The sequence below is a fragment of the Talpa europaea genome (assembly GCF_964194135.1).
Source record: "Talpa europaea genome assembly, chromosome: 7".
NCBI lineage: Eukaryota > Metazoa > Chordata > Mammalia > Eulipotyphla > Talpidae > Talpa > Talpa europaea.
In genome coordinates, this window is record NC_140074.1 from 98,301,734 (window position 1) to 98,353,425 (window position 51,692).

At 50.8% G+C, this 51,692-nt stretch overlaps 1 protein-coding gene across 1 annotated transcript; it reads left to right on the forward strand.

The window, feature by feature from the left end:
- Nucleotides 1–6,772: 6,772 nt before the first annotated feature.
- Nucleotides 6,773–47,263, forward strand: LRRC75A (leucine rich repeat containing 75A; the record flags this gene model as incomplete). Its single annotated transcript, XM_084237026.1, has 4 exons — nucleotides 6,773–7,024; nucleotides 36,380–36,508; nucleotides 44,581–44,696; nucleotides 46,723–47,263. The coding sequence occupies 4 exons, from the start codon at nucleotides 6,773–6,775 to the stop codon at nucleotides 47,261–47,263; spliced, it is 1,038 nt and encodes a 345-aa protein (XP_084093152.1).
- Between the last annotated feature and the right edge of the window lie 4,429 nt (nucleotides 47,264–51,692).

The window sequence follows — 51,692 nt, forward strand, 5'->3', positions numbered from 1 at the left end:
CCTGGCATTTTATTTTATTTATTTTTTAAAGATTTATTTATGTATGCATACAAGAACTGGGATACAGGCCAGAGGTGTGGGGGGTGAGAGGACTCACCAGAGACAGAGTGGGGAACAGAACAGGCCAATTGCTCTACATACACTGCTGAGGGGAGCAGTGGGCGAGACAGGAGAGGTCTGCTGCACCTTGTGGACAGCTCCCTGGCCAGGGAAAGAACTCATGCTGCAGTGGCTGTGGACAGCTTCATAGGCTGCGTCTTAACCCCTTGCGCCACCAGGGAGGCCCTCCCCTAGCATTTGAGCAAGTAGCTTTCTATGTCAAGAGAAAAATTAGACCAGGAGGAACGACACAGCCCCCAATCTCTTCCCATCTGCAAACCTATTTGCGTGTTTCATCCTCCTTCTCCAAATCAGAGTTTGCCTGAGGTTTGTCTGAGGCTCATCACTCCAGCTACTGCTCGACTTGAACCCACCTCGCCAGGGGCCGGGGGCCAGCAGGCCATCCTCCCCTGCACTCTTCCTGCCCAAGTCCTCTCCCTATACTCAGAGACAAGAGACAACTACATAACAACATTTTCAAACGGAATTGTTAAGCATATACATTAAGCATCTCTACTTTCTACAGCAGTGCAGGCTTGGTTTTTATTTTCAGCTCTCCATTTACTATCAAGAAGGCACTGGCCACATTCTTTACATTTTCCTAAACTTTAGCTTCTTCCTCTGTAAAAACGGGTATCATGACACTTTTTACATGATTATGAAGTAAAAGGTTACATATTATGAATGTAAAACATATTACAGCAATAAAATCTTGAGGTGTTGGGTAAATATATATACCATCTGATATTAGATCTTTTTTAGAATATTTCTTTTTTTTTAATTTATCTTATTTATTTATGCATACAAGAGCTGGGGTACAGGCCAGAGGCGTGTGGCTAGGGGTGGGGGACGGTGAGAGGATTCACCAGAGACAGAGTGGAGAGTAGACCAGGAAGTTGACTGAAATACACTGCTGAGGGGTATAGCGGGGTAGACAGGAGAGGTCTGCTGTGCCATGTGGGTCAGCTTCCTGGCCAGGGATAGAACTCATGCTGCAGTGGCTGCTGATAGCTTCACAGTGCTGAGAATTAACCCCTTGTGCCACCAGGGGTTAATGCCTCTTGATATTAGATATTCTTATTTAAACATTCATATAGGGGTCTCCCTGGTGGCCTAGGGGTTGAGACTCAGCACTACCACTGGAATGGGCTAAATTTGATCCCTGGCCAGGGAGCTGACCCACTTATGGTGCAGCAGACCTCTCCTGTCTTGCCCGCTGCTCCCCTCAGCAGTATATTTCAGTCAATTTGCCTGTTTTGCTCTACACTCTGTCTCTGGTGAATCCTGTCACCACCCCCCCAACGATTCTGGCCTGTACCCCAGTTCTACGCAAAAAAAAGTAAAATATTTTTTAAAATTCATATAATTTGAATGATCTTTAAATTTCATTAGGCACCTTATACTTAACATTCTTACGACATGAGTAGAATCTTAAGAGAACGTTCAAAGAAGAAAGCATGACAAGAATTCCCGAATCCCGGGTTTGATGGCATTGTAACACACTTCCCATGCTACAAAATTACTTGCTTGAAAGAGAATGATTGAAAAGACAAATACGCTGGTTCCCTCTTAATAAGATGATCTATCTTCTTTGTGAGAAGCAAGCAAACAACAACAGCAAACACCAGCTCCTCTGGTTACTGTCCTATTCACAGTTTCTTGAAAGAACGAGCTCCTTAGCTTCTTTCCTAGTCTTACCTGCCTCCCCTTCACTCCTTAATCCCATGCAAATTGATTTCCTGAAGATCATCAGTAGCTTCCTTGTTGACCAATTCAACTGGTATATTAGTGCTTCTGTCAGTTTATCGAGCGCACCAGACACTCAGTTCCCGACACTAAGCTACAACATTGGAAGTGGCCATGCATTTTTTCACTCAATAAATGCTTACAGAACTCCTCCAAGGTGCCAGGTACTGGGCTCATAGACACTGGTGGACAACCAGTCCTTGAGCACAGGCAGTAAGACTGGGAGCACTTTCAAGGGTAAAGGAGTCCCAGAAATCATCCCTGATGAGTTTAACCTAAAGGCATGGAAGGACTAACCCAACAGAGGATGGAAGAGGGTGCTCCATCAGAACAGTGTGTGCAAAGGAACAACAGAAACATGGTACAAGATATGATAACATATTGACAGTAGACTCACATGGAGGAGGTTCTAGGAGGCATTCAGGGAGGGCTTCCTGAAGGAGATGACACCTAAACCAAGTCTTCAGGGATGACTAGGCATCTGTTAAGGAGGAGGACAACTCAGAAAGATAATGCAGTATGTACAAAGGCATAAAGTACGGCAACCTGGAAGAGGTGTCATATGGGATGACTGAACTGTAGGACATGAGGACAGTATAGCACCTGGGGACCTCGAATCCATGTTAAGTCCGGAGAAAGAATCACTGAAAAAGGGAGAGTTGGGGTGTGTGTGTGTGTGTGTGTGTGTGTGTCTCCTTTTAAAATGATCTCTTCAACTGCTACATGGAAGACATATTAGAAATGGCAAAGACTGGAGGTGGGGTGATAGTTAGAAAGAAGGTTATTATAATGTAATGATGGGGTAAAAAATGACAGATCCTCCACAAGGCAGTAGTTGTGGGATGTAATATTTAAACAGCAGGATCAATGATGTAAAGTAATATTAACAACATAGGCTTCTGATTTGAACAGACTTAAATGACTCCTGACTCTTCTCTCACTGTGTGACCTTGGGCAAGACACTTAATCTCTCTGAGAATCCATCTCCTTACCTGTGAAATCATGACAATAACTAAACCAACCTCACCATTGTTGAAAGGACAGAATGTGCACAAACAAGAGCTACGGTCCTGGGCATCATTACCTGGATGACATGGTTGACCAGATCCTGATACTGAGAAACTAGAGCACACAATGAATGACTCTAAGTTTTCTTACCTGCATTACAAACAGAAAGCAGAGACAGGAGCATGCAGGTTGGGAAGGAGATGCTCACTTGTTGAATATGAAGTACCCACTGTCAGAAGAGATTACCCTCCATGCGTCTCTTGCTGTGTGTGCCAAAAAGGCAAAACCTGGACAACTTTTTTTTTTAAGATTTATTTATTTATTTATTTATTTATTTATACATTTATTTATACAAGCACTGGGTACAGTCAGAAGCGCGGGAGGGTGAGAGAATTCACCAGAGCCAAAGCGGGGAACAGAACAGACAGACTGACGAAATACACTGCTGAGGGGAGCAGTGGGCGTGGCAGGAGAGGTCTGTCGTGCCATGTGAGACCCTCGCTGGCGCCCGAGGATCAAACCAGCGCTGCAGAGGCTGCGGGCAGCTTCGCAGCCCAGCGCTCAACCGCTGTGCCACCAGGGGAGGACCTGGACCACATTTTTAAAAAAAAGATTTCTTTCTTATGCATATAAGACCTGGGGGTACAGGCCAGAGGTGTGGAGCATGAGAGGATTCACCAGAGACAGAGTGGGGAACAGAACAGGCAGATTGACTGAAATACACTGCTGAGGGAAGCAGCAGGAGAGGTCTGCTGCACAATGTGGGTCAGCTTCTTGGCCAGGGGATTGAACTCATGCTGCAGCAGCTGCAGACAGCTTCATAGGTTGCATCTTAACCCCTTGTGCCACCATGGAGGTCCATAAAACTTGGACCACTTTTTCCTGAGCCACCTCTCAGTGTTGTGTTCGTAGTAAGCAACCTTGAGTTCTGTCTACAAGTGTGCTTACCTGCTTCCTATTTAAGCAGCAGATCCCCAAGTTCGGTGTCCCTCGGCTGTAACAGAAACCTGCTGCACATGGGCACATCCATCTGGGCCCATCTCACTGCCCTGTACAGCTCCAAGGCCAAGAGAACTGATGCAAATATGCTAATGTTGCTGCTCCATGCTGGGTGTGCCTGAGTAACAAAGTATTACGTCTCTGGCCCATGAGTCTTGTGTCTTCTGCCAACACCCATGAATCAGTGACAGGTTAACTTGCTATCTCACAAGTTGGGAAGAGACTTGGAGTCATGAGCATGTGTGCAGTGGGTAGAACCCTGAGTATAGGCAACATTGCCTAGGAAGAAGTTTTTTGGCAGGACCCTAGGCAACACCAACAACTATAGGATGGGAATAAGAGAGGCCCTCCCAGAGCACCCACAAACTAAGGGAATTGGGTTTCCATCAAAACAAAGTAGACAACAGAATCAGATGCTGCTATAAAGTTAAGTAAGATGAAGACTGAAAGTGACCACTAAATTTAGCAACTAGGTCACTGGCAAGAGACATTTCCGTGATGTGCTATGGCCAGAAGCCCAACTGAAGTGGGTAAGGAATGAATGAAAGCAAAGAAGGTGTGACAATAATTAGTTAGTTCAAAAAGTTTAGCTGGAAAGGAGAGAGGTGGGAGTATTGGTAACCAAAGCGGAGGGGCAGAAATGGATGTTTTCTTTCTAAATAGATGGAAGAGAGTTGAAGAGATTATTTGCCTAGAAGAACAAGCCAGAAAATAGGGAGATGTTGGTGGTGAGGGAAGCAGCAAGGAGAGGGTATATGGAATCAAGTCTCTCAAGAAGAAAGCGATGGCATTCAAATCCCAGGGGAGGGATTGGCCTAGCCCCCTTCATCTAAGTTGGCATTTGCCTTAGCCACAAACCCTGAGGCAGGCCAACCTGCCAGCTCAGGCTGTGGTCAGCCTCTGGGTGATACAGCCCACTGACTGGAGCGAGAGACCTGGTCAGCAGGTTTCCGTGGTGGCCACCTTGCCCACAGATCAGAGATGAGAGACACCTAAGTATTTCCCAGCCTGGGCTCTCTGAAGATGCCAACAGGCATGTTCTACATGCAAAGGGTTGGAGCGAGTTTGCAGAGTATCGTTCTAAATCCTGTGAAGCTGCTTATGGGAATACTGGGTATTCTCTGCCAGGTATTGGGGGGTGACCAGTAGGGCTATCCTTTGTGGAACACCTGGAGTTTCTGTATCTCCTTCATCTTACCTTCCCAATTCTTGAACTGGAGTTTAGCTCCATAAGACAGAGAAGCTTGATGCTCCTTCAGTACATGGTGGGCTCCAGCCGCTGTGGTGTAAGATCTGACACTCCTGTCCCTGCATTCCACTGTCCTTTTCCCCTAAAGCACAACCCAGGGCCTGGGTCAGAGGCCAGCACACACAACTGCTACCCCTCCTGCAGCAAGTGACCAAGATCAAGGCCTCCCACAGTGGCCTGTGGTCTAGAACAGGGAAGGTCCCCCAAGTGCCTTAGTCTTCTTTCTGGCAGGACTACAGTTGGCTTTTCAAGTAACTTTAGAGCCCAGGGAGTCTGATCCCTTAAGGGCCAGGTCTGGCAGGGGTGCCCTGGAAGGGATAGAGGAGGAGTGGGGGGCGCGTAGGATTGTGTAGTTAGTCCTACTTACAAGCATGGCTCTGCCTTTTGGTACCAGGAATGACCCCAGGACCCTTCTCCAGAGGTATGAGCCTGAAAACAGGAGAAGACACCTTGATGGTCCAGACCCTTTGAGAGACTGACAGGAGCAACAGATCTTCTCCATAAACACTGCGCACCCCACACACAATCTTGTTTCTGGGTTCACCCACCAGTCACTATCATCACTGCCCTCCCCTCCCCCGACCTCCACAGGCCAAATCTCAAAGAAGTGTACATCAGAAACAGCCGAGACTGACTGGGAGATTCTCCCAGACCCCTCTAGAGGGTCTGGGGCAAGGCCCGGCAGTCTGAGTTTTGTTGTGTTTTTTTTTTTAAGATTTATTTATGCATACAAGATTGGGGTACAGGCCAGAGGTGCGGAAGGTGAGAGGATTCACCAGAGACAGAGCAGGGAACAGAACAGGCAGATCTACTGAAATGCACTGCTGAGGGGAGCAGCGGGTGAGGCAGGAGAGGTCTGCTGCGTCATGTGGGCAGCTCCCTGACCTGGGATCGAACTGGTGCTACAGTGGCTGCGGACAGCTTCACAGGTTGCGTCTTAACCCCTTGCGCCACCAGGGAGGCCCTGGAGTCTGCGTTTTTAACCAGCGCCCCAAGAAGACTTGGGCGCTGATGCTCAGCAGAGCTTACTGTGAAAAAGCTGGCTCTGGCGCTGAAGACCCTCCCTCCCACTCCCCATGCGCCCAACTTCCCCCATCTTGTTAGGCACATGGCAGCCTCCCTTCACCTCCCGCGAGTCTCACCCTCGCGCACGGTGAGGAAGCATCTGGGGAGCCCGGTGGGGACCGACCGCGAAGGCCCCTGGGCCTGTGCGCCCCCACTGCCACCGCGCCAGGACCCCGGCAGGCGCACGCGGCGGCCAGCAGGGGGCGCGGCGCCAGAGACAGCACCGGGAGGCGGCGCCCGGAGGCCCCCAGCCCAGAACCGAGGGGCGGGAAGGAGAGCGGGGGGCGGGGGGAGGGGGGAAGGCAGGAAGGCGGGAGCGTGCGGCGGCGCGGGCGCAGAAACCGGAGCGGGAGCCCGAGCCGGGGGCGGGGCGGGCCGGGGCGGGGCCGGCGGGCTGGCGGCGAGCGCCGGGGGAGCGCGCCCGGGGAGCGGGGAGGGAGGAGCGAGGGGAGCGCGGGCAACCTCCCGCCCCCGCGCCGCCCGCGCGCAACAGTTCCCCCAAAGTTGCTACCCGGGAGGCGGGCGCGCCCCGGCGGCCGAGGCGCAGGCAGCCAGCCCGGGACGCGGCGTCGCGGCCCAGCGCGGAGCGTGCGGACGGGCGGCGGCATGGGCACCCGGCAGACCAAGGGCAGCCTGGCGGAGAGAACCAGCCCCGGCGCGGCGTCCGGCGCCCGCCGCGAGCGGCCCGACTTCTGGGCGTCGCTGCTGCTCCGCGCCGGGGACAAGGCGGGGCGCGCGGGCGCCGGCGCGGGGCAGCCCCCCTACCACCGGCGCGTCGGCATGGTCCAGGAGCTGCTGCGGATGGTGCGCCAGGGCCGGCGGGAGGAGGCGGGGACGCTGCTGCAGCACCTGCGCCAGGTGAGCGCGGGGAAGGGACGCGGGGGGGGCGCGCCGGTCCCCGGGAGTGCCCCGCCCCTTCCCGAGGAAGCTGGGGAGCACCCGGAGGCGCCGCCCAGGGACCCCTCTCGCGGGCTTGGAGCCCAGTCTGGGAGCAGGTGCCTCGGGGCTGTCTCTGAATTTGAGGCCTCAGGTCAGGGCAGAGGAAAAGCTGGCCGGGTGAGGCCCGGGTGAGGGGGGACCTGTTGGAGTAATGACCCCGCTTCTCTTCTCCGCAGGCAGGGGAGGAGGCTGGTCCCCAGACATGATTGGTGGGAGGACTCGCAGGGAGGGATGATCGATCTGAGCCAGAGCGTTTTTCTCCTCTCTACCCACTGGCGGCCACCCCCTGCCAAGGGTCCTCAAGGAATGCGCAGAGGTCCTGGTTTCCTTAGGGGAAATCCAAGGGTACAACTCTGGAGGTGAGAGCCCCTGGGTGGTTTGCGCACCTGGGAAGCCTGCTGGGTTGCGGTTCAAGGGGAAAACTGTTTCATCACCACTGACTAACTTTGACAGGTGCTCGCCGTGAGCCCCTGCCGAAAGCAGTGGAGAGACAGAGGGAAGCTGGACTTGGTTTCCTGGGTGGACTCCCTGACTGGCAGGAACTTCAGGAGGTGCCAGCACTCTGCCCTCTGCCTGTTCCTGTCTCTATCCCACCGGTTTGGGACTGACTGCAGATCTGGCCAGTCCTGTCTGCTCTGGGGCTGCCCTCGGGCTGATGCTGTTACCCACTGCTCTCTTTGTCTTGTTTTCCTTCCTGACTTTCTTTTGAGGGAGTGGAGAAGGCTGTGTCTTGCAGCGTGCAAAACTGCCCTCCTGCATCACCAATCACGTTGTCTTGGCTGTGCTTTTGGGGAGTCACCAAATGCAGGCCCCATATTCTTGCTGAATTGACCCCATGAGTAGTGGAGTTTACTGCAGATGGGGGAGGGAAAATCTCAGGTGGCCTGAGATTTTTCATCCTTGATGACAGAGACTCCTTCCTGGGAGGAGCCTCCAAAATCCACTGGGGTGCACACCCTCCTGGAGTCTGTAGCACTCCCCCCTCATATCTGGTGTGCTGTTACCCTGGAGTGTGTGTCCCTGTGGTGTGCACTGAACGGGGAGAGGGAAGCAGAGACTTGAGGACTTCAGGAGATGCATCAATGCTGCTCTTGCCTTTGTTTTTCCAAACAGCATCTAGAAGATGCTGCTGGATCTCCAGGTGCCTTTCTTTAAATTGAATCATCAAAGAAAGGTGCATTATGTACCACATAACTTTAGCAGTGTGTGTTTCTTTGTCTTTCAAAAACTAGAAACCGGTGCATGGCCTCTATGGAAAAAACTCTTGCTTTCAAGCAGAATAATGGATTTTCCAGACCATCATATCCCATTTGCACACCAGACAATAAGAAGGTTTTACTGATCACGTGTTGTTCACCCAGCACAGGGAGGAGGGTGCTTTGGGGGATACAGAAGGGGGGGGGGGACTGGCTGAGGTGGGAGGGTTCAGACATGCCCTTCTTGGCAGGTAAGGGAAAAGAGTAAAGCAGCATTTCCCAGGGCCAGTCGGGTGGGGCCACAGGAGGAGGCAGACGCCCTGGGCTCCTCAGTCCTCGCTAGCTGAATGTGATTTCACATCCTAGGAAGCTGAGCTTCTCCCAGGTTTTTGTAGAGTAGGTGTATCCCTGTGACTCCCACAGGGTCCTAGAGACAGGGATCATTTCCTGAGAAATGTTGGCCTTGTTTGTGTCTTGACACCTGTCTTAGTGGCAGGACGGGCAGGGCTGATGGGGAGGGAGGGGAGTGACCAGACTTCCCCTGTTCTGTGAAAGAGGCAGAATAACTTGCCCTCCAGCTCAGGGCCTGTGGCCACTATCTGTGTGAGGCCCCCTTGACCTCTGGCTAATGGTGAGGTCCAGCACCAGCGAGGAACTTGCCCAGGGGGCTGTTGCTTGATCAGGAACCCTCCAGGAAGTGGCCGCCCCCCCCTCCCCCCCCCCCCCCCCCCGCAGTGTAAGAGCCAAAATGGGTTTCCAGCAACAGAGAGGTGATTTTCTAGGACCCTGAGGGGTTTTCTAGGACCCTGAGGCTGTTGGGAAGATTGTGGAGCTGGATCTGTGTGGTACACTGAAGTGACTTTCTCCCAAATCGTATTTTCCTTTCCAGTTTCTTCCTCTAGTCTGGAGGTGGTGATGTTCAGAAAGGGAATGAGCAGTCACTGGGAGACATGAAAACACCCAGGGCCTCCCTGGGGGTCAGATAGAATGTGTCTTTGGTAACACAATGGGCCTGGACACAGGGGCTGCCAGCCCCAAGGTAGGATTCTGTCCAGGACTCACAGGCTGTGCAACAAGGAGCAGTATAGGCCGGGAGTGATAGCCACCCAGATAATAACAGCCACCCCCATTTGCACAGCACTTTCTTCCAGGTTTGATAACATGTGTTTAGCTGCCAGATGTGTGTGGGCCCGGGGCCCTAGGATTGGAGGGGACTCTGGATCCTCATTTTTTGTGGTTTATAACCTCCTCAACTACGTACCCTTTTTGAGACCCTCGGAAAACTGTGGCCACTCTTCCTGACAAAGCACTAACATACACAATCTTGAAGAATTTCAGAGGGCTCACAGCTGGTGCCATCACTTCCCCCTGCTGTGTGACTTGCTAGAGACCCAGAATATGGAAACAGAGACCCCGGGACCATGTGTGGTTGTTGATACCCTTCTGAGTGCTCCTCTTTTGCATCTGAAATTTAGGAGGCGATTTCACTGATTGGCAGCTCTCTGGCTTGTCTGTGCTTGTCATTTACTGGAGAGATATCAGGAAGCCTCATTTAATGGTAACAATCCTGAACTGTAGCCAAGGGTGCAGGCAGATGCCAGGAAACTGCCTTGAAGGAGCAGAAAGCATCCCTTTCCCTTTAGGAGCAGTGCAATCATGAGAGGAGCCTGGCCCCAGCCTCTAGTGGGGTGGCTGGCTTCAGTCTGCTTTGACCATGCACCCGGCAGATAACCTTTCTGAGTTGTGCCCCCTCATTTCCCAAAGGCTGTCTGAGGTACTGAGCAGAGCAGATGCTACAAAGTGTGTGAAATTGTGTTGGCTCAGCAAATCAAGACACATTCTCACAGTGCTGATAATAACAAACAGGAGAATCTGCCCTACTTTGGGCCTGGCGAGGCTACTGCAGGGTCTTGGTATTTTTTCTTAGGACAATCCCAAGGAGTTTTTGGATTCCGTCTACCTGGCCATGACTCAGTTCAGATCAAAAATCTCACTGCAAGTTCAGAAGTTGTCTGGGCTGAGGGCTCATGGGAATAGAAGCCAGCTGTGGACAGAGGAGGTCACCCTTCTCCCCTTCCCTGGACCCCAGTCCTGCCAGACTCATCCCTCCCCACACGTCTCTCCCCAAATCTTGGGTTCAGACTTGCCATCTATTTAGAGTCCCAGGAAAGATGTAACCTTTAGTCATAGAAGACAAGTCCAAGGCTGCTTGGAACTTGGGAATCATCACTTCAGCTCAACAATTTCTCTGAGTCCCTAAAATTTCAGGCAGGTGGTCAGCCAGCATTGTGGAGCCACCAGAATAAAGGGTGAGTCTCCCTGTGACATGTCATGGTGAAGTAGCCAACCTGCTTGTTTTCTCCCTGCTTTCCCCTAAAAGAGGGGCTGATTGGGTTGGTTTACTGCCCCTCAATATGGTGCAGCCCTGTTGACCAGAGCTGTTCCTTTGTCCCAGCCCCACCCAATGGTGTGACAGCAGCGTGGACTCCTGGTCCCATCTGCTGTGACCAAGATGGTAGGGCCGACTTCACTCTACACCTGGGAGCATGACCCTCAAAGGCAAAAACAAACCTTTTAGGACCCAGGGTGATTCGCTCCCCAAGGGGGGCTGGATAATGGACAAACATTTGGATGCTGCCTGAGGACCTGGAGATGGGGCAAGGTTTTTCCTATGTAGAGATAGAAAGATAAGCAGAATAGCCTCTGAAGGTGACCTTTTCCCTCTGCTCCCCCACCTAAGAAAATCTCCGTAGGTGAGCAGGTTGGAAGACCACCAGGGAGGTTCGCATTCTCAGCCGTGATCCAAGTGTCTCCAACTAGAATGCCTTTCTTTGCAAGGTCACCTTCTTGAGCTGTGTCCACCCATGCCGCTGAGTACGAGTTGCTGTTTAGACCCCATCACACTGGTTAGCATTTAATATCTGCACTGTTTTTCCTTTGATGCCATTTAGTCTGTCAGAATAAGCCCTGCTTCCTGTGCATGGAGACCCTGCTGCCACTGCTGTCCCTGGCGTGGTGTTGAACAACCACAGGCTTGTGACATTCTTCAGTGAGCTTGTGTGCTGTGAAGATGTGCATTTGCCACCACTGTCACAGTGTGTCCTCAGAAAGCATTCGGATCACCAGCTCCAGCTGTGTATCTGAGGGCTTATTTGCCAAGCTCATTATAACAGTCATGAAATCTGGTGCATTTGCTTTCCCTGTGGTTGAATTCCTGGGAGTGATGTCCGTGGGGCTTGGCTGTTCCTGGCAGCCCGCCAGGTGGTGGTGTTCTTGAAGAGAGGAGTGGCACGGTGCCCAGCCTCCGTGGGCACACTGAGGATCCCATTCAGCAGGTGCAGGCTGGGGCTCTGCCGAGGTAGCTGCAGGAGAGCAGAGGCTGATGGGAGGGCCTGGCCTCCAAGTTCCTGATCTGCTGCTTGTGCTGAATCATCCACAAAGAGATGCCTCCTTTTTTAAAATCCACATTCTCCAGCCAGGCTGGGCTGAGGGCAGACTTTTCCAGTGATAAAGATGCAGAAGGAATCCGATGCCAGGTCTGCCCACTGGTTTCCAGTGCCAGGAACACAGCGCCTCGGTATGACCAGGCATGACCTCAAGGCCTGGGACCAGGCCAGCTACTCGACAGGTGGGGTGGGTGGGGGTGGAGGTCTTCTTTCTGGAACAAATGTCCGCCTCCTCAGAGATGACCGGAAGTGCTTTGCTGTCTTTATTCAAATCTCCTAAAATACTCTGGACTCTCCCGTGGACCATCCAGGAGAGGTGTTGCCCCCTCTTCCCTTGCCCTAATGTCATTTTATTTCCCTGTGCATTTTTTCAGGGCAGAAACCATCCAGTTGAGTACTGGGCATACAGTGGGGTTTCAGGAAGTCCTTATTGAAGGGATTTTAAACTCATCAGACACATCTCCCCTCTCTCACCCCAGCTGCCCTGGTATTCTAAGGAGCCCTGGGGTGGGGGGCCAAGGTGGCTCAGACTTCTAAAATGTTTTCATGGAGCAGGTAATCCTTCTAGTAGTGACCTTCGGAGGGGGTAAGTTTGCTCCTCCCTATTCTCAGGGTTCCAGTGACTTCCACCAGCATACCCACCCACTTCCTGCAGGAGAAAGCCGCCTTAAAGAAGCATTCCCCAAGTGATTACAGTATTCCTCTGACATCCCCATTCCTGATGCCCAAGAGGCAGTTCAACAAGCAGATCCCTCCTTAGAGGGATCTCTAAGGCGATCCCTCCCCAAAGTGGGGGTCTTGGTCAGCCATCCACCCCCCCAACTACCCCACCAGGAACAGTGCTGCAGGCGACATATGAGAAAAACAACACCATCCCCTCTGCACTCCCTCCCCAGGCCCCTGCTGGCTGTATCCTATCCTCTCCAGGCAGGAGAAACTGGGGGGATGGGACAGGGACCCAGCTGTGTGAAATGGCTGACTCAGTCACTGTATCTTGGGCTCACAGTCACTGAAAGAGATGGGTGTCCTACAGAGAGCAGTGACCTTGGCACATGGAGCGGGGCAGGCCGGTTACAGTGCAGCCCTGCTCCCCACCCCGCCCACCCCAGCTCTGAGCTTGTGCCCATGTGGACCTCTGGGGGCATTTCCCTGCCGTTTCTGTTTTGTTTTGTTTTGTTTTAAACTTTTATTAGCTCACACTCCTGGCTGCCACAGCCATATGGAGTTCTGCCGAGGGCTGCTGCTCAAAGGGATGTGGCATTTTGATGTTTCTAACTTTATCTTAATCGGGATAGACACAGGAGTCTGGCTGAGAGCTGGGAGTGGCCACGTGTGTTTGCCTGCAGAGGTGGCCTCGCTTTGGGTCTGAAGTCCACATCCATCTCCAGAGTTGCCTCCCACCCCTGCTTGGTCCCCCGTGTTCCTGGTATCTTCCGGCCTCTCTCCCTCCTGATTCCTGCAGCGTCTCTTTGTCTGTGTGTTACTCTCTAGTCTCTCCCTTTCTCCGATGCAAAACAGACTTGTCATCTGTTTCCACCTGATCATGATCTGCTTCCCTCTGCACTACCCACCTCACCTCCCTCCAGCCTCCATGGCAGAGCCTGTGTGAGCTGAAGGGAATTGGTGGTGGTCACCGGCTGTCGCCCTGGCACCGTGAGTGGGAAGCAGCATTGGAGATGCTCCACCCGTCTGCCCCTTGATTTCTACTCCATAAAGCATTTACTCATGTTTGTTTTGCTCCGTAAATAGTTTCATGAGGTCAGTAGGATATTGCTTCAAGTAAAAAATGGTGGGTTTTTTGAAATATAAAAGCAATATACATTGTGGGAAAACAAATACAGGGCCTCCCTGGTGGCTCAAGGAGTTAAGCTGTGAAGCTGTGAAACTGTCCGCAGCCTCTGCAGCCAGGGAGTAACCCACATGGCGAGCAGACCTCTCCTGTCGCGCCTGCTGCTCCCCTCAGCAGTGTATTTCAGTCTGTCTGCCTGTTTTGTTCCCCACTCTGTCTCTGGTGAATCCTCTTACCCACCACCACCCCTACCCCTACACCTCTGGCCTGTACCCCAGTTCTTGTATGCATAAATAAGTAAATCTTTAAAAAAAAATACAGGTGAGCAAAAACTAAACTGGACATTAATTAAGTTATTCCATAGTCAAGTGCTGAACTAGGCAGTGGAAAAGCAGCAGGCAACCGAACAGAAAAGGCTGTGGTAGGCATTGTTCCCCTACAGCATGGAGGTGTGGAGGGATTGTGAGGCTGGAGAGTGCAGCAATAGTGCGAGATTTAGCATGGTGTGGAGAAGGGGTTCTGAGGCCATGGCTGCGTTGGCTGGGAATTCAGGGTCCTTGGTTCTGGTCCCAGTTCAGACCCTGACTTGCAGAGCAAGTGTCCCCATTTGCAATCTGAAAGGATAAGTAGTTGAGATGACCGCTGAGATTCCCTACTACCTCTCAGGTTCCACCAGGCTTCTAGGTTTTCTGTTTTCTGGCCCTCCGGAAGGGCTCACATTCCTGCCCTGAAGTCACTCCTTGTCCCCAGCTGGTTAAGAGCTGGGCAGAGGGGGAGGGGCTTCTGGCTTCTGGAGAAAAGGACACTCCTGAAACCCTAGGGCTGAAGGGAATCACACAGCCTGGGGGCAGAGGCCAGAGCAGGGGACCTGCACTCCAGGTGCTCCAGCAGAGCTGCCCAGGAGGCTGCAAGGCACCACTCTCCCACTGAGAGCCAACAGGCAAGGGGCAGGACCCCAGGGGGAACTGGAAGCCCCCTCGAGAACACCTTCCATGGGGACTCAATCCATGGGGGTGGGGGGAAGCAAATATTGTCTAAAAAAATGTAAAAAATGATAAATGTTAAAATAAAAAAAATAATTAAAACCAAACAAACAAAAAAGAACACCTCCCACTGCAGGGAGCCAGGACTGTGGCCTTCAAAGGTGGCAGCCTATGACTCCCTCCTCGCACCAATCCCTACTGCCCTTACTTCTGTCCATGCAGTTGCAGCCTCACAAAGGGGGCAGGATTCCCTCCCAGGTGAAGGGAATACAGGGACCAGGGAGTCTTGACGGAACCCTCAGGACTCTCACCCTGGACATGGGCTCCCCAGCCTAGCACATGCCAAACCACAGCCCACTGGTCCCAGAACACTGGCAGCCCCATCCCCAACTCACCCCCTCTCCCATGGCCTGGTCCCTCAGCACCCACCGCTGCCTCATCCAAGACCCAGCCCAGAAAGCCATGGGTATGGAGTATGGGAAGTGGCTATAGCGTAGACCATGGTTGGGGAGCGGTGGGTGCCCCGGGGAGGGAGGCCACTGTGGTCATTGGGGTGACTATTCAGGCTTCTGTGACCCCAGAGGGATGCCAGCTGGGAATAAAACCTGTCTTTCTGCTTTTCACTCCTGGTAAATGGTCAAACTGGAAGTGCCCACTCTGCTGCACCCAGGAGGGGGGCTAGCGCCCTCTGCCAAACACCAGACTTCCCTGCCTGCCCGTCGTGTGGCCTACATGACAGCGACACTATCCGCTCACGGTGCCTGGCTGTGGCCCAGCCCAGCCACAGAACCCTGCTCAGTAGCACCCCAAGGATGTCCTGTCAGGGCCCAGGGGTTGAGGATCCAAGCTCCAGCATCCTGAGGAAGCTCAGTGTGACTGAAGGTTTCTGAGACTAACTTACAATGTCTCACTTAGGGCTCCTGATGCCCTTCCCCGGGGTATCACTTCTTCACTAGGTACATGCTGGAGTAAGCGGAGGCAGGGCTATGGAGAGGAAGCATGGGGAGGGCTCTCAGTCCCCCCGGGACAGGTGTTGGGCCAGCCCTCTGGCCTTTTCATGGCCTACTTGATCATACTGTACTTTGTGGTCACATAACGTAAATGGTTCTGCGTCACTGGTCACCAGAGGACAGGCAGGATTGGGGTTCCAATGTCCTCAGGAGTCCAGGGGGGCCTGGATCCTACCCTCTTCCTCCCTGGAGTTAATGGAGGGAAGGAAAGAACTCCTGTGGTTCCTTTGGTGAGATGGTCTGATGCAATCAGAGCTGAGGTGTTCTGCAGAGGCACAAACCAGCCCAGAGAGGAGTCACAGGCCGCACAGGGTCTAACAGGACTGGCTCAGGTCCCCTCCTCTAGAGGCCCTGTCCCCTCAGTAATCCCAGGAGAAGCCCTGGATGGGAGGCTAGGTCTGTCCTGGTGAATAACTCTGTGTTTCCTGAGCTCTCTTGGGCTGGGGCAGGTCCTGTCCTCAGGAGCAGGCGGGAGGAGAGGCTCTGGACTCTGCACAGGGCAGCGAGCCCTGGCTATAGGGACTTGTGCATGAACTGGCAGAAGAGGGAATTGGGGAGTGGGGAACAGTGTCCCCCTGAGCATCTTCTCTAAGTGATATTTTTTTGTAACAGTTTATTTTTTTAAGTAAGAAGTTACAACAGCAGTGGCTAAAACTGTGGTAAAATGATGTTGAAAGTGGTGGGTGAGACCACCACCTGAAGAGAAAGTCGTCCCGTCAGAGGCATGCTGGGAGCTCACTGCCCTGCTTGGCCACACCTCTGCCCCTTGTAGCCTAGGAAAACCAAGGACTTTTTTTTTTTTTTTTAGATTTATTTATTTATGCATAGAAGAGATGGGGTGTAAGCCTGAAGTGCGGGGCAGGGCGGGGCTATGTGTGTGAGAGAATTCACCAGAGACAGAGTGAGGAGCAGAGCAGGCAAATCTGCAGAAATACACTGCTGAGGGGAGCAGCGGGCGAGACAGGAGAGGTCAGCTGTGCCATGTGGGTCATCTCCCTGGACAGGGATCGAACTCATGCCATAAAGGTGATAGTGCTGAGCCTTAACCCCTAGGCCACCAGAGAGGCTCAAAACCAAGGACTTTCGTAGAATAAGGCCATTCATTGAATGAGTCCAGGTGATTCAGGCACGTCTTTTGGCTTTGGTCAGTTTCCTTCAGAGCAACTCCTAATCTGAACAGTACCTTTATGAAAAGTAGAAGATTCCTCTCTGATTGGCAGAGCCAAAGTCAGGGCTTGGTGAGTTCAGCTCCACCCACTTGTACAGTGCACGCCCTGCATAGCTGTACTTGACAAACTTGATAAAATTGCGTAGAGATTTAGAGTATCAGCTGAGGCCAGTCGGGATCCTCAGCCCTTCTCCCACTCCTTTCAGCCTTCCCAGATCACTGAAGGCAGGGAACAGCAAAATGTCAGTCAAACTGTGAGCAGGATACTTGCCCTCTTCCTCCTGAATCAGGTAGCTGAAGCAGTTGGGTATCTTCTTCTAGGAGGTTCTGCCTCCACACTCATGCCCCTCAAAGGCATCATACAGCATGGGAGATGTCCTGAGTGGGTCTGAAGTTAGGCCCAGGGGACAAGCAGGAGACTACGGTGGCCTTCCTTGCTGGTCTCCCACGAGTTCTCCCACAGGAATCCAGGAATTCCCCTCCAGCTTCCCAGACTGTTTACATTCCCACTTCTACCAGTTTTGAGGGAAATAAGGTCTGGATGTTTCCCACCCCCCTGTAAATAACCTTCATGTCTCCAGACTAATTCCCTTGGATTGAGTTTTTTCCTAGGATGTGCCAATCTTCTGAACTTTTTATTATTCTCAACTGCAAGATGTTTTCCACTTCCTTCTGGGGTTATAGACTTTCAAAGGAAAATACTTTTACGCAGAGCCTCATCCTGGGGTTTCCAGACATCTGTCAACCCAGAGGCCATCAGCAATGTGGAGGGACAGTTCTGGAATACAGACACTCAGACACAAAAGGCTCTGGGCTGCCTATTCCAACAGTTCCCATCTCTCCCATAGAAATCATCTGCCCATAGAAGTGTTTTGGGCCACAAGTGAGAACCCAGAACAGAGCACTCTGACGGGTTGGGGATCAAAGAGCAGATGGAGAGGGCAGCCCTGCAAAGGAGAGTAGCTCTGGGATGGAATTAGAGAAACTGTTTTAGGAAAACAGGCAAAGAGGCTGGTGGGGAAGCCCCAGGATCAGGACTGCTGGTTGGACATGACAGCCAGTGAGGAGCAGAGCACCCCAGCGTGCTCCCTCTGAGCCACACTCAGGATGGAGAGGTCTGTTGAGGGAAGTCCTGCAGGCTGGATCCAGGGATGCTGGGATGGAAAGAGGCCAGTCATCCCTGAACCTTTTCTGAACTATGGCTTTGCCCTTTCACCACATCCCCCTTGCCCCTCCCTGGAAGCTGTGCACAAACTCAGTGACCTCCCAGAAACCAGGCATGGCCACTGCTTTTCCACAAGGATGCTGCCCTCTCCCCTTCCTCTGCAGCCTTTGAGGCTCAGCCATCCCTTCTTGCAGTTGCTGGTTATGGCTCCTGCTCCTTCCACATATGGGGAGTTTTGGGTCTTGAGGAGCAGCCTTAATAGGGGGAAGATTCCACAGAGCAGGGGTCCTGCTGGGGAACTTAGAGCGTCCATGGCTCTCCTGTCCTCCCCACTGCCCAGGGATCACATACAGCTACTCAATGATTGGCCTTTGAGCTTGGCGATTCCAATTTGAAAGGTCTTGGGGAAATCAGTGGAGCATGGAGGCCACACAGGGCCACAGCCATGGCCACGGATCCTGGGAGATCTCCCCCCCCTTCTCTTCCTCCCGTGCACCACTTCCTGCCTGAAGTTGAGAGCAAGCTGGACTCATGCTGGATTCCTTGTCCAGAGTGACTCATCTCTGCTCACCCAGATTCTTGGAGGTTTTGCCTTGGCCTTCCCTCTGACTTAGAGATTTAAAGTGGCAAAGACCCTTAGTTTGTTGTGATGGCCAAAATTTTATATGTCAACTTGTGTAGACTAAGGTCACCAGTTTTTAGTCAAACAAAAGTCTAGATGTCATTGCAAAAGTGCTTTTTAGAAGTGATTAACATTATTTTTTTTTAAGATTTATTCATTTATGCATACAAGAGCCAGGGTACAGGCCAGAGATGGGGGCAGTGAGAGGATTCACCAAAGACAGAGTGGGGAACAGAACAGGCAGACTAAGTGAGGGGAGCAGCGGGCGAGGCAGGAGAGGTCTGCTGCGCCATGTGGGTTGCTCCCTGGCCGGCCAAGGATCAAACTCACGCTGCAAAGGCTGCTTTTGCTTCATAGTGGGTGCTTAACCCCTTGCCGCCACCAGGGAGGCCCCGTGATTAACATTTATTTATTTTTTTTTTTTAATTTTATAGAGGCATGTTTATTTTTTATATTTATTTATTTGTTTGTTTTGTTTATACATGCACTGGGTACAGTCAGAAGCGCGGGAGGGTGAGAGAATTCACCAGAGCCAGAGCAGGGAGCAGAGCAGGCAGAAGGACCGAAGTACACTGCTGAGGGGAGCAGCGGGCGGCAGGAGAGGTCTGCGCGCCATGTGGGTCCCTCCTCCGGTGGCAGGGGAGCAGCCGGGGGTCGAACCGGCGCCACAGAGGCCGCAGACAGCTTCGCAACCCAGCGCTCAAGGCTGCGCCACTGGGGAGGCCCTCCGTGATTAACATTTAAATCAGTGAACTCTGAGTAAAGCAAATGACCCTCTGTAATGTGGTTGGGCCTCATCCAATCAGTTGAAGGCGTTAGGCCTTAAGATAAGGAAAACTCCACTGAGCTGGTCCCTGAAGAGGGACTTATGCCTCCAGAATACCTTCAGCCTGGAGTTGACAACATGATTCTTCCCTGACTCTCCAGCCTGCCGGCCTGCCTTACAAATTTCGCATTTGCCAGATCCTGCAATAGTGTGAGCCAATTCCTTAAATCAATCACTCTCTCTTTTTGTCTGTCTGTCCCCGGCTCGCTCTCACACACACACATCTCCCCCCTGTAGGTTCTGTTTCTCTGCAGAATCCTAATATACCTGTCCTCTGAGCACTGGTGGTTGGGGAGATAGAGTTAGAGACTTCTAGGGCTCACTATGTGAAACCACCCTCCAGTCCTCACCTCCTCTTTTGGGAAAGGTACTTTCCAAGTCTGTCCTACTCGGGAAGCAGGTTATTAGGCAATAAGAGGGTGCCTCTGAGTCATCCTCCACTTCTTTGTCACTACCTACCTACAAGTCCTTGGACAGTGGACCGAACCCTTCATTTACATTGGTGAGAATTTACCAACAGAGAGGGACAGATGTCCTTAGATGCATTTACCGCAAGGCATTAACAACTGATTCAGATTATTTCCCAAGCAGAGTGCTCAGGAGGGCCCTGGGCTAGATGACCAAGCGCTAAGGATTTGTGGAGTGTAGGAGCCGGTAGAAGTCAGGGGCTTTCTGATCCCAGACTTTCTGAAGAATCCCAGCACCATGAGATGCTCTGGAAAGGGGGGAGGGCCTTGAAAATAAGTTTGGGGGATATTGCAAATGCCACCAGCCTTTCAGGGAGTCAGAAAGCACAGTAACAAACATCCTCCAGGAGAAGGCCAATGATTATTTGTTGAATTTCTTGTGTTCCAAACTGGTGTTGGCTAGGACCCTCTTTTTTTTTTTTTTTTAAAGATTTGTTTATTTATGCATACAAGAAATGCGGTACAGGCCAGAGGTGTGGGGGGTGAGAGGATTCACCAGAGACAGAGTGGGATAACCGAACAGGCAGACTGACTGAAATACGCTGCTGAGGGGAGCAGAGGGCGAGACAGGAGAAGTCTGCTGCAACAAGTGGGTCAGCTTCCTGGCCAGGGATCAAACTCATGCTGCAGTGGCTGTGGATAGCTTCATAGGTTGTGTCTTAACCCCTTGCACCACCTCAGGACTCTCTTTTGGTGTCTCCTCTAGAATTTCCCCTTGCTCTTTGGGAAGAATTAGCTGGTGAAATCCTTGTTTGTAGGTGGGGTTTGGGGTTGCTACTGCATGTAAGGGTTTGGGATTCCTACTGCATGTAAGGGTTGTCCAGGGCCACACAGTGACCTGGAATCTAACCCATGAATGGGACTTAAGGGGTCTTCTGCCTTCCACCACACAGGTTCTGGGGGAAGCAGGCCAAACCCTCTTCAAGCCTGCTGTGCCTCCCAGCCGACTTTATATTTTTCTAAAGAGAAAGCATCCTCTTGGTATTTATTTGTTGCTACTGCAGTTTCTTGGATTTTAATTAAATTACACTTGGCAACAATGGGCATCTGTTTCCAGAGGCCTGTTTTGTGCAGAGGGTGTCATTTTTTAAGACTTCAGAGTTAGAACACAAGCAACCCACAGCCATGAAGCCCCTCGTGGAACTGTGGTGCCTCCCTGCCTGTTGCATCCTGGTGCAGAGGGGAGACCCAGAAGCCCCCATCATGATTCAGGAGGGCTGGCCTGCCTGCAGGCCTGGCGTCATGAACCTGCAGGAGCCAGGGGGCAGCAGTGGGGGGCATCATGGGACAATGACCCAGAGATGAGACTAGAGCCCCCCTAGTCCAGGCTGGCCAAGTAGGGAAGGGTGGTCAGTGACTCCATCAGCAGTTTCTTTTTTAAAAAAGATTTATTCTTATTTATTTATGCATACAAGAACTGGGGTGTAGGTCAGAGGTGCAGGGGAGTGAGAGGATTCACCAGAGACAGAGTGGGGAGCAGAACAGGCTGATCTACTGATATACACTGCTGAGGGGAGCAGTGGGTGAGACAGGAGAGGTCTGCTGTGCCATATGGGTCATCTCCCTGGCCAAGGATTGAACTTGCGCTGCAGTTGCTGGTGGTAGCTTGAAACCCTGAGACTTTAATCCCTGCACCACAACAGGGGCCCCAACAGTTTCTTGACTAGGACCACCATGAACTACTCTCTAGTAGTGTGGGCTAAGGTTAGTCAGCCGGGTTCTCGGGCACCCCCTTGAGTACCAGCTCAATGGGGTTGTGGGGCAGCGGGTGCCAAGCCAGCCTGCCCTGGAGCGGCAACATCCAAAGTTGCAACCAGGAGCCAGGCAGTGCCCACCCCAGCTACCACCTCAAGCGCTCCAGTGCTGTAGGGTGTTTGTTTTGGGGATGGCAGTGTGGTGATGGCTTTTATGATTTTTTTTAAAGATTTATTTATTTATACATACAAGAACTGGGGTACAGGCCAGGGTTGTGGGGGGTGAGAGGATTCACCAGAGACAGAGTGGGGAGCAGAACAGGTGGATCTACTGAAATACACTGCTGAGGGGAGCAGTGGGCAAGTCAGGAGAGGTCTGCTGTGCCATGTGGGTAGCTCCCTGGCCAGGGATCGAACTCGCACTGCAGGAACTCATGCTGCAGTGGCTGCGGCGAGCTTCATAGGTTGTGTCTTAATCCCTTGCACCACCAGGGAGGCCCACTTTTATGATTTTTGCACGTTTGATTTGCTGTTTGGTATTTTCCAGGTTTGGGCTGTGTGCTTCTGGCTCTTCATTTCAGTCGCCCTCCCTACCTGGTGCACCATCCCCCACCCACAGAATCGGACTTTGTCAGGCTCCTACTTCATTCACATGATCCTGTCCTTGGGAGAGTTTTGGTGTTCTTGGTGGCATGTTTGTGCATGCACACTCATGTAAACAATGCAAGTGTGCTATGCATGTGTACACATCTGCATACACACCACACACAAACACTACTCATACATGTGTGCACCACATGTATACATAGACATGGCACAACACACATTCAAACACCACACACACACACACACACACACACACACACACATACACACAGGCTACTTGTAGCCACTTGGGTTTTCTCAATTACTTACTATTCAATATATTGAGGTGGAAATTTTCAAGCCTAATGTTTCTTTAAGACTTTAGCCAGTTATCATTACTCTGTTTATGAATCTAGCAGATTTAAATGATTGTGTTTGGGGAGGAAGGTGGCTTATAACTTGGTTAATTAAATTTCTTTATCTTAGTGATTTTACAAATTTAACATATTTTAGGAATTTATAGTCTTAAGTTTATAAATACCGATTTTTAAATACCTATCCTAAAAAGCAAGACTTCCCCAAATTCTTAAATTTATCAACTCAAGCTTGTAAATAGGGTAAATATTAAGTTCTCTTAAACATTAAAGAAACTTACAAATTTAACCAATTTCTCTTTTAATGTTCTGCTTAAAATCATAAGCCTAAAGTCAATACTCAATTACCCATTTTGAATTGGAATTGCAAGAATAATCTGTTAGGTAGTCTGATACACCTAATTCTTTTAAGCATTACAAATGTGTGAGACACCAGATTCATACATTCCTCTGTTTAAGTTTGATTCACTTCCTTGGCTCTCTGTTTAATGCCACCCATTCTGGGTGAAGGAGACTTTATGCAAAGAAGCAGTTCCACTCTTAAGAGCTGTGAGACCAGGGCCCTCCCTGGTGGCGCAAGAGGTTAAACATCAGCACTATGAAGCAATCCGCAACTACTGCAGCGCGAGTTCGATCCCCATCCAGGGAGGTAACCCACATGACCTGGCAGATCTCTCCTGTCTCACGTGCTGCTCCCCTCAGCAGTGTATTTCAGTCAGTCTGCCTGTTCTATTCCCCACTCTGTCTCTGGTGAATCCCCTCACCCCCTGCAACTCTGGCCTGTACCCCAGTTATTGAATGCATAAATAAATAAATCTTTAAAAAAAAAAAAAGCTATGAGCCCAGAAGCCAGTGGGCCTGGTGGATAGTCTCAGTCCCCTGGTACCAGTACTTGTTTGCTCTTTCTTCAGTCCTCAACACCCATCACCCCAAATTCCTCCCCTTCCCCCTGCATCCAGACATCTTCATTGCTGGATGATATTCTATTTATTACTCCATTCTTTCAGAGTCCCTTCCCTGTGCTTCCTGTCCTCAGGGCCCCACCTCTTGCAGCCATTTGGTGCATTCTCTTGGCCTGTGCACACCCTCATTCCCTTGGGCTTATATCGAAGGCTACGCAAATGACAAGAATCACAGGGAGCCAGAAGTAAGATTCCTCAGTGATTACCTTCTCTTATACAGAAACCTGCCGTGACAGTGCTGACCGAAGGATAGCCCTCTGCTGCTTGCATACTGACATGACTGTGAGCACACCACTTGTATTTTTTTTATTGTAATGAAATATGCATAACAGAAAATTCACCATTTTTATGCTATCATTTAGTGGCATTAAGTATATTCACATTGTTTTGCAGCCATCACCACCATCCATCTGCAAAGACTTTTCATTTTCCCAAACTGAAACTCTGTACCCATTAAACAGCAGCTCCCCTTTTCCCTTCTCCCAGCCCCTGCTTGTTAAGTGATCTTTCTCATACCCAGTTTGAAACCATGCACATCTGGGGGATATCATCATCCATGGGTCCTCACCCATGTCCTTACAAGACATGACATGGACTCAGAGTGCACCAACAGCAGGGCTTATTTACAGAGGGGAAACTGGGAAAAGGAGCTTCTGAGGCCACAAATGGCCTCCTGTCCTATCCCAAACAGTATCTGCAGTGTCTGATGAAAGCCTCTGATGAGACCCTGGAGGTGGTGGCATGCTGATAAGCACTGGACCAGGATCCAACCCATGGTGGCAACTGGAGGTAATCACAGGTGGCACTCCTGAGGCAGCACCACAGAAGCTGGCAGCAACAGTCACAAGCTGAGCTGGGCAGGCAGCACTGAAGGCAACAGCAGCAGGAGGCAGCTCTACAAGTGGCGTGGGTACAAGTCAGAGGCACTGGTCAGCAGATGATATAAAGGATCAGGCAGAGTCGAACAGCTCTTAGAGGCGCCTATCAGCAGGTGGTAATGGTCGTGCTAGAGGCAGGAGCAGCAGTGCGGCGGTCAAAGCAGAGGCCACACACAAAGGTCTTCCCAAGTGAGAGTCAGGATGAGTGTGTCAACAAGTGTATCCAGGGCCTCTCCTGGTGGCGCAGCGGTTGAGCGCTGGGCTGCGAAGCTGCCCGTAGCCTCTGCAGCACGGGTTCGATCCCCAGCCGCCGGCGAGGGTCCCACATGGCACGCAGATCTCTCCTGCCACGCCTGCTGCTCCCCTCAGCAGTGTATTTCGTCCGTCTGCCTGTTCTGTTTCCCACTCTGGCTCTGGTGAATTCTCTCACCCTCCCACGCTTCTGACTGTACCCAGTGCTTATATAAATAAATAAATAAATCTTTAAAAAAAAAAAAAAAAACAAACCAAGTGTGTCCAAATCCATCTGATCTCTGGCTCATATGGCTTTCAGGGTGCCCAGGTTTTAAACCTAATTGTTGCATTTTCAAAACCACACAGGTTTCAAACTCAAACCCCAACTGTAGCCATCTGACATGGGGCACAGGGGAGCTGGGAAGCCACGCACGCTCTGCTGTACCACTGGACCGGGAGCCATAGGGCTCCTCTTACAAGTTGAGAGACTTCTTAGGGCCGTGGTCCTACAGGATGCATCTCTAACTAGACCAATCCCACCTGGGAACAGACAGAAAAGACAGTGTGTCAGGGATACACACACGCAGAGAGGACCCAGAGCTGGTGGAAACAGCAGGTAGAGCTTGAATGTCAAGTTCTGGGTGTTCTGGCTGTGGTCCCCACCACCAGGGGAGGGAAGGGTACCTATTTTCTTCCAGAGGTATTCCTTGGGGAAAATGCCATCTCCATTTTGATTACTAGGGTGCCATAACAAATGACCACCAACTTGGTAGCTTAGAACAACAGAAATTCATTCTCACTTCTGCAGCCAAAAGTCCCAAATCAAGTTCCCTCCAGAGGCTCTCAGGAGATTTCATTCTTTGTCTCCTCCAGTTTCTGGTGGTTATGGCTGATGCATCACTCCAATCTCTGCCTCCGTCTTTGTGTCTGTTGTCTCTGTGTGTTTCTTATAGGAACCCGTGTCCTTGGGTTTAGGGACCAATTGGATGGGGATCTCATCTTGCGATCCTTTACTCACATCCACAAAAACCCTTATTCCAGCAGAAGTAACAGTCACAGGTTCCGGGGCTTAGGATGCGGATCTGTCTTTTTGGGGAGATACCACTTAGCCCACTGCATCCTGCATTTCTTTCTGACGTTCAGTTGTGTACCCCAACACCAGGTACCCACTCTGTTCTCTGTGGCACTTTCAAGCCATTGACCAAGCAGCTTCCTTGGAGTCTGCGTCAGGCTCCTTCACGCCAGCTGAGATGTTGTGGCTTCTCTCCCTGGTGGCTTCCTCCAGCTGCCTTTCCCTAACAGCTCCTGACAGTTCCTTCCCCTGGGAACACCCCCTGCAAAGGCCAGCCAGAATGTCAGGGGGAGGGGAACCCAAGTTCAATCACCCCACTGGGAGCAGGTGGCACCACAGGCTTTGTCCCCTCCCTTAGGATAAGCTGCACCTGATGTTCTAGAGCCTGGAGGAGAAAAAGAAGCTTGTTCCGCTTCCTGCGTGCCCTCTGGACTCTAATTAATTTCCTTCTGGTGGACTGTGTTTGATTACAACCTCATTAACTAGCTTTGCACATTCAGCTCTGGTGGTTTCAATATTGAAGCTGTCTACCTTTGCGGGTTAGTATTCAGAGCTTGCTGCCTCCCTCCTTTCCTTGGCTCTATTGTTGCAAAAACTGTGGAGTCATGCCTGGAGGAAAGAGACAGATACAAGCTAATTTCCCGCAGGGCCTCCCTTCTGGGAATAGGTTTAAAACCTCCAGTTTAAAAGGGAAGGGGGTGGTTGTGGTTTAAAATAGCAGTGTGCCTGGCAGCCTCCAATGTGGCTCCTCCCAGCTTTCCCCTAAAATACCTAAGACACACCATTTAAAAAAAAAAAAAAAAAAGGCTGAAAACAAAGACAGGTGGCCAGTCTGGGAGAAACCCCCCTCTCTGTCTAAAAGAAGCTGGTCCTGGCTTCCCCTCTTGAATCAGATCTAAAAGGAAGGCAGGGAGCCCTTTCCTCCCTCTGTCAGAGGACTTCAATCAGAAAGTCAGGAACCACCATGTTCCCACACAAGTGGTGATTTGGGTGTAGAAAGTTGTCGCTTCCACCCTCCCCTCATTGCACCACTCTTCCACACTGCTTACTGCTGAGCTTCAGAGAAAGAAGTTCACAGAGGGTGACCCCAGAACTGGCTGATGGACCTGCCAGAGATGGAGAAATTCCAGGGGATGTAGACATTGTCGTGGCTTTCCATGGACTCCATTGTTGGCCAGTATCAGATCCAGGCCATGGGATGGGCAAATATGTACCTTCCCCAAGGGCAGAGTCACATTAGTTCAATGTCAGTGACTTAACCGCAAGCTGGGCTCCTTAACAAGCCAGAGCCTGAAGATGTGGACTCAGCTCTTACTCAGAAATCAGCTATGGGATGAAGTCAAGATTCTAGTCACCAATTCCACCTGTGGGAAGAGGGGGTTTCCTCACCAACAAGCAGTTCTCAGACACCAGCTGGGTGTCCTACTCAGTTCAGTTCCAACGCTATCACCTGTAGTTAGCGTCAGATCCCTCAGGTTAAGGACTCAACCGCACAAGAACTGTCTCTTGTTGCACCTTTCAGCAGTCTTGTTGCACTTGTTTCACCAGTCCCAAGTCCAAGTTGTTACCTGTGCTTCTGACCTATATATCAGAGGTCCCCATACCCCTCTTCTTGGTTTGGCTTAATTTGCTGGAGTAGCTCGCAGAAACTCACAGAAAGATTTTACTTACTAGATTTTCACTGTATTGCAAAGGATATAATGCAGGGAACAGCCAGATGGAAGAAACACACAGGGCAAGGTATGGGGAAAAGGCATGGAACTTCTGTGTCCTCTCTGAGTGTATTGCTTTCCCTAGATATCCACCTGTTCACCAACCTGGAAGCTCTCTGAATCCATCCTTTGGAGGTTTGGTTTTGGTTTTTGGTTTTTGGTTTTTTGGGTTTTTTGTTTGTTTGTTTGTTTGTTTGTTTGTTTGTTTTTTTGAGACTTGAAGATTGATTGAGTCATTGGCCATTGGTGAATGATTCAACCTCCAGTTCCTCTCCCTTCCCCAAAGGTTGTGGGGGAAGGAGTGGCTACTGAACATTCCAACCCTCTAATCACATGGTTGGTTCTCCTGACAACCAGCCCCATCCCTGGATACAGTCCAAAAGTGTCTCATTAGTACAGCAAAAGACATCACTTGGAAATTCCAAGGGTTTTAGGAGCTCTAAGGCAAAAACTGACAAAGACCAAATAAATACATATTATCGTATGTCACATAGGACCTATTGAAAGAGATCAGTCTCAGAGATTGAGCCTCCTTCCAATGTGAGCAAATAGGGGGAGAGCCCTGGATATGGAATAAATACTATAAAAGTTGAACCCTGACATCTGAAAATGATCTACGGTAGGATCTGGAAGAAATGAACTTTTGGGAAAAGAACAAAATGCCACAAAAAAAGGGCTAAGTCAAGATGGGGGTGGGGAGACACAGAGTGAGATGAAAAGGGGATTAATGAACAAAATGAGAATTGTAAAGGCATGACCTGCAGTGCTTATTGGAGGTGGTGAAAGTAGAGTTTCTGTTGAGAACATAAGAGAGTGCCAGGGAAAAAGACTCGAAACCCTCTGTGAGAGTATAGTGTGGAAAGGATGTGAAAAAAGAAATTCAGAAGCCATCGAGAACCAACACTGGTTTTTCTGATGAAGAGACAGGCTGGAAACAGTTCCGCTTACAGATGGAAGGACCCCAACGCTGGAGATAAATTCAAAGAAAAAAGATCCACAGCTGAACATGTGGCAAAAATTTGTAATAAGCAAATTCAGAGGGAAGGAAAAAATGGTCATATACACATGCCCCCTTCCTGTACTCTCACTTTCCTCAGGATGGTGTCTCTGTTTGCCTGTCTGGCTCTCTTGACGTTTTTTTTCTAAATTGTGGTGAAATACTCAAAATTTACATCTTAATTATTTTTAACACTTTAGTAGTGCTAAGTACATTCACATTGTTGTATAGCCAACTTCCAGATCTTTTTTCATCTAACAAAATTGATGTTGTATATCCATTAAAGAGTAACTCCTGGGCCTCCCTGGTGGCGCTAGTGGTTGAGCGCTGGCTTGCGAAGCTGCCCGCAGCCTCTGCAATGTTGGTTCGATCCCCAGCTGCTCCCCGGCCACAGGAGGAGGGTCCCGCATGGCGCGCAGACCTCTCCTGCCGCCCGCTGCTCCCCTCAGCAGTGTACTTGGGTCCTTCTGCCTGCTCTGCTCCCTGCTCTGGCTCTGGTGAAATCTCTCACCCTCCTGCGCTTCTGACTGTACCCAGTGCTTGTATAAATAAATAAATAAATCTTTAAAAAAAAAAAAAGAGTAACTCCTCATTCCCCACCACCGCCCATGTTAACTACCCCTCGACTTTCTGGTGTACCAATACCTGTTCAAGTCCCTGTTTTCAATGCTTTTGGTGTGGAATTGCTGGGTCACATGGTAATTCTATTTTTAATGTTTTGAGGCACTTCCATACTGTTTTCTACAATGACTGCACCATTTTACATTCCCATCAATAGTGCACAAGGGTTCCAGTTTTTCCACATTGTCACTGACCCTTACTATTTTCTGGGCCCTGGGGGAAGTGGTGTCAAGAGGGAACTTTATTGGGCCTCCCCAGTGGCGCAGCCGTTGAGCACTGGGTTGCAAAGCTCTCCGCGGCCTCTGCGGGGGCCGGTTCGATCCCCGGCTGCTTCCCTGCCACCGGAGGAGGGTCCCACATGGTTTGCAGACCTCTCCTGCCGCCCGCTGCTCCCCTCAGCAGTGTACTTCGGTTCTTCTGCCTGCTCTGCTCCCTGCTCTGGCTCTGGTGAAATCTCTCACCCTCCTGCGCTTCTGACTGTACCCAGTGCATGTATAAACAAACAAACAAACAAATAAATAAACAAATAAATAAAAATACATGCCTCTTTAAAAAAAAAATAAAAGAGGGAACTTTATTGCCCTAGATTGGCCAGAGTATTGGAGGGAAGTGTTAGTGTTAGAGGAAATGTTCACCCATGTCATGCCATGTGTCAGAAAGAGAGGGAAGGTCTAGGTCGTGAGAGAGGGTAGGGTGGAGATGAGAAATTGCAGGACAGTTGGGGCCATGGCAGAGGTACGGGAAAGGAATTTCAGGGATTTGGGGGGTGTCATTGAAGGATGCCCCTCTGATGACTTTGAAAGATTGTCAAAATTTTGGGGGGCTACCCTGTATGTTAAACTGATGTTCTTAGGAAGGGGACAGTATGCTGGGACTGCCCAGGAGAGGAGCTAGACCCCTGTAGCAATGACAGTACCATGGGTGCCTGTTCTCCATTGCTCACTAGTTTGAAAGTCCATGGCCAGTGCCTTGGATTGAATACCGCTCCTCCTTCCCAGACACCAAAGGTGGCCACATCCCTCTCCTGACCCCTTGACATCCCCCATGCAGAGCTCTGCCAGCATAGACAGGAGCCTTGCTGAAGGATCAAGTTGATGTAAGAGGGGGGATGGTGTGCCCAGTAGCTTTTTCAGGATGCAAAACTGGTAAGATAAGTCTTCTCATGGCCTCCCTGGTGACTAACCTCCTCCCTGACTTTCAGGTTACCCCCTTTCTCCCAAAGGACCCCATTCTTTTAACCTAGTTTTAACCAAACTTCTTTTAGTATCAAGATCCCTTTGTACTCTTTATTTTTTCATCTCTTTTTCTAATTGTGATATGATTGACATAATATTGTATAAGTTTAAGGTGTACAGCATATGATTTCATACAATTATAGTGTCATATGGTTGCCACTGTAGCATCATCTGACACCTGTCAATTCACATCATGATCTTCTAGTAGCAGCAGCAATTAAGATCTAGCCTCTTAGGGCCTCTGTGGTGGCGCAAGGGGTTAAACATCAGCACTATGAAGTAATTGCAGCCACTGCAGCACGGGTTGGATCCCTTGGCCAAGGAGCTGACTCACATGGCACAGCAGACCTCTCCTGCCTCGTCCGCTGTTCCCCTCAGCAGTGTATTTCAGTCAGTCTGCCTGTTCTGTTCCCCACTCTGTCTCTGGTGGATCCTTTCACCCCCTGCATCTCTGGCCTACACCCCAGCTCTTGTATGCATAAATAAATAAATCTTTTTTTAAAATCTAGCCTCTTAGCTAGTTTAATGTTTATAATACAGTTTTATTGTTTACAGTCATGGTTTTGTGCATAGAGCTTCAGTACTAGTTGCTAGTACAAGCATCTCCCATTCCCCTATCCTCGGCCCCTGGTAACCAGTCTGCTCCTTCTAATTCAGTTAATTTTAGATTCCACATATAGGAGATCTCATGCGGGCGTCTTTCTCTGTCTGGTTATTCTCACTTAGCATAATGTCATGAAGTTCCATCCACTGCTTTACGATTGGCAGGATCGCCTGTTTTCTCATAACTGAATGTATCCCTCTGTGTGTGTGTGTGTGTGTGTGTGTGTACACCAGCTCTTTACCCATTCATCTATTGATGGACACTTACGTTGTTTTTCTATATCTTGGTTATTGTGAATAATGCTGCAATAAATATTGGCGTACATACATCTCTTTGATAGCCTGTCTTCATTTCCTTTGGATACATGCCCAGCAGTGTGATTGCTGGATCGTGTGATAGTTCTATTTTAAACTTTTTGAAGAACCTTTATACTCCTTCAAATTATCAAGAACCTCAAAGTTTTTTTTAATGTGGGTTATATCTGAAGAATACTATTAAATGTATTAGAAATCAAAATAAAAGATACCTTAAAGATTTATGTATTCATTTAAAATGAATAAGCTCTCATGTGAAAGAAAGAAATCTTTACCAAAATAACTATTTTTCCCTAAGGAAAAAATGCAGTGAAAGAGTGGCATTATTTCACAGTTGCTCCCATCTCTTTAATGGTGTGGCTTAGTAGAAGGTCGTTGGATTCTCTTGTGCTGCTTCTGCACTCGGTCTCCTGTGATAGGTTTTTGGGTTGCAGTCTACAAAGAAAATCTAGCATGCTGATATGTCATTGGAGCGGAGCCCCTTAAAGGATCTCAGGGGCCAGCTTCACACTTTGAGAAATGCTGTTCTGACCTTTCTATGTGAATCTCTGCTCACTTTTGGATAGTCATGCCCCTAATTTCAGGCCCAACCTCTCTCTTTCCATTGGAAGGAGTCCTCAAACCTGGCTCTCGTGCTCAAGTACCAGGTCAGCCACACTCTCTGAGCAGAGTTGCCCATGGCAGTGACTCAGGCTCACCTGCTGATGTTTCCAGGATTTCTGATGAGAAACCATCCATATGCTCAGCAACTAGAGCTGGTATTGTTTAGACCCATAATAAGGGAGCTAGGGTCACCCTCACTGCAAGGCAGACCAGTTCCTCCAAGGCCAAAGCCATGACGGGAGGAGCTACATAGAGGCTTGATTCTTCCACTTCCCCCTGTGCACGTGGGAGTCACTGCTCATCCACCACTTTTGTCCTAACAGGGGAGCCAGGCCATAGCAAAGCTAGGGGACCCTGCTGGACAGTAATGGGGTAGGGGCAGGGGGAGGTATCTTGAGTGCAAAGTCAGACAACGGTCATTCCCAGTAAACAGGCTTAGGGGAGAGGCACGGAGAGGATAGCAAGGAGCCAAAGTCACCAGAGGTACGTGGGACACAAGACGTATCCTAAAGCAAGGCATGTATTTCTTTGGCCTAGTTGGGTCAAAGGAAAGCCAGCAATAAAACATGCAGCAGCCTTTGCCCTGACCCATCTGGCTTCCCTGTTGCGGTTCCTTGTAATCCAGCCTGGGACCTTCGGGAGCCCCACCCCGGCTGGAATTCAGAGAGGGCGGTGGCCATGACTCACAGTTACCCAGAGCCTAGGGAGAGGGCCACGTCTGCCTTCTCTGGGAGACCCTCCCCCAGTTTTCTTCCTCCCACCCTTTCCCTTCCTGAGCACCAACTAAAGGAACCTAGACAACAGCAGCCCAGGGAGCCAAGGCCATTGTCAGCACCCTGAGCAACTGGAGTGGCGGAGGGTGGAGGGTGTGAGGGCGTGGGGCGCTGGGAAGGAATTTTGCATCCTCCCGGATCTGTCCAAGCCTCCTGGGTTAGAGACTAAGGTTTTCAACAATATTCCAGAATGGAAGAGCATTGGAGATGAAGCTAATCTTCCTCTACCTTCTAGGATTGTATGGCTGGAAAATAAATTGATAAAGAGATTAGAGAGAAAAAAGACAAACTTTCATTCTGTGCACAGAGACCCCACATGTAGAACAATAGAACCTCTCATCTGGTCATCCAGTGCGGTTATATAGTGTCTAGAAAAGGGGCAGTAAGTTTAGGAGGAAAAACCAGAAGAACTCCGCAATTTAAAGAAAAAGCCATTTTGCAGGGTTTATCCATGGGTGCATAAAAGCAGACTCTGCAAGCTTAGTCTGGGGCGGTAAGGCTGCAACAGGCTGGCTGTCTCTCACCTCCCGGACCACCACTGAGATTTATTTTCCTGTCTTCAAGGAGATAAATAGGCAAAAAAAATAAATAAATAAAAAATCATTCTGTGTCTTAATTTCTTCCAATTCAAAATAATCAGCAGGCCTCTTAGGCACCTGGGGTGGGGAGGAGGTGGGGGGCAGGGGGCAGCCTGTCTTTGACCCCAGCAACTGCTTCTACTGGTCTTGAAAGGAGGAGGGAAGGGAAGACCGAATGGGACTGGTAGGAGCCCAGGAAACCCCAGCAGGGGTTTTAGTTATAGAGCTCCAGCACAGCTGCTCTGCCAGAGCCAGGCTTGACTCTTCATCTACCCATTTCACACCCGCAGACTTACAGTGAGTTGGTGGCTGGAGAGAGCCTAGAATCCAGTGCTTTCTCCCCCTTGGCATTTGAGGACAGGAAACAGGGATGTGTGTAAAAGGTAACCACGAGGCATATGTTGTGAGCTGGGGTACACACTGAGGAGAGGGGTACATGGCTGAAGCAGAGGGGGACCGAGGCTGCCTTCAAGTTGACAATCCACAGAGAGGTGGCCCAGCCTGCAGGACAGACAGGAAAGATCAAATCCATGTCTCCCTCCTCCTCTTCCTCCTTCCCCTCCACCTCCTCCTGCCACATGTGGCCTCTGACCGTTGGATGCATCATCCCTCCATTTCCAGTTCCGGGACTCGGCCCCCACCCCCACCCCAGGGTTCTTTGAGCACATGAGCTTCTGGCTCTTGAATACAAGCCCTTTGACTTTCTCCCTTCCTACATCCCCTGCCTCATCCTGCCCCAGGGAGGGCCGGGCCCTGTTTTTACACATAACCAGGAAAGTTTGTGTCCTAAGGTCATACATGTCCCTATGGCCCACACATCCTACTGACTGTGAGGTCAGCATGGCTTGTGTGCAGCAAGCTTCCTGTCTTGGCCTGACCCCTGTGCTTTTCTAGAGAGAGAAATCATGGCTTTTGTGTGGCCTGTGGCACAAAGAGAGATGAAGAACCACACTGTATAAGCAGAGGTCTCCCAGGGGGGACCTGTGGGAGGAGAGGGACTGAGGGTAGGGGGCTTTGTAGGGGGCTTTCTTCCCTGCCAGAGGCTTTACTGTCTTATTTCCCTCACCTACCTGTGAGACAGGAATCACTGTCCCCATTCTACTGAAGAGGAAACTGAGGCACAGTGCCCTTATGTAAATGGCCCAGGATGCAGCTGTGGCCTGTTGCACTTGGTTCTCAAAAAACCTTAGTTCTAGAACACGGCCGCTTCAGAAGACTCCCTCTGCCTGCATCCAGGCCTGAGCCCCAGTGAATTATTTTAGCAGCCAGAGAACCCAGTGCAGGACATGGCAGTCTGCCTCTCAGGTTCGTCTCATTAAAACAAAACTCCCCAAACTGGTCCCTTGGTGTCCTCAATGAAACTTGGAATCCATTTCCTTCTAACAAGGAGAGCAGAGGGCTTTATCCATGGAACTGGGGCTCAGTAGGGCTCCCCACAGGGACAGAGAGCCTGGCATCCTGGCCCATCCAGATCCATCCAGCAAAGACCTTTTCTTTAAAAAAAAAAAAAAAAAAGATTTATTTATTTATGCATACAAGAACTGGGGTACAGGTCAGAGGTGTCGGGGGGGGGGGGGTGAGAGGATTCACCAGAGACAGTGGGGAACAGAACAGGCAGATCTACTGAAATACACTGCTGGGGGGCACAGTGGGTGAGACAGGAGAGGTCTGCTGTGCCATATGGGTCACCTCCCTGGCCAGGGATGGAATTCGTGCTGCAGTGACTGCGGATAGCTTCGTAGCGCTGTGTCCTAACCCCTTGTGCCACCAGGGAGGCCTCCCTTTTCTTCTTTTGCTCTTAGAAATGTTAGCTGAAAACTATAGGACACCGTTCCTGCCTCCAGCCTGTCTTCAGCCCAGCTCACCCTCAGTAAAGATAAGCCAAAGCAGGCCTCCAAAGAAGGTCCCAGGCAAGGCCATAGGTCCAGCTTCCCTACGTCCAAAATTCCATCATAGCTGAAGAAGGGCCTGCTTTCCTCACCTGGAAACTGGGAGCAATGATTCCCAGCCTCCCTGCCTTGCCAGGATGTCCCAGCAGCACAGGGGAAAGGCATTGAGAGAGGTTCAGGCTGTCCACTGAGAGAAAGGGTCAGTCACCTGCTGGCCCTCACCAGTCCCCCACATATTTCCTGTCCCTGGCTCTCAGCACCCTGCCATCCTGGCTGGACCCGCCTCTGGGCTGTGCTCGGTGGGCTGTTCCACATGTGGCTTTGGGGCCTAGAGAGGTGGGGTGAGGGCAGCAAAAGTGAGTGGTGCTGCCTCCCTGCTTGCCCCTCCTCAGTAGCCCCTGGTCTTTAGGGCAGGGTGAGTGCATGCCCCCTGGGGAGATGTCCGTACTGCCTGGTCTGCAAGGCGTGGAGCTAGGAGCAGGAAGCACAGCCCACCCAAGGGCGACAGGCACTGGGGGAGGGGGCGTTGAAAAAAGGCCAGTGTATCCGCACTCTTCCAAATACAGGGCATAAAGTTTAGTCCAACACTCGAAGGTAGAAAATTGTTTCTTCATTTCTCTCAAGCACTAGTTCTTTCAAGCTCCCACCAGCTTGACTTGTGGGAAATTCAAGGTTAGTCATATTTTGCCCTTTCCCTGGAGTTGGACAAGAATCTTAGGATCTTATATAGTCCAGAACATTTATAGCAGGGCCTTTGAGACCTCACCCATGCTGGTCACTGCTCTTGGCTGTGCCCCAAGAGTCCCTGACTTAATAGCGGGCAGGGGTCTCTGCAGAGGCTCCCAGTGTGTGTTCCCCCAACCCCTTGTCCTTTAGGCTTGCCAGTGTACTGCCCAGCCCACGCAGTGCCACCCACCTCTATCCCCCTCCCCTCCCTTAGGAGAACCCCACTTGATCCATTTCTTAGGGACCCCTCAGGGGTTTTCTTTTGTACACCTGGCAGCTTCTCCTTTGAACCTCAGAGCTCACACACATATCCCCAAGGCAAAGCAAAGCCAAGGTTGGGTCATCTACAGAAGGAGCAGAAGCAGAAAGAAAACAAATCCATGTCAATACACAGCTGTCAGGGGATTTTGCTCTGTGCCAGGACTTGCCCTGGGTGGGAAGCAGCTACTAATGCCCAGGCAGCCAGCCTTGCCCTCCTCCTCAGGGGAACTGGACCCAGTGAAGGTTGTGGGGTTATCTCAGAAGAGGCCCATATACCAGGAAGACCATGTTTGCGGAGCCTGCAGGGGCTTACCCTGCCCCCTGAGGAAGATGTTTCCTTGCAGGTTGAAAAGCCTCTTTGAAGAGGGTTCCTTCCTTTGCCAGGGAGGGGGTAGCTGAGTCGCCTCCAGGGACAATTTCGGGTGTTTGGGTGGGACTGGAGGGTAGGGCAGGACCACCCCTGACCTCTGGTTCTCCTTTACTCTTGTAGGATCTGGGCATGGAGTCGACCTCGCTGGACGATGTTCTGTACCGCTATGCCAGCTTCAGGAACCTGGTGGACCCCATCACACATGACCTTATCATCAGCCTGGCCCGCTACATCCACTGCCCCAAGCCGGTAGGGTGGCTGAGCCAGCTGGGCCCAGGGGTGTGAGGTGGGCACCTTTCTAGGCAGCACAGTGCCCAAAAATATGGAACCCCTTTGAGGTGCCCGCCTGTCCTGAGGCTCAGCATCCATGGTGGAGGCTGCACATTGACACCATCAGCACAGGGTTTGTTTGGCCCATGGAGTATATTAAATCTGGATTCAGTGCCAGTGTTTATGTTGCACACAAGCTCTATACCCAGCTGCCCTTGAACAATCGGAAGCTCCAGCAGCATGACATACTCATTCCTATGGGGCTGGAGCTGAGTATTCATCCCTGATATGTGAAACCAGGGCCACCATGTACAGCTGTGTAGTTGTAGCCTGCATAAAGACATGAAAACGGAGGTGGTAGGGATGGGGAGAAATGGGAGACTTAAAACCCAGCCATCTCTCTGCCCACCAAGCCATACACTTAGTGCAAGACTATTTGAACCAAGATGCCATGTAAGTCTAGCAGGGACCTTGCCTGGGATTCTCCAGTTTGCCTCAGTCCCCACCACACCCCACTGTCTTCCTTACCCACCCACTTTACTGAAGTCCACTGAGATATATGGAGGAAAATCTCCATGGCTCTCCAGGTTCTGCAGGTGCTTCTCAGCCCCTTCTCGATGGGAGGATCTGCCCATTCCTGCAGCTCCCAGGTGTAGACTGGCTCACCCAGAGCTGCCATCAGGACCCTGGCAGGGATGGGCAGCCCCATACTTAAGTTTCTTTGTTGTTTTGATTCTTCCTCTCCCACCCCTCAATTTCCAGCTATTTCCAAAAGAAGCGCTTCCTCTATGGCAGGGGTAGGAAGCCATGGAGGGATGGAGGCGTACCAGAAGGAAGCTTCTGCTTTTTTTTTTTTTTTTAAGATTTATTTATTTATTTATTTATTTATTTATTTATGCTGGCTGGCTGGCTGGCAGGGATCGAACTGGCGCTGCAGAGGCTGCGGACAGCTTCACAGCGCTGCGCTCAATCACCTGCTCCACCAGGGGAGGCCCAGGAAGCTTCTGCTTTCAGGGCAGTGTCAAGGACAAGAGTGAGGAGCTGGCTTCCAGACCCACCCCTCACTCTGTGAACATGGACGCCCAAGGGGCTGGAACCTTGCTCTGGGACTGAACCTCCATTTGGGGCTTTGCCTCAGGCCCTCTCTGTGGTTTCTAGGCTATCTAGTGCCAAGACTGAGGGGGATGCTGGCTACAGAAGGCAGGGAGCTATGGGGGCAGTTGGAGGGGTAGAGCCAAGAGGCAGGGATGCAGTACTCGAATGTGGAACAGTAAGAAAAAGTCAGTAATAAGGGCTGGCAGACTATGTGCCTCAAGTCCTGGGGAAGAGGAGCTGGTATCAGGCACCATTCTTGCTTCTCATTCAATTTATACCTGACTTGGCCTGGGAAGCTGAGGCTGGGGTCTGTGGGGGGCCTTGCCCAACCCCTGCCTATTCTAGAGCAGCCCAGCTTCATACTGTAAAGTCTTCCACCTCTTGGACATTCCCACCTGGGTGTTCCTAAACTCAGCCCCCCTCCCCAGCCCAAACTCAGTCCACTCTTCACTCTGATCAGCCAGCCAGGGATTGAGTCTCCTTCCTTTTGCTGCACCCCAGCCCAGCCCAGCCGAGCCCGCCGCCTCTGTCATTTCTGCAGTCAGGTTCCCACAAGCAGACACTGTGTGCACAGCGATCATTGCGGAAGTCTCCTAGGGGATGCAGGCGAGCTCAGGCTTTGTCCTCCAAGGGCAGCGTCCTCCTGCTCCATGGGGACAATGGTGTAACTGACTTGCAGAGTTGTCGCAACCTGAGGTGGGGACTGACTTTCCAACCTTGCTACTAGGGAGAATGAAGTGCTGCCCCAGGGACTGTAAATTCCTGGGTATGCCTGTTTCCCTGAGCTTGCCTGGGAGCGGCTACTACAAAGCAGAGCAGGTGCAGGACAGGCAGCAGCATAATGAAGCAGGAAGGGGCACAAAATTGGGAAAAGCAAGTCCAAGGGATTTTGGAAGGAGCGCCCACACTTTCCAGCACAGTCAGCAAGTCCTGACAACCTTGGATCCCTAGTATGTCCCGGCTGTCAGTTTGTCTCCATGGCCACGGCCCTCTGAGTCCCAGCCGCATCCCCCTCCAGGAATCCTGGAGCACAATCTCCACGGGTACCTCACTGAAAAACCTTCCTTATGGCCCGGCGTTGCATTTTAACTAAAATCCATACTCCTTCTCTCACCCTGCCTAGGTCTCCGACCCCTCAGCTCATCTCCCCCACTCAGCCCAGCTCCCAGCTCCTGCCAGGAGGTCTCCTCTGTTCCTGGAGCATCCAGACCCTCTCCTACCTTGCAGACTTTGCTGCCACCTCTGATGCCACTGGCTCCTGTCTGAACTCCCCTTTCCTCACGCAGACGCTGCCTGGCCAGCCTCTTGGAGGCCCTCTGACCCGCTTACCCCACTTGTCTCCTGACCAAACTCTATTTTGTGCCCTGTTTATTTTGTCATTTATTTGTTCATTTCAACTACTGGTGTCCAAAATTATCTTGCTTACTTATGTGTTAGCTAATTTATTTTGTGCTTCCCCGACTAGAATATAAGCTCCGGAAGGGAAGAGATAGTGCCTCTCTTGTTCATGATTGCATCCTACACAGGCAGGTCCTAGCAGAGAGTAGGTGTCCCTTTCTACTGTGAATTTTTGAGTTTAATGAGGCACTATTTCCAGGGTTGTGGGCAAAATGAAGGAAAGGAACAGGACATTGAGATAGATACCCTAAGACCGGTAGCAGCAGCAGGGAGCTGTTACCATGGAAGGGCCTCAGTGGACTGGACTCAGGGTGAATCTTCCAGAACCGGGTTATATTTTCTATTACTGCATAACAAATTCCCCCAAAACTTACTGGCTTAAGACATCAGACATTTACCATTGTATAGTCTCTATAGGTCAGGAATTCGGGAGCAGCTTAGCTAGGGAATTCTAGTTTAGGGTCTATCAAGACATTGACCAGGGCTTCAGGTGTCAGACAGCGTGACAGGATGGCAGACCCATTCCAGGATGGCACATTCCATGGTGGTTGGCGGGAGACCTCTGTTCCTGCTTGAGCATCCTCACATCACGGCAGCCAGCTTATCCCAGAGCGGGCAAGCTGAGAGAGCAAGACAGAAGCCACACGTCTTTCATGCTCTAACCTCATTCTATTGATATGATGTGGGAAGAGCCAACACAGGGCATGAGTCCAGGGCAGCCAGCGACAGTGGGGACCTCGGAGGGTGGCTGACACTCATGCTGAAGAATAAATCCCTTGACCTTTCTCTCCTGCCCTCTGATCTTGCTCCCAATTGTTCCCATTTGCTGAACACAGTGGAAGCAGGGGCAAGGTGGCTGGTGATGCTGTTTGTACTGGTGAGCCTTCTGAGCAAAGGGAAGGGCAGAGAGTGGACTGGGAGAGGAAGTACACAGAAGCACCGCCCCCCCTCCACCCCCCCCCCCACAGAGCATCTGGAGTATCATCTGGTATGCGGTAGGCAGGACAATCAATATTTGATGAATGAACTTGTGACTGAATCAAGGAAGCCTTTAGGTGCAGGGCACTGGAGGCCTGTGCTTGCTGGAGTCCTGGGGGCAGCACACAACAGTGCCTGGGAAGTGAAGGGGGCGGTGGGTGTCTCCATCTGACAGTTGAGAGATGAAGCATGTCAGAGCTGTGAGCCCTCCTGAAAGGGCCTGCCTTGAGCTTCTTTTCTGACAGTTCAGTGAGTGTCCCCTGAGCAGCCTGGGGCAATGTCACAGGCAGCCTTTCAGACTGCCTTAAGCAGAAGAGAAATTATCCTTCTGGTTCTGAGGGGTCTTGTGGGACCCAAAGGCAGCCAAGCTTGGAGAAGCACTGAAACTGCAGAGGAAACAGTGCAGACGCAACTGCATCCCTCCTCTCAGCTCCACAGGCCTCACTCTCCATTCACTCTTCCCCTCATCAGATGGCAGGAACAGGGCTGCCATTGGCACCCCAGTTTGTTTAGCAGGGTTCAGCCCCTGGAGGAGTGGGAGGTGTGTCTCCTTCAACTCCAGATTCCAGGGAGAAGGTAGAGAGGCAGCTCTCTGCCAGTGCCCACTGGGGGCCACTGAGCTGTGGCTCAAGAGGGGTGTCTGGTCACACAAAGGGGCTGCTGTGGGCACCATTTTCTGGAAAAAGTCCCCAGAGGGGGGTGGGCCAGTAGACCTCAGGTGCAGGGCACTCACACCGCTGTGGCCAGAACTCCCTGCTCAGAGCTGTCAGGGCAAGGCTGCTCTGTACCTGGAGGCAGCTGTTTCTGGGCACAGAACCGCACAGAAGCTGCACTTGCTCTTTCCCTGCCTCCTCCCTCCCCTTCTGTCTCTGTGGCTTTGCTGGCTTTTCCCCACCTTCTCATTTTAATCTTCCAACCCTGGGCCTATTTCAGGCCTGTTTTCAGCAGGAGGGAAGCCTGGAGGGGACTTTGAAAAGTGATGGAGTGGGGCTGGTGGGGAGTGGGGGGGAAATTAAATGGGTTTGCTGAAGGCTTTTCTGGTTGCAAATGACTGAAACACCTTGAAGTAGTCTAAGCTGAAGATGGTGTTTATCGAGCAGGCAGAGCAGCGTCCCTGTTGGGGACTAAGGAGCCCCCCCCCCACCCCCGCTCCTCTCTTTCCCAGATGGGGATGGGCTGGGCCCGTGCTGGGTCCCCTTGCCCTGCACACGGCTGCCCCCTCATGGCAGTGATGCCACACTGCAGCGACTACTTTGCCACCTCTTCCCCTCTTTGTTTCTTCCTCTGAGCCCAGCTGTCCAGGCTAGAGGGTGGGGTTCAGGGGTGACGCTGTGCAGACCACCAGCCCCCACCCACTGGTCCTTCCGGTTTTTAAAGGGTCACGACATTAGCCGCACAAGGAATGGGAGGAGAGAAGGGGAGAGGGCATCTTTTAAAAATCCCCTTGCCTGGGGCCTCCCTGGTGGCAAGGGGTTAAGCACAGCACTGTGAGGCTATCTGCAGCCTCTGCAGCACGAGTTTGATCCCCGGGCCAGGGAGCAACCCACGTGGCGCAGCAGATCTCTCCTGACTCGCCCACTGCTCTCCTCAGCAGTGTATTTCAGTCAGTCTGCCTGTTCTGTTCCCCACTCTGTCTCTGGTGAATCCTCTCACCCCCCACACTTCTGGCCTGTACCCCAGTTCTTGTATGCATAAGTAAATAAATCTTTAAAAAAAAAATCCTCTTGCCTGCGTTTCACACCATGGCTGGAGTTGGCCAAGCAGCAGTGTTTTTAAAACCCCTCAAGATTCCATCCTGCCAAGGGTGAGGTGTGGGGGAGGGTTGGAGGGAGTGGAGCCAGCTCTAGAGGCAGTCTCCTCTGTCACCTCCCCTCAACTTGACCTTCATCCCATCCCCTATGCTACTCCCCCTCCCTGAGCCTGTGCTGGCCAAGGCCTCATCCTTGGCTTTCCAGTGGCGTCCATGGGGTGTCTGACTGCACAGACCTCTTCTCCTTGGTGCCCATGGCTCTGCTGACTCCTGCTTCTCTGAAGGTGCCTTCTCCACCATTTGGTGTCCAATAATTCTCTGCTCCTTTAGTGTTGTAGCTCTTCCCCCTCAGCTCATCCCCTGGCCAGGGGAGTCAGTCAGATGCTAAGCAGTGTCCAACACTGTAAATCCATCTGCATCTCAGCTATACCACTAGGCTCAGCAAGAAACTAGGGATCAGCTGTCATCCCAGCTTGCAAATGGGTTGCAAATGCCCAGGGGAAAAGGTGACATTCATTCCTCTCTCAGACAGGCTTGGGCAGTAGGAAGCCAGAGGGCAACTGGAGACCAGAGAGTTTGTCTAAACCAATCCCATCCCATCTTGTACCTTCCCTTGCCTCCGAATCCCTGCTCAGATGTTTCACTTCTCTGGCTACTTCACCCCCTCCTTCTACCTCCTATCTTCCTCCCTCAGAGGCTCCTTCTCTGCTTTCCATCTGCCCAGCCACTGAGAGGAGCCTCAGTTTCTTCCTCTGTACTATGAGGGTGAGGAAATCCTGTGCTGCTTTAGGGTATGGCAGGAATTCCGTAACGTCCCAATGTAATGTCTGTGCAGCGATGCAGGTGACAGTCACTAGTGGCTCGGACCATAGGGGTAGTCGAGGAGGTGGTGAGAAGTGGTCAGGCTATGCCCAGATTGTCACCTGCTCCCATGCCTGTCACACACCCCACCCCCAAGCCCTTGTACAGTTGTTTCCTCCTCACTCTGGGGTGTCTGTGTTTCCTTTCTTCATCCAAGAAGCTAACCCATCCTTCTTAAAAGCCCATCAAGTCTGAGATTAGGTGAAAGTAACCTTTTACCGTGGCAGAGTTCTGCATGTTTTTGCAGTTCTCACAATACAACACAGTATTTATTTATCCAGCATTCCTGGAGAGCTTACAGAGTGCTCTATTCAGCGCCTTTACAAGTGGCATTCATTTAACCCTCACAGAATATTCTGAGAGGTCAGTGTGGTTATCCATCTTCACAGATGAGGGGTCAAGTGACTTGCGCAGGGGCACACAGGAGGTAGCAAAGCAAAGGTTTGAATCCACAGTTTGACCCCAAGTGCATGCTCCTTCTCCATTAGCAGAGGGATCATACTAATAATCAAGCTGGTCTTTTACTGAGCATTCTCTGCACCAGGCGCTCTGCTGAGCGCTACACGTGGGCTCATGGTTTAACCCCACCAAGTCCACACTGTTATCTGCATGTGGGTTTGCAGCTGAGCCCTGACACTGCCTGGCTCATGGTCCTTGGCACTGGACCATCTGGGGGGAGCATGTTCTTGGCCACTCACTCTTGACTGAGTGACTGTTGGTGACTGTTGAACTCACCTCCCTTGGGACAGAGTTGGGGTCTCTGTAGTACTGTCTGCTGCGTCCTTTAACCCACTGCATGCGTTTGCTAGGGCTGCCATAATAACAGAAATGTCGCCACAGCCTGGGGACTGGAAGTCCAAGAGGAAGGTGTCAGCAGGGTTCGTATCTTCTGAGGCTCTCTCATGGGCTTGTAGACAACCACCTTCTCCTTTGTCTTCACATGGTCTTCCTGTGCCTATGTCCTAGTATTGGATTGGGCTTACCCAGTGGCCTCATTTACCTTAATTATCTCTTTACCAAATAGTCGCATTCAGAGGGGTTGGGGATTGGAACTTTAGCCTGAAACTTGGGGTGGGACACAGTTCAGCTTATAATATGCAGTGTCTCAAAAAGGCAAATCTAATGGGCCGTGCAGGTAATGTAAATGAATAAATTAGGTTGGGAAAGACTTGTCCCCTCTTTCTTTTCTGACTTCTGACATAGGTAAAAGAGACATGGTAAAAAGATTTCACTTTCATCTTTTTTTTTTTTAAAGATTTATTTATTTATGCATACAAGAGCTGGGGTACAGGCCAGAGGTGTGGGGGGTGAGAGGATTCATCAGAGACAGAGTGGGGAACAGAACAGGCAGACTGACTGAAATGCACTGCTGAGGGGAGACAGGAGAGGTCTGCCTCGCCATGAGTTTCTCCGTGGCCAGCCACGCTGCAGAGGCTGCGGATTGCTTCATAGTGCAGTGCTTAACCCCTTGTGCCACCAGGGAGGCCCACCACTTTCATCTTTACTATGTGAAATATGACAGCACGGACATTTGTTCATGGCTGTGACTCCAGCTCCTGGAGCAAGTGCCTAGCACCTGGTCAGTGCTCAGCAAATATTTGTTGAGCAAGTAAATTAGGAGAATGGCCCTGGACACTGGGGACTGGCAGGAACCATAGTGAATTCTGGCTAATGGTTGAGCTGGCATTCAGCTTCAGTCAGTTGTCAGTTCGCCTGGAATCCAGATTTGCATAAATTTCAATTTTTTTCAATGATAGCAACTAATTCACAGAAGCTTAAAGCATCATGCAACTCCATTCGCGACCTGCCCTCTGCTAAGGCGCGTGCCCTTCATCAGAGCAGACCTCCCCCAGCTCAGCTTGGGGGTGCTGTGCCCTTTCCCCAAAGGCAGGAAGCAGGAGGTAGGGGTGAGGGCTCTCCCACCTGCTCCACTGACTCGGGGACCCACTGCCTGTGGTTGCCTCTGCAGGAAGGCGATGCACTAGGAGCCATGGAGAAGCTGTGCCGGCAGCTGACCTACCACCTCAGCCCCCACTCCCAGTGGAGGCGGCCCAGGGGGCTGGTGAAGAGGAAGCCGCAGGCTTGGTGAGTTCTGGTCTCCTAAGGCCCACCCGCCCTGCCCCCAATCCAACATCCTTCTACAAATCCAACCTAATTTTGAGCTCTGCTGGAATCTAGGGGCCTCCTCTTCTGTCTCCCCTACACACATGCATGCTCAGTCTGTTCTTCAGAAGTCTCACTACCCTCAGGTGGTTTCCTTTCTCTCTGAATGAAATCCAAAGAGACCCTGTCTGGTCTGACCCCTCCTGCTTTCCCTCACCTCAGCCACACAGGCAGCTCTGCCACCCTGCTGGTTCAGAGACACACCAACCTCTTTCCAACCTCAGGGCCTTTGCACACGCCCATCGCTCTGCTGGAATTCTTAGCAAAGTCTCCTGATGGACGGCTTTCTTTTCCTTTATGTGTCAGCTCAAATGCCACTTCCTCAGACAAACCTTCCCCAAGTAGCCATGCCCCCCCTCACCCTCCTGCTCCCCCACTTAAAACTACTCTTGAACTGCACTTCTTATTTGTTATCTTGTTCACTGGTGCCTATGGCAGAACTTGGCACATAGAAGGCATTTAATGAACACTGTTTAAAGGATTCAGTGAGGTAGGGGCTGTTACTATTGCTACTTGACTGGGCCGTGCTCACCCACTTGGTAAGTGGTGGGGCTGGATTCAACACCCAGGCTGTTAACCACTACAATACTTATTTCCCTGGTGTAATAAGTCTGTATTATTAATGACATCAGCAACACCCAACACTTAAATCATGCTGAATAAATGCCAGGCAGTGTTTCATGTGCTTAGATGTCAGGCCTTGAGAGCTTTACCTTCAAACTCCCTGAGACTGGCCCATGTGAAAGGCGAGATGAGCAAACTTCCAGCTTTAAGAGACCCCCAAAGGTAGGAACTTAATCCTCTTTTGCCAAGAGGATGCCCACGCTGTGGTCTTTGGGCTGCTGGTTAAAGTATGCTCTTAAAGCATGTGGTGACCACCTTCCACCTACCTCTCCTTCCACCTTCCAGGGTTGGGACCTCAGGGCTTGCCCAGGGTGCCTGGAAATGGGGCAGTCTGTGGCCAGGGCAAGAAGAAAGGGAAGAAAGGAAGGGGTATCCAGTGGCACCTGGAAGCATTCAGCTTGCAGCAGTCAGCTGTTCCCACGGGAGCCCCTATGCCCTGCACATTCGCCTGCCTTGCTGTGCCCCAGACCTCTCCATGAGGCCTCCTATCTGGTGGGGCAGGTGGTCTGGAAAGGATTTTAGGCATCTTGTGCCACTCTTGGGGAAGGAGGAAGCCCAGCCCAAGAGATTCCTGACAGAGTGTGAATCAAGTATATTTGACAGAATGAATACTTGTCACTTACCTATATAAGACATTGTTCTAAATGATTTACATTGATCATTTTACCTAACAACTCTTTGTGGGGGCCTCCCTGGTGGCACAAGGGGTTAAGTCACAGTACTATGAAGCTATCCGCAGCCACTGCAGCACGAGTTCGATCCCCATCCAGGGAGGTGACCCACATGACGCAACAGACCCCTCCTGTCTCACACACTGCTCCCCTCAGCAGTGTATCTCAGTAGATCCGCCTGTTCTGCTCCCCACTCTATCTCTGGTGAATCCTCTCACCACCCCACACCTCGGGCCTACAACCCAGTTCTTGTATGCATAAATAAACCAATCTTTTTAAAAAAAAAAAAAAACTCTTTGGTACGCAGCTCTGTTTTTCAGGCAAATACCTGAGGCTGAAAGAGGTTAAGGAACAAACTAAAGGTCACACAAGTAGAAAGAGTTAAGATGCAAACACAGGCATTGTGGCCCCAGAATGTACCCTTACAGTCAGTGAAGAAACACCTATGCCTTTTACTTGTGGTCCCTCAGTCTGGCCAGGTGGGCCTAGCCAAGCTGAGATGTGCAGTGACATCAAGGAACCAGAAGTCTCCAGTTTCTCTCATCCCTGGAGTCACAGGCTAAGCAGAGGCTGATGTGGTGGTGGCCACTGTTGCCACTGGGGAACAGGCCTGCCTCCTTGCTTGAAACTTGCTTGTCCCTTCTCCCCTTCAGCCTCAAGGCCGTCTTGGCCGGGAGCCCTCCAGACAACACAGTGGACCTGTCCGGCATCCCGCTGACCTCCCGTGACCTGGAGCGGGTGACCAGCTACCTGCAGCGCTGTGGGGAGCAGGTGGATAGCGTGGAGCTGGGCTTCACAGGCCTCACAGATGACATGGTCCTACAGCTTCTGCCGGCACTCAGCACACTGCCCCGCCTCACCACACTGGCACTCAACGGCAACCGGCTGACCCGGGCCCTGCTGCGAGACCTCACCGACACCCTTAAGGACCCCAGCAAGTTCCCTAATGTCACATGGATTGACCTGGGCAACAATGTGGACATCTTCTCATTGCCCCAGCCCTTCCTTCTCAGCCTGCGCAAACGCTCCCCAAAGCAAGGCCACCTACCCACCATCCTAGAGCTGGGCGAGGGCCCAGGTAGTGGGGAGGAGGCCCGGGATGGCACAGTGGGCCAGGAGGACCCTGGAGGAGACCCTCTGGTCCTAGCCCAAGACCACAAAGACAGGGAGACTATAGATGCAGCTCAGACGTGACATGCAAGTGGGGGTCCTCACCCCCACTGTGGGAGTCTCTGGGGTAGGATGGCTAAAGCAGGCATTACAGGGATCCCTGTAATGAGACCACACACCCATGAGAAGCCAGATTGTATCATCTGGAAAAGGGTGACTGTGTAATACTTTTTTGATCCTCTTCATCTACCCTTGTCAATGGTTTATCTGACTTTTGGCTCCTGCAGTCATTCCTAGCTCAAGAGGTATCAATCCCTCAGCCTCCCCAAACCTGGTGTGGTAGATACTTGAAGCTTGAGCTGAAGTGAAAGTAGAGATGAGATTCTACATCTAACCTGGCATTTTCCAATTCTGCCATTACATTTGCTTTATTCTGGGCAGGAAACTCCAGCCAGATGTGGTGTGCCTGCTTGTCAGGTTGGAATCTTGACCCTCACTCCTGGCTGCCAGAGACCCCAAGAGTCCATCCCCACCTGGACTGCAGGTTGTCTACCTCTCCTCCCTTGTGGAACTCCAATCTACTTCCTAGACTGGGTCTCCATTTCTGAGGCCCACCCCCCCCCCCCCCCCAGTCTACTGTTATATGAACTGCCCCTGGGACCAGTCATCACACCATATTCTCCAATAGAGCATCATAAATACCCAGGGCAAACAAGGTGCCCATTCAAGCCCCACACCCCATCACTCCCAATGACTGCCAGACCTTATATGGGTGTGAGCCCTGCTTCTAGGATTTAAGTACTTTTTCCACAAGAGATTCCACTCGTGGAATCACACGTAGTCCTAGATACTCTGAGCACATTCCCGATAAACATACCATCAGACTAAAATATTCAGGGCGATGCAGATGAAGCTAACACTTCAAACTCTTGGCAGAACTAGTGCCTCAAAGGAAGACAGATGGGAGATATAAACTAGAGGCTTCCAAGGGGAACCAGTCATTCTTGAGCCAGAGGAAAATTGTCCAGGTGCCCAGTGACCATGCTGAGGCCAGGCAGCAAGATCCCAACTCAGAAAAATGGGGCTTTGGTGGAGAGTCAGACTGAACCTCGGCTAGACAAGTGAAGTAAATCAAAGGGACTGCCTTAAATACTGTGGAGTCTCTGCTTTCTTGAGGTGAAGACAACTTAAACTGACCATAGAGGAAATGAATTGCTGACACCTGCCTGTACTGCTCTTATTTGACAGCAGTCATCAAATTTAACTTTTTCTCCACAAATACATTTTTAAGAACCAATACCAAAGATTGTCCTTTATTACAGTATTAAGTTTATGGGAATAGCATGGGGACATTAATTTCTAGAGGAATTAAGTTTCCAGTTACAAAACTCAGACCTGTGGTCACTTTATGTAATACTGAGGTACAAAAGCTCCTGTTGAGCAAGGAGCACTAGAAAAACGAAGAGTTTTCAGAGTCCAAACTGTTGGTGCTGATCCTTGAGACTTCAAACTGCTCCCATGGCATGATTGCCATCTTCTGTCAAAGTAGCCTGCAAAGACACTAAATTTTAGTTTTACTTCCCACAGCAACCAATAGTCATTCACAGCATTGAAGGTATCTTCAGAAAACCTTAGGTTCACCACTATACAATCTGCCGGTAATTCCAGCTTGTTTAGGTGAGTTCATCATTTGATAGCCTTTTCTTTAATCTTGACAAAAGTAGTTTATTCTACCATAGGAGTCAGTGTTCAGATCTAACCTTACCTCTTGGTTTGTTAAGCTGCTGTCACTCCCAACTCAAAAACCTGCACTGCTCATCACTTCTCCAGCACTTAAAACCTGCAAAGGGGGTGGGAAAAGAGACCCATTATCAGCAAATGTTGAAAATAGTACTGATTACAACAACCTGAAGTATACTAACCTGAGTGCCAAACACAGTAAGTCCTACTTTGCTTATCTGATGTAACATCCATTTAGCTACATTTTAAATATCAGAAATCTAAGGCTATCACCTTTAAAAACAAGGGAAAACTACATCTCAGAGCAAAAAGGCCATTTGGTCTGGATTATACAGCCATGGGTCATAGTGAGAACTTCACTTGCAACAATGAACTTCAATCAGTATCTGAGATATTGCCAATTAAGGATATGTATCAGCTTACCCCACAGCAGGTCAGTGCTCCTTGTTTTTTCAAATTGTTGATGACATACTGGCATTTCCTTCACTAGCATGAGACCTGGATAAATACAAAAATTAAGGGTCACTGTTCAAACTAGGTTATTCCTGGGGACCCAGCAACTGGTGAAAGACTTGACTGCAGTCAGCCAGGAATTGTTATCGTCAGTTATCGCTTCTGACGGCACTTCCTATTAGTGATTTCATCAGAACAGTCAAGCCCTTGACAACTCACTCCCCTGTACTGCTCCAGACTAGACACTAAGAATTAAGCTAAATTACATTTACAACAGGAGACATTGTAATGCAGTATGTGTTTGCAAGCAGTTCTGATTTAAATATAGGTAAGGAGCAGCCATCTCCAGCTTTTACTTAAGGTCCCATGCTGTGCAGTAGTGATGCCCAACATATGAAAATTACAACTATTAATCAGCCGATTATAAATTACAAAAAATGAGACCGAAGATGCAAATTAAACCCTAAGCAGACTAAATCTTACCTTAGGGTGGGATGTAGCTCCCCTCGGTACTCTGCAGGAGGCCTCCCATCTGAAACAAGGACATACATTCAGGAGATCCTGGCAGGTAAGTTCTACTAAACCGTCGAGGTTTCAGTGACTGCTGTCAGAGACACATTAAAGTCGTCAGTTATCGCTTCTGACGGCACTTCCTAATATCAGTATCATCATGACAGTCGACTAAGTTTTCTTGATTGTATCACAAAGCACCCACGTGTAGGGCCACTGGGTGCAGGCCGAACCCCACTTACCCAGCCTCCTCGCATTTGCGCACTCCCGTCAGCAGGCCCGGGACACCGGGACCCGGGTTCCAGGCTCCTCGGACTCCTGAGATGGCGGCGCCCCTGCAAGACAGACGCACGCGCGCTCCGTTCGTCTAGGCCCAGCGTGGCCCCCGGGACTCCCCAAGACATGGTCAGCGCCGCCCCGAGGACCACGTGGGTGCTGGCGCCGGGAAACCTGCCATTACGCCAGGCAACCTCCGCCCTAGAGTTAACCTTCCCGTAAACACCGACCCAGAAATCAGAACCACTGAACCCCACTTGCCCGCGCCGCCAGGCACTGACACCACCTACCGACATCGCCACCACTAAGCAAAAAGAGAGATTTCGTGGTGTCCCAGGCCCTTAAGGAGATGGAATGTTCCATTCGTCACAGAATAGAGGGTGATACTGGCAAAGACTCACGGGAACTTCAGGCCCAAGTAACCACAGGCCCTGCCGCCTCACCCTTGGACTCCCCCCTCCCGTGGAGCTCATGGTCTCTTCCACGCCCCCGGGAATTCTGGGTCACTGGGAGCGCGGCGAGTTCCAGGACGCCTGCGCGCCGACTTGGCGGTGCAGTTACGGGGGCGCGGGCCCTGCCTCTGCCGCGCCTTGGCTGGGTGACCTTGAGTTCTACTCGTGCGTGACGAACTTTCGATTCTTATGTGGAAAGTGGAGACCCGGTGCTGCAGACTCTGCTGAAGCTCACATCAGCTAACACACTTGAAATCCTGCAGAGCTTTTGCACGCGGCGAGAATTCATAAATACCAGCTGCTCCTGACTGTAAGAAACGTGGGCAGTAGGCTCTCTCCCCAAAAAACTATTCAGTAATATTCATGAAACTTCTCAGACCCCTGTGATTGACAACACTCATGTTTATTCTTCGGAATCACTTTTAAGGAGCTAAGTTTATCTTATCTGGATCCACTTCCACTCTCTCCTCCCCGATTTCTCAGGGCTCCTCCTTACGTACCCCACTCTCAGCAACAGTGGAACCCTCCCTCTGCTAGTGCTTTCAGCATATGAACATGCTCTGGTCTTTGTCACATAAGTGTTCATGCCATGTATACACATGTTCTAAACACAGCAAGGGAGGGGTTCGTTTTGACTGTAGAAAACTAGAAATGATACAGCAGAGCAATAATTTATGAGCTGGTATTAGAAATAAGTAGGATTTTAATTGTTGTGGAGTTGGAAGGCTCCCAAGGAGAGCCAAGTCTAGAGGTCAAACAGGAGGTTCATCAGCTTGCCTGAAGAATTTACTGAAAGTGGTTAGAAGCATGGCGGACAGCCAGGGTATGAATGAAGGTAGTGGTGACTGGAAATGCTCAGGCAAAGCAGCGGCGGCCTGGGGCTACCAACTAGGGCATCCCGCCAGCATTGGGGAGCCTCTCAAGACTTCTGGGCACAGGAGTGATATTTTTCTCTTTTGTCTTAGGAAGGCCCTTCTGGCTGCCTTGCTGAGAACAACTTGGGAACTGAGCAGGAAGCCTAGTGGGAAGGAAAAACAATAATCCAGAGTCTGAACTAAAAGGAGGATCTCAAAGGCTTTGAG